The sequence below is a fragment of the Garra rufa genome, chromosome 17, assembly GCF_049309525.1.
Source record: "Garra rufa chromosome 17, GarRuf1.0, whole genome shotgun sequence".
Taxonomy (NCBI): domain Eukaryota; kingdom Metazoa; phylum Chordata; class Actinopteri; order Cypriniformes; family Cyprinidae; genus Garra; species Garra rufa.
Window position 1 is genome coordinate 37,719,699 of NC_133377.1, and position 65,969 is coordinate 37,785,667.

Consider the following 65,969-nt stretch of genomic DNA (forward strand, 5'->3'; position numbering starts at 1 on the left):
AGTGAACATTTCAGCACGACAACGACCCAAAAACACACAGCAAAAGTGGTGAAGAAATGGTTAGCAGACAAAAACATTAACGTTTTGCAGTGGCCCGGCCAGAGTCCTGGCCTAAATCCAATTGAGAATCTGTGGAGGGAGCTAAAGATCAGGGTGATGGCAAGGAGACCCTCCAACCTGAAAGAGTTGGAGCTCATCGCTAAAGATGAATGGGCAAAAATACCAGTGGAGACATGCAAAAAGCTGGTCAGCAATTATAGGAAGCATTTGATTGCTGTAATAGCCAATTAAAGGCTTTTCTATTGATTATTGAGAAGGGTATGAATAATTTTGGACATGCCAATTTTTTTATGTAAATAAAAGATGAGTCATAATTTTTTTTTCCACAATGATGGCTCATGTACATTGTCTTATCTTCTGGGAGACGTCTTTGTCATTTCTAATCAAAAATAAAAAAAACTAAAAAAACTTGCTGGTTGAAAAAAGTAACTTTAAATCAAAATTTGCCAGGGGTATATGAATAATTTCAGGCTTGACTGTATATACAGCCATGTCACTAAATCCATATTAGAGCTTACGGATATCTGTTACCCTCTCTACTTCACACACAGTGATACCCAAATTCACTCTGGTGATGTCTAGTCTTTTCTCTGTTTCATAACAAAAACATTTCTGTCTGTTAGTCTTAAATAAATCTGTTAGTCTCCTTTTCCACACAAAATGGCTTTAATGTTACCCAAATTCACAATGACGATATCTAAATGTATCTATTTTATATCCCAGAAAGTTTTTTTTCCCGTTTATATATATATATATGAACAGCTGCAGATACACAGCATGGTCACCAAATCCTACAAGTCAGTATAGAGGTTGCTAAAATTTGTTTTAACACTCATTTCACACACAAACTATACAGTGAAATCTAGTCATAAATGTTTTCTAGGTTGCTAATTTCGACACAACACATGCTTTTCCACCGAACAGTTTTAAAATGTGTAATTTTAATGGTCAGGCTTCCAGTCTCACTTCCAGCTATTATTAGCTGCTTGATATTGCAAATTGGCAGAGGTGGGACCAAGTCATTGTTTTGCAAGTTACAAGTAAGTCTCGAGTCTTTGCATTCAAGTCTCAAGTCAAGTCCCGAGTCAAGACAGACAAGTCCAAAGTCGGGACAGGCAAGTCTAAGTCAAGTTGCAAGACCTCAAATTAAAGTTTCAAGTCCTAAACAAGTCATTAGTGCTGTTTGCCCAAATGAGTGTCTCTGTGTTATTTACTACAGTAAATTTAAAGGCAATAATAGTCTATAGTAAAAGATATAGTAATTAATGTTATATTATTGAGGAATTAATCATTGTTTGTGAACAAATATAGGCCCAATAGAATGAATAATTTATTTTAAGTCCACTGTTTCATTTGTTGAGAATTCAGTGATTTTAAGGAATCAATTTATTTATTTAATAACTTGCTAATACACAACACAGACTACTTCACGTTCAGTATGTACCACCTACTGAAATAGACATAGCTTTACTGACATGATTGTTGGGTATTATTTACAGTATTTACAAAACATTTATGGTATTTGATACAATGATACAGAACATTAATTGGGCAAAGAGATACATAAAATGAAGTGGAAAAGTAAATATATAATAATAGTTATAATGTCAATGTATATACAAATGTTAAATAAAAACAAGAAACCATCAGTGAGACCATAAAGACTTGCCAAGTCACAGGGTTCAAGTCCAAGTCAGGTCAAGTCACAAGTCATCAAATTTGGGACTCGACTCGACTCAAGTCTCGAGTCATGTGATTCCAGTCCACAACTCTGCAAATTGGTGTGTTTTACCATGTTATTTTAATGTATTATCTTAATTATGAACACACTTGTTTGTAGTGCAAACAATTTTACCGTTTACTCCTCATTGTTATTCGTCTTGTTATTACCCTATAGCGGATAATGAACTCGAAATCTCACCCATTTTCCTACTTCCGCAGCTTATTTACAGAATAGGCCTACCTATCCTGGTCTGCCATTGCTTCAAAACATAACTGAACTCAAGAACTTATGTCCGACTGCTTTACTCAATAACGGCACATTTACAGTGTAAGAGAGTTTTAATTAGGACTGCTAAACATAAAAACAAACAAAAAAACTGCTGCTGTGACCCATGATTACTTTACCGCGGCGCTACACTGTAAAAAAAAAATCACCAGTTTCAACTTAAAAACTTAAGTTTAGCAGCTGCCTTAAAATGTTAAGTTAAATCAACTCAAGTCATTTCAACTAATTTTTATTGTAATAGGTTAAAATGACTTGTAGTTTTAAGCTGATTTAACTTATAATTTTAAGGCAGCTACTGAACTTAGGTTTTTAAGTTGAATCTGGTGAAAACTTTTTACAGTGTACAGATGTGGGCTTCCCCCTGTTTTTCTAATGGATCAAGCGTTTTCATTAAAGTCCCCCTGAAATCAAAATGAAAGTTTTTTGGCTTTTAGTATGAATATAGTAGCCTTAAGGTTATCTATAAGCTAGTGTGCTGCAAAACAAAAACTTACAGTCTCGTCACTTCCGCAAATATGAATCAAGGATTTGGATGATATCACCGTGCACTTCAGTTTCTCATCAAACGTTCTGTCCAATCAAATGCTCTCCAGAGTCCGTAATGTCCCGCCCCCTACACAGAGACGCATTAACCCGGCCGGAGCAGATCATATGCGCGGACGGCATGTATTAAACTACACAGCCTCAGCATGATCATGATCACTATTTCGTTTTAGCAAGTTTCATATTGAATTTGTGGGGTAATTTATTAGTCTGTGGCTGTCATAAGCTTACAAATGCGGCTTTACCGAGCTCAACGGCTCTTGCCCGAGCAGATATTAATGGAACGCTATTGGCTATTCAAAATTAGTGGGCGGGGCTGGGCGATATGTTTTTGTTTCAGTTAAAAGTACGTCACCACACAGAATAACGCTGCGTGTTTCAAGGCACTTCAGTGGACCTTTAATATTTCAGTCTGCTTTCAAAAGAACAGCTGCAGATATACAAGAGAGTAAACAAATAAACTCTGCCATGGACTGTTACAGAAGAACACAAAGCATATCCGTGTTTCATCACGTCTGAGTACACAGAAAAAAAGAGGATGTTTGGTTGAGAGAGGGCACGTTTGAAATTCTACTCTGTTGTAATATCAGACTAGCACGGTTATGTAAAAATCACATAGACGTCAGTGAACTGATGAATGATTAAAAAAAATTTACTTCCATTTAAAATACTATTTATTTTTATTTAAAACGCTAAAGATGATTCCTTGCATATAATATAATATAATATAATATAATATAATATAATATAATATAATATAATATAATATAATATAATATAATATAGTATAATATAATATATAGGCTACATTATGATTGTTATTCTAACTATTCATCCATGCTTTTAAGTATTTATTAAAAACGGATTAATACTCACCCTGATATTATTTACTCTAGACAATTTCTATATTGATAAAGAACATAAAACACATTGTTGATGATGATTATACCTTCAGTTATTGTATAACACGCTGTTATATCCTAAATGTATTCTCAAAAACAGAAGTGGGCCTAATATGAAAGAATCATTCTATTAATTTAATGAACAACACGTTTAGTATACAAAATTAAAGTATTTTCTCTAAAAGGACTTACCTTGGACTCCCAAAAGCAGTACTATGGTAATCAACAAAAAAGCCATGCTTCTCTTTGACTTGATAAAGTGCTTATTATTGAGGAACAAAGATGATTAAACGTCTTCAAACAAATTTCCGACTTGAAATAAATTATATTCCCGAACCAGGCTTCCTTTTATTCAAAATTGCGGATTTCAACATTTCCTGCAGTCTTCTATTCTTCTTTCCTGTCCTTCCCCTTTATAACTTTGTTTAGCCTCAGATTTTTCTGATCATTTACCTAAAAAATATTATTCAAAAAAAAAATATATGTATGTATTAAGCATGAAAATAATTGTTTTAAAATTAAAGTAGACGTAAACGTTGAGTCGTGTTAGTTTGGTTTAAAAAACATTTCTGTTTATGCTTTCTAAACTTTCTAAACATAATTTCACGGTTTTAACAAAATTTAGATGCATGCATGTAAAAAAAATGTAAGATTTGTATTATTAGTTTCATAAGTTAGAACTCAAGCCTTCATTTGCGGTTGAGTAATAATAATGCTTGTTTAAGCAGCGATATGTCAACGTTCGTTTCTGAAATCTGTGACTAGATGGCGCTGGTTGACAAGTTTCATTCATAGTGAACTAGAGGTTGCTTGTTCATTCAAAAATTTGTAGGGCCAGGATGGTTTTACGCATGCTCAACCTCAAATCCACAAGCTATAAACTAGCCAAACAAATGTTTATTGTTCTTTTTTGTTTCATTACCCTTTAGTCAGGGTAGCGCCCACTGATCTAAATACATTTAATGTTTGGCAAGAATTATGGGATGAAAGTCTACAGCGAGTTCAATACCGATATAGCCTACAGGTTGACAAAACGTCTTTCCGAATTAGCGGTTTGTTTACAAAAAGTCCATAAAACGGTTTTTTAAAAGATGTGTAAAAAACAAAAAACAAAAAAAAAAACTATCGCTTAAGTGTTGAATATTACACTACCAGTCAAAAGTTTTGAACAGTGAGATTTTTTTAAAGTGTCTTCAGCTCACCAAGCCTGCATTTACAGTATTTGATCCAAAGCACAACAAAAACAGAAAAATTCAGAAATATTGTTTACTACTAAAATGTGTAACTGTTTTCTATTTGAAAATATTTAAATTGCAATTTATTCCTGTGATTTCAATGCTGAATTTTTAGCATTATTACTCCAGTAGCATATATCCTCCAGAAATCATTTTCACAGATTTTTTTTTTCAGGTTTCCTTGATGAATAGAAAGTTCAAAAGAACAGCATTTATCTAAAATAGAAATCTTTTGTAACATTATAAATGTCTTTATCATAACGTCTGACCAATTTAAAGCATCATTTCTAAAGAAAAGTATTGCATTTCTTATATATATATATATAAATATATATATATATATTTCTAAATGTATATCCCCCCGCAAAAAAATAAAAAAATAAAACATAAATAAAAAAAAATACAAATTATACTGCCTCTGAGCTTTTAAGTGGTTTAGTGTGTGTTACAAAAGCGTTCTATTTAAGATAAATGCTGATCTTGACTGTTATAAATATGCATAATAATAATAATAATAATGTTTCTTGAACAGCAAATCAGCATAGAGTAATTTCTGAAGGATCACGTGACACTGAAGACTGGAGTAATGATGCTGAGTATTCAGCTTTGATCACAAGAATAAATTAAATTTTAAAATATATTCAAAAATATCTTAAATATTCAAAAATATTTCAAAATTGTATTATTTTTTGCTGTACTTTGGATCAAATAAATGCAGACTTGTTAAGCAGAAGAGAATTCTTACACAAAAAAAAAAACATTAAAAATCTTAAGGAAAGTTAGCGTTTGATTCTTTTTTTTTATTCTAGACCTATATTTAGGCTGTGTTTAAATAATTCATTTATTTTTCCTACATTCACAGAAACGGTCAGATTAAGAAAGCAGATGCAGGTACATTTAATGAAGGTACATGTAATTTCAAGATTAGAGTACTTTTCAGGGCTTGAAAGAATCAGCTGTAATTACTGTATGTGAACTAAAGTTAAAAATTGACTAATCTTCGGGTAAATGTGCTTGTGTAAACCTTGTGCTTGTGTATATTAAATCCAGTGTTCCAGCTCATAGCAACAATTGGCTAGTTTAAACTGGTAGTTGCATTGGAATGTGGTTGGGCACTTCTTGTTAGTGCAAACTGGTAGTCTACACCACGTCCACAGTTTGACAAATAACTAGCTGCAGTTCTAACCACCAATTTCAAGCTTTTCCAACAGGACATCATTCCCCATCTCATTGCTAACTTCTTATTTTCTCTGTCTGATAATCTCCGTTGTCATTTGTTTGTCTACATTCCTCCTCCAGGGAGCAGTCATGAGACATGATTCAGGTCATCCCGGGTTTTATGCAATCTCAGTTTTCTCCGTAGTCTTGTTTACTGCACTATGCTTCGCATCTCAAATGTCACCTCAGTCTATACAGTGACTAACTTAAAGTGTTTTTCCTTTCTCCAGTAACTAATACCTATAGGTCTGTTTTTAAATATAGGCTTTTTTCTTTGAAACGCTTTGATATGTCACTGCACTGTGTATAAAATGTGCTATAAATAAACTTGCATTTCCAAACCTTTGTGATTAAGGATTAAATATTTGTTCTTTATTATAAGCAAACACAAGACAATTTATTTTCTACCTCTTCTCACCTTATTGTTGTATAGGACGTAACCTTTAAGTGATGACTAAATTGCCGGAAAAATAGTGCACGAAACGAACCTCGACAGAAATTATTGTCAGATTAAAAACAAAACTTCTATGTTTCTTTTTCCTAATATTTGAGTTTAAGTTTAACTGTTTTGCACCAATGAGTATTCAGCTAAGTTTTTTACACATACTTTAATGTAAGGCTACATGAACAAAAATCTAACAAAGTAACATTTATTTGATAAAAGTTAGCAAAAACATTCATAAGAATAATTTTTTAGAGTTAAAATTATAAAACTCATATTGTGTTATGTAATAACATTCAAAGAGTCTAAAGAGCGCAGTGTATATTAAACGTGTTTATGCATAATTGCATATGTAAAAATATAATTCCTTTATAATGCATCAGCTTATTTTAAATTCAATCCTTTTAAATTATATTTAACTGCTATAAAACAAGGACAAGGACACTACTCTCTTTTACCTTTGACATTAATTTGATTCCTTTTTCATTCACATGCATCTGAAGTCACCTCATCATGGGATGTCAAATATTTGAGGATCTGCTCTATAATTTGACCTATTACCTACTTACCATATTATTGCATACTGGACATTTCTAAAATGCATTACTACATTTATATAGTAACATTTACATGCATTTTGGTTACATAACTCGTTTTTCACGTGTTTTATTTAAGTTGCATTGCACTGCTTCATGACACATTCTTGTACTCGGGTCCAACTGGGTAAGGGGTGAAGCTTGACCTCATAAAGTCCAGCTGTAACATCTTTTTATTTAGCGACTTGTTGTGATGCTGTCGTGTGATTTTCCATACTGTAGAACAAACATCACGCAGATACAACCTTGTTGATCGCGATCCTGAAATGTGACGTGCACCGAGTAAGTGTCCTTGTGTCCGCTCTCCGATTGGTCACCATCGATACCGACGTAATGAAGTGGGCGGGTCACTGTGCAAGAACGCAAACTTTAAAGAGTTGTCAACAACAAGGGGTCTCAAGACAAGACTGAATAAAGAACAGCACGATATAGGAAATACGAAAAACCTTTCCAGGGAAAACTACATCTTTGATTTGAACGCCGAAAACATACAACGTTTTACGTTTTGATAATTAAATCTTCCAAGATGAAGTTCGTAAGGTATATAATGAGGAATGCTGCTATGCTGAATGCGCCAAAGCATATTGACTACTACGCGAAATTTTCTCCATCGCCGCTGTCAATGAAGCAGTTTCTGGATTTCGGTAAGTTTCAAAATTTAAAGCAAAAATGCAATATTGTCATTGCAAGGACTTGCATCACATGCGATATTGTTTATGTTTAGAAATATTTAGCTTATTAATGTAAAAAGAAAAAGTATAAATGTGAACGCTCAAACAGAATATCCTTGACGATCCAGAATGGTAGCGTTCCTTGGATGAGGTAACCATAGTAACAGTTCGCTCCTAGAGCGATTTCTAGACGAGTTTAAGATTTGTAACTTTAGCCTATTAAATTTACACATCACTTATACACAAAAAGTTGTGTTTTATTAAAAAATGTTAAGGTTATAGCTAAAAGGACGCCAAAATATAGATAGCTATAGGCTAGTGCACAAAACGAACCTCGACAGAAATAACAGTCTGATTAAAAACTAAACCTAATATTTTTCCTAATATTTGAGTTTAAGTTTAAGGGAGTATTTAGCTAAGGGTTTCACACAGTCACTTTGTTTTTGCAGGCTCTACAAATGCATGCGAGAAAACATCGTTCGCTTTCCTCAAACAAGAGCTCCCAGTCAGACTAAGCAACAGTCTGAAGGAGATCAACCTTTTACCGGACCAGCTGATAATGACCCAGTCTGTTCAGCTAGTTCACAGCTGGTAAGTTCGGTTCCTGAAGTTCTGGGTTATTAGACAAAAACTAACTTGTAAATGCAGTCCAATTCGTTTTGTAGTTTGAGTAAACAGTCGCAAACGAACACGATAAATCACCAATGTCTATTATCTAATACACCGCTGAATATGTTAACCCATTAAAATGGTTTATTTTATACGCGTCCATTATGTAATGTGTCCCACGCCTCCTAACTGAACGATGAACTTTGCTCTACTTCCCCAGCCTGCTGTTTTCGAAGTACAAGCCACTGCTACTGTACATCCCACACTCAGCAGTTTAAAGTTCAGAGTCGAGCTTCATCCGCTTTCCATTACAATTTCAAATGTTGGGATTAAAGTTGTAATCTTAATATAGCATTTCTAATCCGTATTACTTTTCTTTTGTGTAAAGTTTATAGACTAGTTTGGGTTTCTGGACCGTTTGAAATCAAAGTTGTGGTGCGAGATTCTTAGCCAAGTGCATTCATTTAAAAACGCAAATTTTACTTGTAAATGCTCGCTTACGCGCTTATGGAATGTGGTTTTGTGTTGAAATACCTTTGCAGACCCTCACTTGTTTACTAGACTGCGGGTGCGTTTATGTAACGGATATTGCGGTTCACTTCAGAAAGTGAAATATGAGAAGGTGCAGACTTGTTTTCGAGAACTGACTTGGAACAGTACGTTCTAGTGTGCTCACGCAGAACAGCAATTGGGAAACTCGTGGAAATAAGCAGTTAATATTTAAGACACGAGGGGGGAAATCTATAGTGAAAATGTATAGATAATATATTTCAAAATCTAAAACAATAACCTGAAATAATTATAGGATAAAATATTGATTATATACTATTATTTATATATATATATATGCTATTTTATTTTTTCACCTTTTTTTTTACTTTTTCATTTTTTATATTTTTAGTTTTCATTTTAATTTTAGTTTTAGTCAGTGTTGGGGGTAAAATATTACAAGTAATGTGAGTTACGTAATCTAGTAATCTAACTAGTAAAGTAAAGCAAAATTGTAATGCATTAATTTTAATAGTAACTTCCCTGACACTGGTTTTAGTAATTGTTTTTGTATGCTTTTGTAACATTCTATATGATTTTTTGTTTTTAAAATTAGCTTTTTTTATTTAAATTTAGACTTAGTATAATAATTTTAGTAAAAAAAAAACACATTTATCTTAGTTATTTTAATTTTTAAATGTTAATATTTCAGCTTTATTTTAATACTAAAAATTAATACTAATTAGTCAATTTATTTTTATTTAGCCAACCTTTTTCAAATTTCTTTCAATTTTTATTTGTTATTATTATTATTGTGTGTGTGTGTGTGTGTGTGTGTGTGTGTGTGTGTGTGTGTGTGTGTGTGTGTGTGTGTGTGTGTGTGTGTGTGTGTGTGTGTGTGTGTGTGTGTGTGTTTTCATGACCCTGGAACACAAAACCAGTCATAAGGGTCAATGTTTCAGATTTATACATCATCTAAAAGCTGAATAAATAAGCTTTCCACTGAGGTATAGTTTATTAGGACAATACTTGGATACAATTATTTGAAAATCTAGAACCTGAGGGTGCAAAAAAATAAAATAAATAAAATTGAGAAAATTGCCTTCAAAGTTGTCCAAAATTTCTTAGCAATGCATATTACTAATCAAAAATTTGTGTATATATATTTTTTTTTATTTGTGTACAGTAGGAATTTTCAAAATATCTTCATGAAACATGATCTTTACCTAATATCCTAATGATTTTTGGCATACAAGAAAAATTGATCATTTTGACCCATACAATGTATTTTTGGCTATTGCTACAAATATATCCGTGCTACAAAACAACTGGTTTTGTGGCCCAGGGTGACATAATATTTATATTCTCTATTTCAAAACCACAAAACATTATGTAAGTTGAGGGTGATATTGGTTATTAGTTATAAAAAAAAAACAAAAAAAAAAAAACATGAATTTACATTAGTCTACAATCTTCTCTCTCTTACTCTCTCAGGTTTGTCCAAAGCTTGATGGAAATCCTGGAATTCCAAGACGAGAATCCCAATGATCCTAAAGTTCTAACTGAGTATGTTCTTCAACCTTCATACATCATTGAGCATATCAGAATATTAAAGTAGTATCATTAAACAGCAGGATTCATAGAGTTGCTTTGTTGTTTGTCCCCAAAGATTTGTGGACACTCTGGTGAGCATTAGGAACAGGCATAATGATGTGGTACCCACCATGGCCCAGGGCGTCATCGAGTATAGAGATGCATTTGGGGCAGACCCGGTGACAAGTCAAAACATTCAGTACTTTCTGGACCGTTTCTACATGAACCGCATCTCCATTCGCATGCTCATCAACCAGCACAGTAAGTCAATCTCCTCCTAAATCTTTACTCTAGTCCTAATAACCTGGACTTGGCATCAATAGTCGCTTTCTCAGCACTTCAGGTCATTAGATATTGAATAATCTGGCCTGCTCTAGTTTGAGTTAATTATTCACTAGATGAGAGAGAATGATAAGCCTGTAATACACCTCTGTTCCCTTTTATTTCCTCCTCTATCTTCAGCTCTGATCTTTGATGGCTCCACAAATCCAGGACATCCCAGTAGCATCGGGTGCATTGACTCCTGCTGTGACGTCACAAATGTAATCAGAGGTGAGTGCTTGAGTGCATACTGTTATCAACTCAGGATACAAATCTGCAAACATTACCTTAGCGACAAGTGCAAATTCAGTACTAATGTCCTGTGTTTTGCTTCAGATGCATATGAGTGTGCTAAAATGCTCTGCGAGCAGTATTACCTCGGATCTCCTGAGCTGGAGCTTAGAGAGATAAATGGTGAGGAACATGTTCAAACAGACGTTCCATCACGTTTCATTTGAACTTTCAACAAAATTGCATTTTTTAATATTCGTTCTCTTCTGCAGCAAAGAACAAGTCGCAACCAATTGAGATTTCCTACGTTCCTTCTCATCTCTACCACATGGTTTTTGAGCTTTTCAAGGTAGGCATAATGCTTTATTTATGCATACTAGGGATGTAACAACATTAAAATCTCACTATACGATAATATCCTGATATGAAGCACACAATATGCTATTTATTGCAATATTAAAATAATAATTTTATAGTTAAATTATTCTATCAAATGCACTTTGAGAGTTCAAAATAAGAGCTCCAACCCATGTTCTTAACTAAGAAAACTTAAGTCAGTAAAATGACTTGTAGCTAAACTTTAAAGAGGACTCAACCCTCTTTTGTAATAGCCATATATATTGTAAAACAACTGCACTGCAAAATAAATGAAAATTAATATTTCATAGGTACATAATTTTAGCTTTACACTACAGTTGGGAAATTACAATACCTAATTTTTACACTCGAAAGAGATATTTTGAATTTGGACTGCAGTAACATTACCCATTTTAATCGCTAGCTGTCAGCAATTCATACTGCGCTTTTTTTGATGGAAATGACAGAAGAGCTTTTATTTTGAAGGAAAACTTCAGCTTTAGTGAAAACAGGCTTACACGAACACATCTCACAACAAATCTAGTGAAATTCTGTAATCATCTGCTGCGAAAGTAAAGCGTAACGGCGGCCGCTGGGTTCCAAAAATGTGCGTTATACGAACAGAGACATTCTGAGGTGTGGAAAACACAGGATCACGAGCTGATCGCCTGACGGAACTGCACGCTTAGCTTTAAAATACGCAATGAAAACATATAGCCATATTGAGCTTTCGGTTTTAGTTCGTTTGACATACACTGTGTCAAAACATAATGGCCCAAAACACAACTTTAATGACTTTTTATGTTAGAATAAGAGGTTTAAATATATTTTAAAAACTACACTTTTTGCCTGGAAGACCTATCGTTTCATATTGTCATGTGACCACTATAATATCAAGACAGTTTTGCTATCGCGATATCACATTAATCACGTTAATAATATTGTTACATCCCTACTGCATACTACAGATGCATCTGGAATGATAATTAGTTTTAGATTTTAATAAGTACTTTTTATATCTCCTCCACTCTAGAATGCAATGAGGGCTACTATTGAGAATCACGAAACAAGCAGCACTTTGCCACCAATCAAAGTCATGGTTGCTCTAGGCGGAGAGGACCTGTCAATCAAGGTACGTAAGTTGAAGTTCAAATATGTGAACCTGCAAACCAGTCAATAAGGATCAGTTTTTTTAAATTGAGATTTATACAGATTTCTATTTATGTATGATTTGGTACAGTAGGATTTGGCCGAGATACAACTATTTGAAAATCTAGAATGTGAGGGTGCAAAAAAAAAAAATCTAAATACTGAGAAAGTTGTCCAAATGAAGTTCTAAGCAATGCATATTACTAATCAATCATTTTTTTATATATATTTATGGTAGGAAATTTACAAAATATCGTCATGAAACATGATCTTTACTCAACATCCTAAAGATTTTTGGCCTAAAATATGATAATTTTGACCCATACAATGCATTTTGGGCTATTGCTACAAAATAAACCCGACTGGTTTTGTGGTCCAGGGTCACTTTGGAGAAATTCGGCAGCAAGAATAGTTTAACCTACAAAACTCTTAGCATATTAGGTCACACCACAACCACCGCCGTCACCGCCTTGTGTGAATCATTCTTCTCAATCACCAGTTCCTTCCTCACACTGTTACATCGCCCTAGATTCAGCGACAACTGATAATAATGTTGCATAAACTCTTAATGATTAATATTTCTAACCACCCTTGATCGAGATCATTTGTTGCCATAAACAGAAACCAGCTTTGACTAGAATTAACCATACAGTTAACCTTTGCCCTGCTGGTGGCTAAAGCGTTCAACAAAGCAGACACTGAACTGCAATGCTATATAAATCCGGTAATGGAACGGTGTTCGCAAGATTATATTTATCTGCTTACACATACACAGCAGTCAATCCCTCAGTCTTAGTCATGCAACCCACACATATTTATCATCTGATGCAATGCGGTTCACAAAACACGTCATTGTTCTCTAAACATTCGCTCTTCATGTTCCAGATCTGCGACAGGGGCGGTGGCGTTCCCTTCAGGAAGATTGATAGACTGTTCAGCTACATGTATTCGACAGCGCCCAGACCTACTATTGGAGACCACCAACGAACTCCAATGGTAAGAGCTAGGAGAGTTTTCACACTATGTAATGGCAGGTGTGTACGTTTTTTCATATAAAACTGAAAGTCGAACCTGCTTGTTATTCCCTCAGGCTGGCTTTGGTTACGGCCTTCCCATCTCCCGTCTGTACGCACGCTACTTCCAAGGCGATCTCCAGCTTTATCCAATGGAGGGGTACGGCACGGATGCTGTAATTCAACTGAAGGTAAAGAGAAACTCAAAATAAAACCCAAATTGTGTTCCTCAAAAGTTCTTCATATGGGTTTGGAACACTTTTAGGTTAAATTTTAAACAAACAGCAAGACTGCAAATCATAATGAGAGTGTTTACACTAACCTTATTTGTTGAGCTTGTCATCCTGTTAACTTTGGACGTTACATCACCAGTCTTCAATCATTAATCCACGATCTTCTCTTGCAGGCCCTGTCCACAGATTCAGTTGAGAAGCTTCCAGTGTTCAATCAGACTGCCTTGCGCCATTACAAATTCGCCCAGGAAGCTGACGACTGGTGCGTCCCGAGCAAGGAGCCGCTGAACTTAGCTGCGTACCGGGCTGCAAAGTGAACCATCAGAGATATGACAAAGGCCTTCAAGAGATTGCCAAGATAGTCCACCATTGCGAATGCTCGCATTCCCTACTGAACAGGGGACCAGTGACAGCATCTCCCAATGCTCTTTGAGTACTGTTTGTCTGGGAACACATTAACTGCATGTGGCCAGAATTTAAAATGCAAAACAGTAGATTCCTTAGTGAAAGAAGTTAATTACTTTGGTGCTGCTGAAGTTGGTGTTTTTCAGCAAAAACTCAGGGATGAAGAGTCCCATGTGTGTTAAGGCCTGGAGGGGCGAGGGATGCATGTGAACCTGATTGGAGCAGAGTTAAGTGAGAGAGACAGAGAGAAGTGTGTTGCAAAGGAGTAAACACTCAGGGGCAGAAGAAATGTAGATGGAATGAATGAATCGTGAGAGAGGTTAGAAAAAGAAAAATACGGGAGGATGTGGCCAAAGATGTATTTTACCTCATTGAAGAGGCTGGACGGTTTAAAATCATACTTGATGTGTGATTAACGCTTATTAAATAAGAAGAAAAACATCTATGTAAGCATGTATTACTAGCACAGTACTGTTGTGTTTCTATGCTTTAAGATTGACCACAAAATGCGTACACTCAATGTTATGTTCATTATTTTTATCATTGTTAAATGGACCTTTGCTGTTTGGGTTTTGTAATATTAAATAAATCTGATATTTTCTCATCAATAAGCACAAGCTGTTGTTATTACAAACAATCAGAGCTATTATTCCAATGAGATAGTGTACATTACGCACTTGTTATTACGCAATTGTGAACATGGTGTACCTGTAAATATGTACGTGGTAGGAAAACCATATAAAACAAGCTGATGCATCAGTGAAACATTGGTGTTTCCCAGCCCTGTTCTTGTTCTCAAACTCCTCGAATCAACCACACCTTCTTTTAGTTAGTTAGTTATTTAGTTGAGAGATGGATGGGGTCAGAAACACAGCTAGGTAGTAACTAATCATTTGTCATCTGGATTACATAATCAGATTCCAAATATGAAGTACTTGTAATTAGAATATGGTACATTTTAAAATACTGGTAATCCGACTACAGGTATATTTATTTATTTATTACATATTATTCACACAATAGCAAAGGCCTTCAAGAGATTGCCAAGATAGTCCACCATTGCGAATGCTCACATTCCCTACTGAACTGGAGACCAGTGACAGCATCTCCCAATGCTACTGTTGGTCTGGGAACACTTTAACTGCATGTGGCCAGAATTTAAAATGCAAAACAGTAGATTCCTTACTGAAAATGTTTGGTGCTGCTGAAGTTGGTGTTTTTCAGCAAAAGCTCAGGGATGAAGAGTCCTGTACGTGTTAAGGTCTGGAACCTGATTGGAGCAGAGTTAAGTGTAAAAACAGACAGAGAGAAGCGTGTTGCAAAGGAGTGAACACTGAAGGGAAAAGAAATGTAGATGGAATGAGTGAAAAGTGAGACATTTCAGAGGTTAAAAATGTCAAAATATGGGAGGATGTGGCCAAAGATGTATCTTTCCTCTTTGAAGAGGCTGGACAGTTTAAAATCATACTTGATGTGTGATTAATGCTTATTTTATATGAAGAAAAACATTTATGTAAGCATGTATGACTAGCAAAGTACTGTTGTGTGTTTCAATGATTTATGAATGACCACAAAATGTGTACACTCAATGTTGTGTTCACAATATTTATCATTGTTAAATGGACCTTTGCTGTTTGGGTTTTGTAATATTAATTAAATCTGATATTTTCTCATCCATTCAATTCAATTCAATTCAATTTGTATAGTGCTTTTCACGATACAAATCGTTACAAAGCAGCTGTGCAGACAATTTAGGTTTAGTAGCTTAATAGTGGTGGCTACTGTGTGTCAAGTTGATGTACATATGGCATAGATGTACAGTGGTGTGAAAAAGTGTTGGCCCCCTTCCCGATTTTCAATTTTTTTGCATGTGTGTCACACTTTGTTTCAGATCATCAAACAAATTTAAATATTAATCAAAGATTACACAATACAACGTGCAGTTTTTGCATGAAGTTTTTTATTTTGAAAACTAAATCCAAACCCACATGGCCCTGTGTGGAAAAGTGTTTGCCCCCTAAACTTAATAACTGGTTGGGCCACCCTTAGCAGCAACAACTGCAATCAAGCCTTCACGATAACATGCAATGAGTCTGTTACAGCGCTGTGCAGGAATTTTGGCCCACTCATCTTGGCAGAATTGTTGAATTCAGCCACATTGGAGATTTTTCGAGCATGAACTGCCTTTTTAAGGTCATGCCACAGCATCTCAATAGGATTCAGGTCAGGACTTTGACTAAGCCAGTCCAAAGTCTTCATTTTGTTTTTCTTCAGCCATTCAAAGGTGGATTTGCTGGTGTGTTTTGGATTAGTGTCCTGCTGCAGAACCCAAGTTCGCTTCAGCTTGAGTTCACAAACGGATGGCCAGACATTGTCCTTCAGGATTTTTTTGTAGACAGCAGAATTCATGGTTCCATTTTTCACAGCAAGTCTTCCAGGTCTAGAAGCAGCAAAACAGCCCCAGACCATCACACTACCACCACCATATTTTACTGTTGCTATGGTGTTCTTTTTCTGAAATGCTGTGTTACTTTTACTCCAGATGTAATGGGACACACACCTTCCAAAAAGTTCCCAAAAGTCTTGGACATCATCAAGATGTGTTCTGGCAAAACTGAGACGAGCCTTTATGTTCATTTTGCTCAGTAGTGGTTTTCGTCTCGGAACTCTGCCATGCAGGCCATTTCTGCCCAGTCTCTTTCTTATGGTGGAGTCATGAACACTGACCTTAACTGAGGCAAGAGAGGCCTGCAGTTCTTTAGATGTTGTTGTGGGGTCTTCTGTGACCTCTTGGATGAGTCGTCTGAGCGCTCTTGGGGTAATTTTTGTGGTTCGCTGGAGTCACAAAGCTTTGGAAATGGCTTTATAACCGTTTCCAGACTGATAAATCTCAATTAGTTTTTCTCATTTGTTCCTGAGTTTCTTTGGATCTCAACATGATGTGTAGCTTCTGATGATCTTTTGGTCTACTTCACTTTGTCAGGCAGGTCCTATTTAAGTGATTTCTTGATTGCGAACAGGTGTGGCAGTAATCAGGCCTGGCTGTGGCTACAGAAACTGAACTAAGGTGTGATAAACCACAGTTATGTTTTAACGGGGAGGGGGAGCAATCACTTTTTCACACAGGGCCATGTGGGTTTGGATTTTGTTTTCCCTTCATAACAAAAAACCTTTATTTAAAAACTGCATGTTGTGTTTACTTGTGTTATCTTTAAGTAATATTTCAATTTGTGTGATGACCTGAAACATTAAAGTGTGACAAACATCAAAATAAATAAAAAATCAGGAAGGGGGCCAATACTTTTTCATACCACTAAATGATAAAATCAGTAATGATGTAATCAAACAGATGATGAACACTATTAACAGCAATGATTGTGTGTTGCAATCAAACTTGTAGCAGAATTTGGTAGTGCCGTATGTTGTTTCAGGGTTGGCATCATCTCTTCTCTGGTATTCTGAATCCAGACTAAAGCTTGTGTAGTTCCTAGTTACCACAGGATGTCAATCCTGTGGCAGAAACAGAGAAACAAATAGAGAAATAATTAGTGTAGCCCAAGCTAAAAAATGTTAATGTGCATTTGATCAGATGCAACTGAAGTTGCATAGGTACAAGCTGTTGTTATTGCAAACAATCAGAGCTATTATTCCAGTGAAATAGTGTACATAACGCACTTGTTATTACGCAATTGCGAACATGGTGTACCTGTAAATATGTACGTGGTAGGAAAACCATATAAAACAAGCTGATGCATCAGTGAAACATTGGTGTTTCCCAGCCCTGTTCTTGAAGACACGTTCTCAAACTCCTCAAATCAACCATACCTTCAACTATTTAGTTACAGTAGTTGAGAAATGGATGAGGTCAGAAACAAAGCTGAGTAGCATCTAATTACTTGTCATCTGGATGATGTAATCAGATTCCAAAAATGAAGTACTTGTAAATAGAATGTCATATTTAAAAAAAAAAACTTTTAATCAGACTACAGTTTTTTTTTATTCATTACATTTTATTCACACAATAGCAATAAATTATTTATAATTTATTGATTCTCTCTAATTCCTCTTTATCTTTTAAACTGTCCTTACTAAAATACTCTACTGATTATATATACTCATAAAATCCAGTTTTGTGGACATTCATAAATATAAAGTCATTATTAGTCAGGTGGCGACACAGCATTTGACCAATGGATTTCCAAAAATCATTTCCAGTTTAAGAAATGTTTCAACTTTGCATCTACTGATAAACACATTTATTTGAATTATCACCCACTAGTGTTTTTTTTACCATGTATTATTGAAAGGCTTTTGTTTTTTAAACTTCCCATTTGCAGACATTCTTAAACTTTTTTGATCGGAACCCATTTCACCTAATATTATTTACTTTAAAGGGGTGTTCAGTCAGCAATTCAGTAAAAGACAATATCTCCCTTTGCATTGAACTTGAGCGTTGTAACTTTGCAGATGTTGTTTATGCTCAAACAGCAACATTACATACTAACTAAAGTTAAAATTGGGAAATTTTAACACCGTTACAGATTTTTATCTACATATTCAGTTGAGAAGCTTCCAGTGTTCAATCAGACTGCGTTGCACCATTAAAAAATTCACCCAGGAAGCTGAAGACTGGTGCGTCCCGAGCAAGAAGCCACTGAACTTAGCTGCGTATAGGGCTGCAAAGTGAACCACCAGAGATATGACAAAGGCCTTCAAGAGAGTGTCAAGATAGTCCACCATTGCGAATGCTCACATTACCCAATGGACCGGAGACCAGTGACAGCATTTCCCAATGCTCTTTGAGTACTGTTGGTCTGGGAACACTTAAACTGCATGTGGCCAGAATTTAAAATGCAAAACAGTAGATACCTTACTGAAAAAGTTTGGTGCTGCTGAAGTTGGTGTTTTTCAGCAAAAGCTCAGGGATGAAGAGTCCTGTACGTGTTAAGGTATGGAACCTGATTGGAGCAGAGTTAAGTGTAAACTCCGCCCGCAGTTGATTTTGATATTCTAGGTACTATCAAATTGCCGGAATTTTGAGAACGCAGCGGACGTGAGGGACTATAATATGATAAGAGCTCGCTCAAGTACTGAGGAGCTAAACCATTGAGGGCTTTAGAACTAATTAGCAAGATTTTGAAATCTATACGATGTTTAATAGGGAGCCAGTGCAGTGTTGACAAAACCGGGCTAATATTGTCATACTTTCTGGTTCTAGTAAGAACTCTAGCTGCTGCATTTTGGACCAGCTGGAGTTTATGAAGCGTGCAGAACAACCACCCAATAAAGCATTACAATAATCTATCCTTGAGGTCATGAACGCATGGATTAACGTTTCTGCATTTGACATCGTGAGCATAGGTCATAATTTCGATATATTTTTTAGATGAAAAAATGCAGTTTTGCAAATGCTAGAAATGTTGCTTTCGAAGGAAAGATTGCTATCGAATAGCACACCTAGGTTCCTGACTGATGACGACGAATTGATAGAGCAGTCATTGAGTAATAGACTGTGTTTTAGGTTATTACATGCGGAGGTTTTTTTTGGTCCAATATTTAACACCTCCGTTTTTTCAGAATTTAGCAGTAAAAAATTTCCTGCCATTCAATTTTTTATTTCAACTATGCATTCTGTTAGTTTTTCAAATTGGTATATTTCGCCGGGCCGCGAAGAAATATAGAGCTGTGTATCATCAGCATAACAGTGAAAGCTAACACCATGTTTCCTGATGATATCTCCCAAGGGTAACATATAAAGTGTAAAAAGTAATGGCCCTAGTACTGAGCCTTGAGGTACTCCATACTGCACTTGTGATTGATATGATACCTCGTCATTCACTGCTAAGAATTGATGGCGGTCAGATAAGTACGATTCGAACCAAGCCAGTGCAGTACCACTAATGCCAACATAATTTTCAAGTCTATTTAAAAGAATATTGTGGTCAATACTATCAAACACAGCACTAAGATCCAGTAGTACTAATAGAGAGATGCATCCACGATCGGATGACAGGAGAAGATCATTTGTAACTTTAATAAGAGCAGTCTCAGTACTATGATACGGTCTAAAACCTGACTGGAAATCTTCACAGATACCATTTTTCTCTAAGAAAGAACACAACTGTGAGGACACTACCTTATCTTTGACAGAAAAGGGAGATTTGAAATTGGTCTGTAATTGTTTAATTCATTGGGATCAAGTTGAAGTTTTTTAATTAGAGGCTTAATAACAGCCAAGTAGCTCTGTAAACACGTTTCTCTGTATACTTATAAATAAATACTTTTACTGTTTACTTCACTCTGTTCTTGTAGTCTTTTATGTAACTATCCACCTTATTTGAGATACTTTTTATTTCTTATGCTTCCAGTTCATTAGCCACCGTAGGGAAATAACGAGAAGAATATCAAAGTGCAATACACTGTGTTAAATGAAACATCAATGTAAGCATGTATTACTAGCAAAGTACTGTTGTGTTCCAATGCTTTAAGATTGACCACAAAATGCGTACACTCAATGTTATGTTCATTATTTTTTATCATTGTTAAATGGACCTTTGCTGTTTGGGTTTTGTAATATTAAATAAATCTGATATTTTCTCATCAATAAGCACAAGCTGTTGTTATTGCAAACAATCAGAGCTATTATTCCAATGAGATAGTGTACATTATGCACTTGTTATTAAGCAATTGTGAACATGGTGTACCTGTAAATATGTACGTGGTAGGAAAACCATATAAAACAAGCTGATGCATCAGTGAAACATTGGTGTTTCCCAGCCCTGTTCTTGTTCTCAAACTCCTCAAATCAACCACACCTTCTTTTAGTTAGTTAGTTATTTAGTTGAGAGATGGATGGGGTCAGAAACACAGCTAGGTAGTAACTAATCATTTGTCATCTGGAATACATAATCAGATTCCAAATATGAAGTACTTGTAATTAGAATATGGTACATTTTAAAATACTGGTAATCCGACTACAGGTATATTTATTTATTTATTACATATTATTCACACAATAGCAAAGGCCTTCAAGAGATTGCCAAGATAGTCCACCATTGCGAATGCTCACATTCCCTACTGAACTGGAGACCAGTGACAGCATCTCCCAATGCTACTGTTGGTCTGGGAACACTTTAACTGCATGTGGCCAGAATTTAAAATGCAAAACAGTAGATTCCTTACTGAAAATGTTTGGTGCTGCTGAAGTTGGTGTTTTTCAGCAAAAGCACAGGGATGAAGAGTCCTGTGCTTGTTAAGGTCTGGAACCTGATTGGAGCAGAGTTAAGTGTAAAAACAGACAGAGAGAAGCGTGTTGCAAAGGAGTGAACACAAGGGGGAAAAAATGTAGATGGAATGAGTGAAAAGTGAGACATTTCAGAGGTCAAAAATGTCAAAATATGGGAGGATGTGGCCAAAGATGTATCTTTCCTCTTTGAAGAGGCTGGACGGTTTAAAATTATACTTGATGTGTGATTAACGCTTATTATAGAAGAAGAAAAACATTTATGTAAGCATGTATTACTAGCAAAGTACTGTTGTGTGTTCCTATAAATGACCACAAAATGTGTACACTCAATGTTGTGTTCACAATATCTATCATTGTTAAATGGATCTTTGCTGTTTGGGTTTTGTAATATTAATTAAATCTGATATTTTCTCATCCATTCAATTCAATTCAATTCAATTTGTATAGTGCTTTTCACGATACAAATCGTTACAAAGCAGCTGTGCAGAAAATTTAGGTTTAGTAGCTTAATAGTGGTGGCTACTGTGTGTCAAGTTGATGTACGTACGGCATAGATGTACAGTGGTGTGATAAAGTGTTGGCCCCCTTCCCGATTTTTAATTTTTTTGCATGTTTGTCACACTTTGTTTCAGATCATCAAACAAATTTAAATATTAATCAAAGATTACACAACACAACGTGCAGTTTTTGCATGAAGTTTTTTATTATGAAGGGAAAACTAAATCCAAACCCACATGGCCCTGTGTGGAAAAGTGTTTGCCCCCTAAACTTAATAACTGGTTGGGCCACCCTTAGCAGCAACAACTGCAATCAAGCCTTCACGATAACATGCAATGAGTCTGTTACAGTGATGTGCAGGAATTTTGGCCCACTCATCTTGGCAGAATTGTTGTCATTCAGCCACACTGGAGGGTTTCGAGCATGAACCGCCTTTTTAAGGTCATGCCACAGCATCTCAATAGGATTCAGGTCAGGACTTTGACTAAGCCACTCCAAAGTCTTCATTTTGTTTTTCTTCAGCCATTCAGAGGTGGATTTGCTGGTGTGTTTTGGATCAGCGTCCTGCCGCAGAACCCAAGTTCGCTTCAGCTTGAGTTCACAAACGGATGGCCGGACATTGTCCTTCAGGATTTTTTTGTAGACAGCTGAATTCATGGTTCCATTTTTCACAGCAAGTCTTCCAGGTCTAGAAGCGGCAAAACAGCCCCAGACCATCACACTACCACCACCATATTTTACTGTTGCTATGGTGTTCTTTTTCTGAAATGCTGTGTTACTTTTACTCCAGATGTAATGGGACACACACCTTGCAAAAAGTTCCCAAAAGTCTTGGACATCATCAAGATGTGTTCTGGCAAAACTGAGACGAGCCTTTATGTTCATTTTGCTCAGTAGTGGTTTTCGTCTTGGAACTCTGCCATGCAGGCCATTTCTGCCCAGTCTCTTTATTATGGTGGAGTCATGAACACTGACCTTAACTGAGGCAAGAGAGGCCTGCAGTTCTTTAGATGTTGTTGTGGGGTCTTTTGTGACCTCTTGGATGAGTCGTCTGTGCGCTCTTGGGGTAATTTTTGTGGTTCGCTGGAGTCACAAAGCTTTGGAAATGGCTTTATAACCTTTTTCAGACTGATAAATCTCAATTAGTTTTTCTCATTTGTTCCTGAGTTTCTTTGGATCTCAACATGATGTGTAGCTTCTGATGATCTTTTGGTCTACTTCACTTTGTCAGGCAGGTCCTATTTAAGTGATTTCTTGATTGCGAACAGGTGTGGCAGTAATCAGGCCTGGCTGTGGCTAGAGAAACTGAACTCAGGTGTGATAAACCACAGTTATGTTTTAACGGGGAGGGGGAGCAATCACTTTTTCACACAGGGCCATGTGGGTTTGGATTTTGTTTTCCCTTCATAACAAAAAACCTTTATTTAAAAACTGCATGTTGTGTTTACTTGTGTTATCTTTAAGTAATATTTCAATTTGTGTGATGACCTGAAACATTAAAGTGTGACAAACATCAAAATAAATAAAAAATCAGGAAGGGGGCCAATACTTTTTCATACCACTAAATGATAAAATCAGTAATGATGTAACCAAACAGATGATGAACACTATTAACAGCAATGATTATGTGTTGCAATCAAACTTGTAGCAGAATGCTGTATGTTGTTTCAGGGTTGGCATCATCTCTTCTCTGGTATTCTGAATCCAGACTAAAGCTTGTGTAGTTCCTAGTTACCACAGGATGTCAATCCTGTGGCAGAAACAGAGAAACAAATAGAGAAATAATTAGTGTAGCCCAAGCTAAAAAATGTTAATGTGCATTTGATCAGATGCAACTGAAGTTGCATAGGTACAAGCTGTTGTTATTGCAAACAATCAGAGCTATTATTCCAGTGAAATAGTGTACATAACGCACTTGTTATTACGCAATTGCGAACATGGTGTACCTGTAAATATGTACGTGGTAGGAAAACCATATAAAACAAGCTGATGCATCAGTGAAACATTGGTGTTTCCCAGCCCTGTTCTTGAAGACACGTTCTCAAACTCCTCAAATCAACCATACCTTCAACTATTTAGTTACAGTAGTTGAGAAATGGATGAGGTCAGAAACAAAGCTGAGTAGCATCTAATTACTTGTCATCTGGATGATGTAATCAGATTCCAAAAATGAAGTAATTGTAAATAGAATGTCATATTTAAAAAAAAAACCTTTTAATCAGACTACAGTTTTTTTTTATTCATTACATTTTATTCACACAATAGCAATAAATTATTTATAATTTATTGATTCTCTCTAATTCCTCTTTATCTTTTAAACTGTCCTTACTAAAATACTCTACTGATTATATATACTCATAAAATCCAGTTTTGTGGACATTCATAAATATAAAGTCATTATTAGTCAGGTGGCGACACAGCATTTGACCAATGGATTTCCAAAAATCATTTCCAGTTTAAGAAATGTTTCAACTTTGCATCTACTGATAAAAACATTTATTTGAATTATCACCCACTAGTGTTTTTTTTACCATGTATTATTGAAAGGCTTTTGTTTTTTAAACTTCCCATTTGCAGACATTCTTAAACTTTTTTGATCGGAACCCATTTCACCTAATATTATTTACTTTAAAGGGGTGTTCAGTCAGCAATTCAGTAAAAGACAATATCTCCCTTTGCATTGAACTTGAGCGTTGTAACTTTGCAGATGTTGTTTATGCTCAAACAGCAACATTACATACTAACTAAAGTTAAAATTGGGAAATTTTAACACCGTTACAGATTTTTATCTACATATTCAGTTGAGAAGCTTCCAGTGTTCAATCAGACTGCGTTGCACCATTAAAAAATTCACCCAGGAAGCTGAAGACTGGTGCGTCCCGAGCAAGAAGCCACTGAACTTAGCTGCGTATAGGGCTGCAAAGTGAACCACCAGAGATATGACAAAGGCCTTCAAGAGAGTGTCAAGATAGTCCACCATTGCGAATGCTCACATTACCCAATGGACCGGAGACCAGTGACAGCATTTCCCAATGCTCTTTGAGTACTGTTGGTCTGGGAACACTTAAACTGCATGTGGCCAGAATTTAAAATGCAAAACAGTAGATACCTTACTGAAAAAGTTTGGTGCTGCTGAAGTTGGTGTTTTTCAGCAAAAGCTCAGGGATGAAGAGTCCTGTACGTGTTAAGGTCTGGAACCTGATTGGAGCAGAGTTAAGTGTAAACTCCGCCCGCAGTTGATTTTGATATTCTAGGTACTATCAAATTGCCGGAATTTTGAGAACGCAGCGGACGTGAGGGACTATAATATGATAAGAGCTCGCTCAAGTACTGAGGAGCTAAACCATTGAGGGCTTTAGAACTAATTAGCAAGATTTTGAAATCTATACAATGTTTAATAGGGAGCCAGTGCAGTGTTGACAAAACCGGGCTAATATTGTCATACTTTCTGGTTCTAGTAAGAACTCTAGCTGCTGCATTTTGGACCAGCTGGAGTTTGTTTATTAAGCGTGCAGAACAACCACCCAATAAAGCATTACAATAATCTATCCTTGAGGTCATGAGTGCATGGATTAACGTTTCTGCATTTGACATCGTGAGCATAGGTCATAATTTCGATATATTTTTTAGATGAAAAAATGCAGTTTTGCAAATGCTAGAAATGTTGCTTTCGAAGGAAAGATTGCTATCGAATAGCACACCTAGGTTCCTGCTTGATGACGACGAATTGACAGAGCAGTCATTGAGTATTAGACTGTGTTTTAGGTTATTACATGCGGAGGTTTTTTTTGGTCCAATAATTAACACCTCCGTTTTTTCAGAATTTAGCAGTAAAAAATTTCCTGCCATCCAATTTTTTATTTCAACTATGCATTCTGTTAGTTTTTCAAATTGGTATGTTTCGCCGGGCCGCGAAGAAATATAGAGCTGTGTATCATCAGCATAACAGTGAAAGCTAACACCATGTTTCCTGATGATATCTCCCAAGGTTAACATATAAAGTGTAAAAAGTAATGGCCCTAGTACTGAGCCTTGAGGTACTCCATACTGCACTTGTGATTGATATGATACCTCGTCATTCACTGCTACGAATTGATGGCGGTCAGATAAGTACGATTCGAACCAAGCCAGTGCTACCCCTAATGCCAACATAACTTTCAAGTCTATTTAAAAGAATATTGTGGTCAATAGTATCAAACGCAGCACTAAGATCCAGTAGTACTAATAGAGAGATGCATCCACGATCGGATGACAGGAGAAGATCATTTGTAACTCTAATAAGAGCAGTCTCAGTACTATGATACGGTCTAAAACCTGACTGGAAATCCTCACAGATACCATTTTTCTCTAAGAAAGAACACAATTGTGAGGACACTACCTTTTCTAGTATCTTTGATAGAAAAGGGAGATTTGAAATTGGTCTGTAATTGTTTAAAGGTCCCATATTGTACACATTTCTGGAGGTTTATTTTAGTTGTTGATGTCCTTAAGAATATATATTTGCGGTATAAGTGCCAAAATCCATCTCAATATATTTTTACAGCTCCTTTTTTAGGAGCTCTGTCAAAAACAGGTCGATTTTGGCCCATCTAATTAATATTCATGAGCCTCTCTTCTGATTGGCATGTTGTTTTCTGAGTGACGCACAGCCAGGCCAACCACAGTTAACTACGGTCATGTATGCTTTAGCTGAGCCCAGAGCCATAGAGAGAGCCTAGCTTGCTGATACTCAACAGGATATTTCAGAATGATCATTAATGTTTTTCTTTTTCAAACACCGAATGCAGTAAGCTACATAACTGTTGCTTTAGTAAAGCCTCTTTCACAATGCACGCTGATTCTGGAAAATTACGGGAACGAGCGCTGTGTGCTGAGTGAACAAAAGCCAGAACCATAAAGGCAGTAGTGATGTAGTGATGATGCACATTATCATGCGACTCTTCACAACGAAAAAATAAGTGCAAAGTGGAATGAAGCGGCGATCAGGCAGAGCCAGTTCCTCACTATCAGCGCTGAAGCACAGTTTGTTCAGGTTAGTTTCAGTTTCAGTGAAACGTACACGTCGCATTACATCTCACATCCAAACGTCACATGTCTTTATGGGTTGTGTGTAAAGCACGCACAGATTCCGGAAAACAACTGTGAATGAACCAAATCAAACAACTCCGGAACAAATCATGGGACACATTATGCGTGTATTTACCGTAATCGCTGTGTGAAAGAGGCTGAAGTTGACGTGCCACTGGTCTCTTATATTCACGTTGTTCTGAAGCCTGTGCAATGATGTAGTTTCCACATCTATCGACTGAACAGGGTTTTCTCGACTTGTTTTCGTGTTGTTGTTGATTAGCAATGTTATGGACACGATATTGTCTGGGTTTGACAAAAGGAGGGTGGGACGGTGGGTGGTGACTGAAGGCGGTGACTGAGTAGATCGGACGTCACATCTGTACGGAAGTCACAGCGGCTCGTGAAAATGAACAGCTACTTTAAGCAGGCTGTGTGCAGTTTACTGTGGATTGACTGTTTTGAAACTCATATGGTAGTTACATAGCCCCTAGACCTCAGTTATCATGAAAAAAGCCAGGAAATTTTGATTTTGACAATATGGGACCTTTAATTCTTTGGGATCAAGTTGAGGTGTTTTAATTAGAGGCTTAATAACAGCCAAGTAGCTCTGTAAACATGTTTCTCTGTATACTTATAAATAAATACTTTTACTGTTTACTTCACTCTGTTCTTGTAGTCTTTTATGTAACTATCCACCTTATTTTTGATACTTTTTATTTCTTATGCTTCCAGTTCATTAGCCACCGTAGGGAAATAACGAGAAGAATATCAAAGTGCAATACACTGCTAGTAATACATGCTTACATTGATGTTTCATTTAACACAAAGTACTGTTGTGTTCCAATGCTTTATGAGTGACCACAAAATGCGTACACTCAATGTTATGTTCATTATTTTTATCATTGTTAAATGGACCTTTGCTGTTTGGGTTTTGTAATATTAAATAAATCTGATATTTTCTCATCAATAAGCACAAGCTGTTGTTATTGCAAACAATCAGAGCTATTATTCCAATGAGATAGTGTACATTACGCACTTGTTATTAAGCAATTGTGAACATGGTGTACCTGTAAATATGTACGTGGTAGGAAAACAATATAAACCAGCTGATGCATCAGTGAAATATTGGTGTTTCCCAGCCCTGTTCTTAGAGACACAAAGATAATACATTAAAACCGATTAGCATGTCATTAGCATGTTGGCATGACAGTAAAGTTTGTATACAAACTTTGAAGTGGCTTGAAAAAGCACAGCCAGAAAGTTTGTACAAGTTTTAAAAGCTTGAAGTTTGAAGGTTTTCAGTTTGAAATTTAAAATAGTTCTAAAGACTGAAGATTAAACGTTTTGAAGGCAATACATTCAATCGAAAAACAGATTGCTAGAGTATCTGGGGTGGTTTCTAGGGTGGTTGCTAGGGTACTCATGTGGTTGTTAGGGTTTTTCTATGGTACCTGGGGTGATTGCTAAGCATTTGCTAAGGTACCCAGGCTGGTTGTTGGGGTGCTGCTATGCGGTTTCTATGGTATTCAGAGTGGCTGCTAGGGTGTTGCTATGCGATTGCTATAGCTTACTCAGTGTAGTTATAAAGAGATTGCTATGCAGTTGATAGAATATTATCAGTGGTTGCTATGGTATTCAGGGTGGTTCCTAGGGTGTTGCTATGTGGTTGCTAGGGTATTCAGGGTGGTTGGTAAGGTGTTGCTATGGCATTTGGGATGTTATTAGCATGTTTTTAACATAAGCAAGTTACTAGCATGATTCTGCCATGGTTATCATGATTCTAGTATAATTGGCAAGGTACTAGCATGATTAACAAATTACTAACATGTTGGTAGCATGTTTCTAACATGTTTTTTATCATTATTAACATGTTAGCATTATGAACATGTTACTACCAAATTACTAGCATGTTTCTAACATGATTAACATGTTACTAACTTACTAGCATGTATAACAAGTTAATAGCATGCTGTTAATATACTAGCATGTTGCTAAAATGTTTCTACTATGATTAACAAGTTACTAACATGTTGGTAGCATGTTTAGCATGTTACTAAAATGTTGGCATGATTTTTTTAGCATTATTAGCATTCCATTAGCATGACTAACAAGTTAGCATGTTTCTAGCACGATTACCAAGTAACTAACATGTTATTAACATGATTAACAAGTTACCAGCATGTTGTTAGCATCCTTAGCATGTTACTAAAATGTTGGCATGATTTTTTTAGCATGATTAGCATGCCATTAGCATGACTAACAAGTTAGTATATTTTTAGCACGATTAGCAAGTAACTAACATGTTTATAGCATGATTAACATGTTATTAACATGATTAACAAGTTACTAGCATGTTGTTAGCATGCTTAGCATGTTACTAACATGTTGCCATTATTAGCAAGTTTCTAATATGATTACCAAAATACTAGCATGCTTCTAACATCATTAACATGTTACTAGCAAGTTACTAGCATGTTTATAGCATAGCAAGTTAATATCATGCCGTTAACATGATTAGCAATATACTAGCATGTCGCTAACTTGTTTCTACCATGATTAGCATGTTAGCTTGATTAACAAGTTACTAATATGGTGGTAGCATGATTAGCATGTTTCTAACATGCATTTTATTATGATTAGCATGTAATTAGCACAATGGCATTATTAACATGTTACTAAGTTACTAGCATGTATAACAAGTTAATATCATGCTGTTAATATAGCAATATACTAGCATGTTGCTAAAATGTTTCTACCATGAATAACAAGTTACTAACATGTTGGTAGCATGTTTCTAACGTTTTAGCATGCCATTAGCATGTTGTCATGATTAGCATGTTACTAGCATGTTTCTAACATGATTAACATGTTTCTAGCACAATTAGCACGTTTCTAGCACGATTAGCAAGTAACTAACATGTTTATAGCATAGCTTATTACTAGCATGTTGCTAACATGTTTCAAGCATGATTAACATGTTATTAACATGATTAACAAGTTACCAGCATGTTATTAGCATCCTTAGCATGTTACTAAAATGTTGGCATGATTTTTTTTAGCATGATTAGCATGCCATTAGCATGACTAACAAGTTAGTATATTTTTAGCATGATTAGCAAGTAACTAACATGTTTATAGCATGATTAACATGTTATTAACATGATTAACAAGTTACTAGCATGTTTCTAACATGATTAACATGTTTCTAGCACAATTAGCACGTTTCTAGCACGATTAGCAAGTAACTAACATGTTTATAGCATAGCTTATTACTAGCATGTTGTTAACATGTTTCTAGCATGATTAACATGTTATTAACATGATTAACAAGTTACCAGCATGTTGTTAGCATCCTTAGCATGTTGCTAACATGTTTTTAATGATCAACATGTTAGGATGTTGCTAGCATGGCACATTACAAACATGATTTAGACAGACAGACATACAGACAGACTGATAGATTCACATTCACAGAAAATGGTATTGAAAAATAATAGTTGCTCTCGCAGAAAACATCTGTCAATTATTAGCATTTATTTGATGTATAATCCCAAATCTAAATACTCTTATTCATACTGTGACAAGCCAACATATATTTAAAGCTATGCTAGCCATTTGGTGCAAAAGTGATGAGCATAATTAATAGTATAAGAAAACTGTATTTAAAAAAGTGTTAAAGTGACTTTAACAATATCGTTTCTGTTCCACAGGCCAGGTTAGAGTTGATAATGGTGTTTTCCCATAACAGGTCCTAAATGATGAACTCAGAACACAATGCAATAGCCTACGTGCCGTTCTCCTGCAGTCTACCTGACCTGTTTATGGACTGTGATTAAGATTAAGCTGATGTACGTAAAATATAGTACTTTGATTAGGCTGCTGGCCTCGCTATGAGTAACTGTGGCAATCAGTCACAGCCCTGTCATAAAAAACATTCGGCTAGGACGTGAAAGGACACGATCCAGAATGCATCCATGCGTGCACCTTATGCAAACGCTTCAATCCAGCCTACGCAGGGCAAGGGCCTGTTTTGTATCCCCAAAAGAGATAAAAAAAAATTGTTTGTATTGCTTTCCAAAAGACTTTGACTTTAGAGTTTGATTTCTGAACTTTTGTGTTTTATAATAGTCTAAAATGAATAATCTTGTTTGCTAATGAATCTTTACTAAAGTGATGCACATGGTCTACAAAAACAACAAGGGAACGGCTTTCAGAGATTTTTGTCCTTTTTTTAAATTTCGAATGATATACAGTTGAAGCCAAAAGTTTACATACACCTTGCAGAATCTGCTAAATGTAAATTATTTGACCAAAATAAGAGGGATCATAAATGCATGTTATCGTTTTATTTAGTACTGAGCTAAAAAAGATATTTCACATGAATGACGTTTACATATAGGCCACAAAAAAAGTTGAATTTAAAAAAAATTACCCTGTTTAAAAGTTTACATACACTTGATCCTAAGTACTTTAATGTTACTTAAATGATCCACAACTGTTTTTTTTTGTTTATTGATAGTTGTTCACGAGCCCCTTGTTTGTTCCGAACAGTTAAACTGCCCTCTGTTCTTCCAAAAACTTCTTCATGTCCCACAAATTCTTTGGTTTTGCAGTATTTGTGTGTATTTTAACCATTTCCAACAATGGGGATTCATATGCAACTATTACAGAAGGTTCAAATGCTCACTAATGCTTCAGAAGGAAAAATTACGCATTAAGAGCTGGGGGTGAAAACTATTTGAATTTAAAAATATGGGTAAATTTGACTTATTTTATCTTCTGGGAAACACATATCTTCTGTAGCTCCTGAAAGGCAGTACTAAATGAAAAAAAAAAAAGATATTTAGGCAAAATAAGAAAAATGTAGACATCTTCATTTTGTTCAAAAGTTTTCACTCCTGGATCTTAATGCATAATTTTCAGTGAGCGTTTGAATCTTCTGTAATAGTTGCATATAAGTCCCTCAGTTATCCTTAGTGGGAAAAGATGGATCTCAAAATCATACAGTCAATGTTGGAAAGTGTTCAAATACACAAAAATGCTGAAAAACCAAAGAATTAGTTTGACCTAAAAGATTTTTTTCTGAAGAACAGCAGGCAACTACCACTAAGCAAAAAGAAAAAAGAAAAACACAGCTGTGGATCATTCAGGTAACTCAGTATTAAGAATCAAGTGTATGTAAACGTTTGAACGTGGTCATTTTTATAAATTCAACTTTTTTTTTTCTTTTGTGGACTATATGTAAACATCTTTTATGTGAAATATCTTATTCAGGTCAGCACTAAATACAAAATAACAGTCAATTTGTATAATCCTTATTTTGGTAAAATAATTATCATTTTGCAGATTCTGCAAGGTCTATGTAAACGTTTGACTTCAACTTTGGAGAAGTTTGTCAATATTAATGAAGGAAAATCTACATTTAAAATATGACAAGGGAAAGAAAACAAAACCAGGTCTGGACTAATAGTATCATATTGTTATATTCAAAACCTTGGCTCAATGCTGCACCCTACTGAGTGTAAGAAGAACTGCCAGACATTCCCAAAGTTAAGAGTAAAAAAAAAAACACAACAGAAATTTGTATAATATTAAAATAACTATTATGATTGGTCGCCCCCTTAAAATGCATACAAAACACTTATGGATTAAGGGATTCAAAAATTGTTTACCTGTTTATGAAAACACAATATGCTCTACATAAAAAAATGATAGATTTTTCTATAAAATTCAAGCAGTTAATTATTCACTAAATCATCCAGTGTTAAAAAGCATAGCTAAATGTAGATTAATGCACATATGGTGTCAGATTAAAATAAACAGTTAATTGTTTTGTTTTTCATGACTGCAGTCATTTTAACATTTTAAACATTGAAAACCCTGAGACCAGACATTCTAAATGCAATGGAAATTGCACTACAGCTTGTATTACACTAATGATCAGTGAATATCTGTTGATGATGATGATGATGATAGGAGCGAGGATCAAGAGGACACCGGCTTCTCACAGATCCAGGGCAAGGACATGTAGCAGGGTGCATCATACCAGCTCTTTATAGCCACACGGGTTAAAACATTTGTTTTTATCATGTAGCCACAGTCTTCATTAATATGGTTGTTGGGCTCGCCATCTTCCCAGAAACTGTGAAGGAAAAGAAGAGTTAAATAGTCCCAGCCGACCATAGCAAATTCAAGTGATGCTAAAACACATTTAATATACTAAGGTTAAAAACATTTCTCTTGTTTTTTATATTGTTTGTCTTAGTTTTTTTAAAGAGGATATTCCGTCGCCTTTATAAGGCTGTATCTGCATTCTGAGCAGTTTTGAGATATTATATATCCAAATACTTCAATAGGTAGAACCCTTGTTGTTTTCTTAAAAAAGGCCCAAAATATACAAAAGAAACATCACATAATGTAAATAGGCTGTCACAGAATAAGAATATGTGATAACTCAATTTTGACAAAGACGTCAGATAGAACCTTATAACTCCAAGGCGAAGATTGCATTTGGGCATTTTTTTATAGCCCACTTAATGTAACTGATTCTTGCACTCAAAAAAACTGTTGTAATTTTTTTTATATATAACCATTTTTCACTCTGGTTATTTTTATTGTACATTAATCAGGCTGTAATAAGACCTTAATATGACCACATAACTGCATAAAATAAAAATCATGTTTTCTGTAAATGTTTTTCCTTTAATAATTATATGTGTAAAGGGTAAACTATCAATTTCTGATTCTCAAGTAGTCACTAATATTAAAGAATGTCAAATTAAGCACCATTAAACACTGAGTATACACTACCAGTCTGCATTTATTTGAACCAAAATACAGCAAAAGCAGTAATATTGTGAAATATTGAAAAAATAACTGTTTTCTATTTGAATATATTTTAAAATGTAATTAATTCCTGTAATCAAAGCTAACTTTCAGCATCATTACTCCAGTCTTCAGTGTCACATGATCCTTCAGAAATCATTCTAATATGCTAATCTGCTGTTCAAGATTATTATTATTATCAATATTTTAAACAGTTGAGTAAATTTTTTCAGGATGTATAAAGATCTAAGAAAGATGTAAAGATCATTTATCTGAAATAAAAAGTCAGTATAAATATAATTATTGGGAAAGAAATTATAGAAATTAATAATTTTATTTAGCAAGAATGCTTTAAATTGATCAAAAGTGATGATAAAGACATTTATAATGTTATAAAAGATTTCTATTTCAGATCAACTTTGTTCTTCTGCACTTTTTATTCACCAAAGAAACCTGGAAAAAATTAACTCGGCTGTTTTCAACAGAATAATAATAATAAATGTTTTTTAGAGAAGCAAATCAGAATATTAGAAGGATTTCTGAAGGATCATATGACTGGAGTAATTATGCTAAAAAGTCAGCTTTGAAATCACTAGGATAAATTGAATTTGAATATATATATTTTAATAGAAAACAGTTATTTTAAATGGTAAAAATATTTACAAATTTTGCTTCAGATAAAAAAAAAAACAGGCTTGGTGAGCAGAAGAGAATTCCTTAAAAAAAAACATTTTAAAGAAATATAAATACTAAGAAAACTATTTTGTGCAAGATCCGCTTTTTCTGTTTTCCTTTATTATTATTATCATTTTTTTTAAAAAGAGGAAGAAGAGACAGGAAGGATGAGATGATTCAGTGTATCACCACAAGACCTTTACCCAAAAGAGAAATGAAAAAATATGACTCAGTAGTTTTAAGTCATGTGAAATGCATCACAGTCCTAAAGTGTGTACAAGACTCTGTAGTGTTTTGACTTGTAAAGATTTTAAAACTGATCTTCTTACCCTCCAACCAGTTTAGTTCCGTCCACCCAGTACCAGTCGTCTTCTACTTTTTCATCACTTATGCCAAACCAGTAAGCGTTCCAGTATCCACGGGGCAGCAGGTTCCATATGAACGTCTATATCGGGTCAAGAGGTCAAATATCAACAAAATCAGTCAAAAAACGTTAGGAGTCCATTTAAAGGCTCATATGTTTCAACTAGGATCCCTTCCTCTCCATATTCCATGCCAATAGTCAATGTTACTCGAGGTCATTAGATGTCCAGCAAATAAACACACAACATGATATAAATGTGAACGACAGAGCAGTCTTTACCTGTTCTTCAGCTGTAAGGATGATAGCCAGATGTCCTCCTTGTCGCTTGCAGTACGCCTGACTGTCCGACCAGCTCCTTTTGTATTCTGAGACGTAATAGCAGCTGCCGTTAAAGTGCAGCCATTCTTCAGGACAGGGACTCGTTGTTGGTAATAGAGTGGGTTGTGGTGGAGGGGTTGCCTCTAAAAAAACATTGCATTTCGATGTTATGAAATGCAATAGATATTGTTTGTTGCTAGCACAAATGCACGCACTTGCACCTCACTAACCAAGCTCAGCGATTTTGTTCTTCAACTGCGTCCGTTCTTTCTCCAGTTCACTCTTTTCTCTCTTCGCAGCCTGCAGTTCTTCAGTCAGAGCCGTGACATTAGCGCAGCCCTTCTGCATGTGCGATTCGCTGGATGCCGTGCTGGACGGGGAATCCTGGTCAGATGAACGTGCCTTAACTAAAACACAAGAAAAGAAATGAAAGCAGATGTGGGTTAACAACAGGATATAATCAGAAACGGGATTTCAAGGAATGAAGACTCAAGGATTCAAAGATTCTTTTTATTCTTCTTCCGCTTTGGTAGTCTATGGCTGCCCATAGATCCGCTTGCGGGATAGGTATGAAATTTGGCACACAGGTAGAGGACAGTCTCAATATCAACCATAGCAAATTTGGAGTCTCTAACTCAAACTCTCTAGTGCCACCAATAGGCCAAAAATGGGCAAATGGACATATTTCCACAATGCTTTAGCAGATTCAGACCAAACTTTGGACGTTACACATAGCATGATCTGAGGGCACATAAGTACTTTCGAAACAGTGCCACCTACTAGTCAAAAGATATTAAAAAAAAATATCAGTTTGACCAAAAATCAAGAGTGATCTTGTTAGATTCAACAAATTTTCCAATTTTGTCATCCATTTTGAGTGTGGACCATTTCAAATTTTGTAGTAAAACACTGCATCTTTCAAATGCTTTAACATATTGTTAAGAACGCTTGCAAGAAAGTTATTCAATTTGGCACACAGGTAGAGGACAGTCTCAATGTTAACCATAGCAAATTTGGAGTCTCAAACTTAAACTCTCTAGCGCCACCAATAGGCCAAATTTGCTAATTTAAAATTCTGAAAAATATATTTTGAGCTGTGAGGTTCAAGGAAATTTTTCCTCTGATTCCTTGGCTCATGCTGTGTCGAATGCATACCAAAATTTTAATATCTGTGAGTCAAGACTATTAGCGAAAAAATCTACTTTTCCAAAAACGTCTGAGACGGTTTGTACGATTTTCAGCATTCATCTTCAGACAATGCTGGCAAAAAGTTATTAAATGCTTTTTGATATACCAAACAGTTTTCATCAATTTGATGAAACTCGCTCAAAAATGGACATATTTCTGCAATGCTTTAGCGGATTCAGACCAAACGTGTTATACCTAGTATGATCTGAGGGCACATGAGAACTTTTGGAACAATGCCACCTACTGGTCAAAAGATATAAAAATGTAATTTTTGCTGATATTTTCTAAACAGTTTGATCAAAAATCAAGTGATCTTGTTAGATTCAGAGTAGCATACCGAATCAGACAACAAATTTTCCAATGTCAGCCATTTTGAGTGTGGACCATTTCAAAATTTGTAGTAAAATACTGCATCTTTCAAACATTTTCACATATTGTTATGAACGCTCGAAGGTTGTCAAAAAAGTTATGAAATTTGGCACATGGATAGAGGGCAGATTAATCATTAATCACAGCAAATTTGGAGTCTCTAATTTAAGCTTTCTACCAACAGGCCAAATTTGCACTCATGTTTCTGCTAATAACCTTTGAACCATAAGGTCTAACAGCAAATTTTTTTTTCTTCTGATTCCTTGGCTTAAAAATTTTAATTTCTAGGTTTTTCACAATTAAAAATTTTCCGTAATATCTACTTTTTTGAACTCCGTTTTTTCACCAAAATTGGCTTGGATCATTTTCAGACAATACTGGCAAAAAGTTATTAAAAGCTTTTTGATATACCAAACCGTTTTCGTAAAGCACACAAACAAATTTGACAAAGCTCATAATTAACCACAGAAAATTTTGAGTCTCTAACTCAAACTCTTTAGCGCCACCAACAATTTGCACTCATGTTTTTGCTAATAACTTTTGAACCTTAAGGTCTAAAAGCTAAATTCTCCTTTTTCAGATTCCTTGGCTCATTCAGAGTTGAATGCATATGAAAATTTTAATTTCTATGGTCAAGATTTTGTACAATTTAGAATTTTCTGAAATATTTACTGTTTCGAACTCGTCCTAGACAGTTTGTCCAATTTTAATCAAAATTGACCACGCTGGCAAAAAGTTATCAAAAGCTTTTTGATATAACAAACTATTTATCATAAAACTAAAACAAATGTTCCATAAAACACGTAAAATGCATAAAACGAATTTGACGAAGTTAATGCAAAAAAGAATGTGAGGCTACATCTTTGCAATGTTTTCACGGATTCACACCAAACTTGATACGAGTTTTACCAAACATGACCTGAGGGCACAGAGTAGTTTCAGCACAACACCACATACTAGTCAAAATACATAAAAATCTGTCATTTTTCCAAACAGTTTGACCAAAAATCATAAATGCTCTCATTAGATTTGGAGTAGCATACAGAATAAAACAATATCAACTTTTTCTACGCCAGCTATTTTAAGCATGGACCATTTCGAATTTTGTAGTAAAATGCTGTATCTTTCAAAAGCTTTAACATATTGTGAATCTTACAGAATCGCTTGCAGGAAAGTTATGAATATTGGCACACTGATAGAGGACAGTCTCATCATTAACCACAGCAAATTTGGAGTCTCTAAATCAAACTCTCTAACACCACCAACAGGCCAAATTTGCACTTGTGTTTTTCTGCTAATTCTTTTTTCTTTTGTTTCATTGGCTCATACAGAGTTGAATGCATACAAAATTTTAACTTCTATGGTCAAGATTTTTCATAATTTCCGAAATATATACTTCTTCAAACTCGTCCTAGACAGTCCAATTTTCACCTAAATTGGCTCAGATCATCTTCAGACCATGCTGGCAAAAAGTTATCAAAAGTTGTTTGATATACAAAACCATTTTTCGTAAAACACCCTAACAAATTTGATGAAGTTTGTGCAAAAAAAGGACATTAGGCTATATCGCCACAACGCTTTAGCAGATTCTGACCAAACTTGGTATGTGTTATAACAAGCATGACCTGTGGGCACATACTGTAAGTAGTTTCATAACAGCACCACCTACTCGTCAAAAGATATCAAATATTGACCTTTCTGCTTTATAACTTCTAACCAGTTCGGCGAAAAATCCTAAGATTACTCGTAACCTAATTGCTGCTTGCATATTTTTTCAGTTTTACAAATAATTACAATGAAACTTAAATTAATGCATTAAATTAAACGCGAAATTTCAAAATAGGAAGAAAAATAATTGACAGGAATTTTTCACAAGAAATGTACGTTTTTAGCAACCAAACTGTCATTTTTACATTTTTATATTAACATTTCCATAACGCATCAAGTTTCCTTGTATATTTACAACAACAGCTGATAAGCAACCTGCTGAACTTGTATAATATATGTAATCAAAATGGAAAATGTAATGAATTAAATCGATTTATGCAAATCAGAATCAAATCAAATTAATTATATTATAATGTCCAGATATACTTGTTAAATACATTTACAGTCATGCAAGTGAGAAAGAAGAAGTACCACTGTGAACACTTGTGACCACCAGGATCATGAGTAAGATGAGGCAGAAGGCAGACAGGCATGCTGTTGCCACCTTAAAGGGATCTTGGCAAAACGGCTTTCCTCTTTTATCTGGGTTCTGAAATACTGAAAAGAAACAACTTGATTTACAATATAGCAATTGCATAAAAACTGGCAAATGTAAGAATGTACAGTACAGACCAAAAGTTTGGACACACCTTCTCATTCAAAGAGTTTTCTTTATTTTCATGACTGAAAATTGCAGATTCACACTGAAGGCATCAAAACTATGAATTAACACATGTGGAATTATATTTAATTCTATAAAATATTTAATTATATATATACTATATATATATACTATATATACTTCTGCACAACACAACTGATGGTCCCAACCCCATTTATAAGGCAAGAAATCCCACTTATTAAACCTGACAGGGCACTCTGTGAAGTGAAAACCATTTCAGGTGACTACCTCTTGAAGCTCATCAAGAGAATGCCAAGAGTGTGCAAAGCAGTAATCAAAGCAAAAGGTGGCTACTTTGAAGAACCTAGAATATGACATATTTTCAGTTGTTTCACACTTTTTTGTTATGTATATAATTCCACATGTGTTAATTCATAGTTTTGATGCCTTCAGTGTAAATCTACAATTTTCATAGTCATGAAAATAAAGAAAACTTTGGTTCAAAGGTGTGTCCAAACTTTTGGTCTGTACTGTATGAGTTTACACAATGAACAAATAAAGAATGTTTACACACAATTTCTTTGACAAGAAATGTAAACCTTTGAAATCTTTAGGGAATACACATGGCCCATTTCAGTGAATCATTTACAGTATTTTGTCAGGTTAATTTAAACACTGAGGGTATTGATCAGTACAGTACTTCATCCAATAACAGTGGATGGGTGTAGAGCTGGAGTTTTTTAGCATAAAACCTCATGAACACTTTAACAACAGCTGCATCAGAGGTTGAAATACTATCCAAAAAAAGGTACTAATGTTCACATTCATGAATGTAATCATGTAAGAATCAAGAGTTGAAGAGCAAATATCATTCAGATAGTGACTATCAGAGTGCATGGGTTTAACGCAATGTCTATGGTGGTTAAACTCTTGGAAAAAAATTAATGGAAGCTGGAAGCATGTTTTTGTGCCCAAAAATGATATATCTGATGCAAATGTGTATGCAACCAAACATTTTCCTAACAAGGATCGGAGAAACATGGGTCTCATTACACAATGTAAATGTAAACATTAAGTTAAAGAGACAGCACATGCTGTGATTGTCATACCTGAGTATCGCACTTCTGGACCGCTGCAGTCATCGTCAGGTCCATCGATGAGATTGCTGTGCATTCCCTCTCCGTTTCTAGACATTGCTCACGTTTGCACACTTCCACAAAAATAAAACGCTCTGGAGTCTGTCTGTCCACTGGAGTGTTTGCTCAACCGCAGGGGTGTTTTAAAGCGAGGTTGTGTCCGTGTGATGAACGATGTGGATTGGTTGACACTGCAGTTCTTTGTATCTCATGACAGAGATCCAGATGTTTGAAGTCATGAGCAAATTTCTCAAAAGTGCATTGAGTTTTTGTGCCGTTTTCTGTAAATCAGCTTATGACTCACGCTGACTCTGATCATTACACAATTCCATTTGTTTTAATGATTGATTAGCCACTGAGATAATGTTTCATGTTTGTATTTTTTCTGAAAGTTCTGTTTATATGTAGGATGTTGAACGATGCCCCCTTAAAGGTACAGTTTACTCAAAAAATGGACAACATTTTTCCCCCCTTACGTCGTTTCTCATGACTGAGTTTCTACTGTGAAACACATGTTGGTAACAAACGTTTACCATGTGTCCCATTCACTTCTATAGTACGGAGAAAAATACTATGGAGGTCAATGGGACCTGAAATTGTTTGGTTACCAGCAGGGCTGGAAATGGAGGAGGACGCGAAGGGGACGGAGTGTGGGGAGTGAATTTCGAGGGAGGACGGCGTTTCTGTTTCAACTGGTTAGGTTTATTTAGAAATTAAAGGGATTTATCTATTTTATCCATTCAAAATACTACGATCCCAGTTCTGCACATTAACGTATCGCGCAATATACCAATGTTTCGCTGCGCAATGCCGTCTTTTGCCAAACATGTTTACATGGTTTGCACTCTCGTGTGCCCTTACTACTTGTTACTTGTTGTGTTTTTCATTTTATATATTATGTTTATTTGTATTTATTAATTTTTTTTAAATTCTACCTTTGCATTTAATGTTACTGTTTGCATTTAATGTTACTTGTATGCACCATGGGTCTGAGAGTAACGCAATTTCAATTCTCTGTATGTCCTGTACATGTGGCAGAATTGACAATAAAGTTGACTTTGACTTTGACTAACTGCAGAAAGCCGCCAATAGAAATACGGTGAGCGTCCTACTCCACACAGACACATCTCTTGAAAGTAGACTGCAGTTTTTGTAATTAATTATAACAAACTAAGTGTAGAGACGAAGTAAAAAATAGATTCAGTATGCAGTGAGAGCTTCATTAATTAAAATGCAAGTTTGTGAAAACGCGATGAAGACAAGTGACAGTTTTTAATGATTATATAAAGGGGAGTCTGCAAAAGTGAAATTTAATTTATTCAACAGTTTTATACATTTTTGATTTTCTCCAAAAGTTAATAGGTGACTTACATTTTAGGAACATTGTTGTCTGATTTCGTCAACAAAAAAAATTTCCAAACAAAGCCACAGCTGAGCCGCTGAGCATCTATAGTCTTTGACACAGCGCTGTTTTATTTACAAATGAAACTGCGCTTTTGAACGAATCGATTTAATGAATTATTCAGTCACAAAGACTTTGACTTACTGCCACCTACTGGCGGTTCCAGTTTCATTTTTAAGTATAAATTAAGTCATTTAAATTATTTGAATTAATATATTCAAAACTTAGAAATCTAAACATATGAAAGCTTTAGGGAATACACATGGCCCATTTCAGTGAATCATTTACAGTATTTTGCCAATTAAGTTAACTTAAAAGCTGAGAGTATTGATCAGTGCTTCATACAATAACAGTGGATGGGTGTAGAGCTGGGGTTTTTAAGCATAAAACCTCATGAACACTTTAACAACTGCTGCATCTGAGGTTGAAATACTATCCAAAAAAGGTATTGAATGTTCACATTAAGGAATGTAAGAATCAAGATTTGAGGAACAAATATCATTTAGCTAGTGAATATCAGAGAGCGTGGGTTTTATGTCTATGGTGGTTAAACTCTTGAATGAATGGAAGCTGGAAGCATGTTTGTGTGCCCAAAAATTATATATCTGATGCAAATTAGTATGCAACCAAACATTTACCTAACAAGGATCAGAGAAACATGGGTCTCATTACACAATGTAAATGTAAACATTAAGTTAAAGAGACAGCACATGCTGTTACTTACATTTTAGGAACATTGTTGTCTGATTGTGCTGTTTCGTCAACAAAAAAAGTTCCAAACAAAGCCACAGCTGAGCCGCTGAGCATCTATAGTCTTTGACAGGGCGCTGTTTATAAATGAAACTGCTTTTGAACGAATCTATTTGTGACCCTGGACCACAAAACCAGTCATAAGGTAAAATTTTACAACACTGAGATGTATACATCATATGAAAGCTCAATAAATAAGCTTTCTATTGATGCATGGTTTGTTAGGATAGGACAATATTTGAAAATCTGGAATCTGGGTGCAAAAAAATCTAAATACTGAGAAAATCACCTTTAAAGTTGTCCAAATTAAGCTCTTAACAATGCATATTACTAATCAAAAATTACATTTTAATATATTTGCAATAGGAATTTTACAAAAAATCTTAATGGAACATGATCTTTAGTTAATTTCCTAATGATTTTTGGCATAAAAGAAAAAACAATAATTCTGACCCACACCATGTATTTTTGGCTATTGCTACAAATATACACCAGCGACTTAAGACTGGTTTTGTGGTCCAGGGTCACATTTAATGAATTATTCAGTTACAAAGACTTTGACTTACTGTCACCCACTGGCTGTTAAAGTTGAATTTTTTTAAGTATAAATTGAGTGATTTAAATAATTTGAAATAATATATTCAAAACTTTATATTTAAAACAATAATCTCATAACATTGTCATTATGAAATGCATTCATACCACCTCTGTGTCTTGTCAAAAATTCTGTAAATATTTCATAATGCCACATTTAAGCTCTCCTGCGCCATGCAAAGACGAAATGTTGATGCTGATTTCATTTAACATTTAACTTATTCAGCCTGATTGTATCTTATTATTTAATAGAATTTATTGTTTAATTAAACTTTTTGATACGTTTATAAATCTAAATTTTTGGCACAAAAGACGACATACATTAACAAAGTTAGAAAAATGGCATTACAAAGGTTTAAAAAAATATTTAAGGAGTCAAATATCACCTTAGAATGGGAAGGTTCATTTATGTGAAACGGGCCAATTAGAGACCTTTCATTTTAATTAAACACAGGGGGTCATTAGCCTAATAATGCTCACATGAAAATTCACACACAACTTATCTTTAATCGCAGGTGCCTGTCTTAATATACAAGAAGGGTTAAAGGAAATGTGAAATAAGTTGTTAATAAATGTTATTATTATAATTATAAAGGTTATTAAAGGTTTTAATAATTAAATGCATCCGGAAGGTAATCTAAACCAGTGAATTTTGGCCATTTCCACCACTGGTTACCAGCAATTCTTTAAAATATTCTCTTTTGTGTTCCACATAAGAAAAGGTCTTCACACAGACATGAGGGTGAGTAAATGATGACAGAATTTTCACGTTCGTAAGACGCCACTATCTGAATCTATTCTGAATACAAATAACAATTTCTTAAAACCCTTTGTTGACATAGCGACCTGCTTTTGATAGTTGCTGACTGCTGCTATTTTTGATTTCTTCACTGTTGAAACTTTGCATTGGCTAGTGAGAAGTATATATATATATTGAAATATACTAAAAAATAGCAGTTATTATGTTTTAAAAGAGCAGAACTTACATCCTCACTTTATCTTACTCCATATTTCCTAGCAGGAAAATTCGCTCCACCATTGCTGGTTTGCAGCCGTTCTCTGTCATCTAGTTACAAAGTTGGGTTTCAGCTGCATACCTGAACTAATCGATACAGGTAATCACTAATTAAAACTATAATTAGGAGGTTCAATAGCCTAAGTAATTAATCGATTTTGCGAATCTATCGCGATTAACTAAGAAAAATAAAAATGGCACAAAAATGTGTTTGAAATTTGTAATTCTTTGTTTCTGTAAAACAAAAAATATTTTGTAAACACTGTAAACGTTTCAGTTATTTTCATGTCCTTACAATAGAAGTCAATGGGGTCTAATGTGATTCAAATGATCTTCTTTTGTGTGCAGATAAAAAACTGAACGACATAAGAAAGAGTAAACGATGTAAGGAAGACGTTTATTTTGGGTGAGCTATTGATTTAATACAGTATCAACATACAGGTTTGAGATCTATCGGGGGATTCATGACTGAAGCAATAGGCAGTGCTGATATAAAATAAACCATTATAGATTTTTACCACTAGATGGAGGCATATACATGCTCCAAAACAACCAATGGTTAGGGCTTTCAATCTTACCCAAGAAAGGGACAGCATTGTTACGACGCAATTTGTAGGGCCAAGAAACGTCTCTTTAGGAGAAAACTCACCCAAACTTAAAGTCATATGATAGCTTTATGTGAGAAACAGACTGATATTTATGTAATTAGTAATAGATAATCAACTTTTATGCTACAGATCAGTAGTTTATATAAAAAAAGTGTAATTTAAGGGGCCCTATGCCATCTTTAAGTTTAAACAGTGCTTTTGTTTTCTCAATTATTTATTTTGGGAGACAATTTATCATGCATTTTCAGCTTTACAATTTTGCAGATTTACAATATAAAACTGTGCCAAACCAAACTTTCAAAACTAAGTGTTTTGCTTCTTATCAATAAACCACACTGTGCCTGCAGATATAAAGGCTGCTCTTGTGGTAGCAATGTCAGACCGAGGCGAGAGCGGAATTGTGGGTAGCGGGGCTGTTAGTGGAGGAAGCTACCATTTTGCATCTCAGATTGATATATGCAAGCCACGATTACTTATATTAATTGGTCACATACACCAACATACTGAAACTAACATGCGTATATTACCTTAACATATAACACCGTAATTACCTAACAAAAAAAAAATAATAATAATTTTTTGACTTAGTTACTTTTATTCAACCAGCAAGTTTTTTTTTTGTTTTTGTTTTTTGACCGGAAATGGCACAGGCTTCTCCCAAAAGATAATAAGACAATGTACAAGAGGCATCATTTATTTACATTTGAACAAAAAGTGGCACGTCCAAAATTGTTCATACCATTTGCAAACTGTCACAGTCTATGGGAAAATCCAAAGTTCTATACCATTCCAAATGGTCCAAGCTGCTCTAAAGCATCCTAATTACCCTGATTCATTGTGAACAGCTGTTTTAATCAACTCAACAGGTGAAAAACAGAAGCTCTCTGCTGTTGTTTTGTGGACAGTCATGGCTAATACAAAAGAGCTCACTGAGGACCTGTGGCTGCTCACAAATCAGGAAAGGGCTATAAGACCATATCTAAATGTTTTGAAGTTCCAGTGGCTACAGTGCAAAGTATTATTAAAAAATACAAGATGTTCCGCACTGGAACTCGGAAGCCAAAAGTGACACCTGTGCTGGCCAGGAGGATAGTGAGAGAGGTAAAAAAAAAAAGGAATCCAAGCATCACCACCAACAAGGCCATCCTGATGAATCTGGGCTCTGCTGGTGGCAACATCTCAAGGCAGACAGTCCAACAGACACTGCACACCGCTGGGTTCCATGGACGCAGACCAAGGAGGGCACCACTTCTCCAGATAAGGCACACAAAAGCCTGCTTGGGCTTTGCAAATGCTCATCTGGACAAAGATGACTTCTGGTATTCTAACGATGTAGCCTTCATTTGGCGTAAAAAAATGAGAAGCCTTCAACCCTAAGAACACCATCCCCACTGTCAAAAATGGTGGTGGGAACCTAATGTTTTGGGGGTGTTTTTCAGCCGGTGGACCAGGGAACCTAATCACAGTAAACAGCATCAAGAAAAAGGAGCAATACATCAAAATTCTCAACAACAACATCAGGCAGTCTGCAGAGAAACTTGGCCTTGGGCACCAGTGGACATTTCAGCACGACAACGACCCAAAACACACAGCAAAAGTGGTGAAGAAATGATTAGCAGACAAAAACATTAACGTTTTGCAGTGGCCCAGCCAGAGTCCTGACTTAAATCTAATTGAGAATCTGTGGAGGGAGCTAAAGATCAGGGTGATGGCAAGGAGACCCTCCAACCTGAAAGAGTTGGAGCTCATCGCTAAAGATGAATAGGCAAAAATGCATGGTCAGCAATTATAGGAGGCGTTTGATTGCTGTAATATTGAGAAGGGTATGAATAATTTTGGACGTGCCACTTTTTGTTCAAATGCAAATAAAAGATGAGTAATAATTTTTTCCACAATGATGCCTCTTGTACATCGTCTTATTATCTTTTGGGAGAAGCCTGTGTCATTTCCAGTCAAAAAACAAAAAAAACAAAAAAATTGCTGGTTGAATAATTGTAACTTTAATTCAGAATTTGGCAGGGGTATGAATAATTTCGGGCTTGACTGTATATATATGTTTGTTTTATACCTGGTGGGCCCTACTCATCTCATTTACTGATTACGATATGCTAACTACAACTAAATACCAGGGGGAGTCATATACAGATCAAATAAGCAAAACCATGAGAGCAATGATTACCAACTACAAACAATTAAGCATACCTTGGTTTTTTAAGTCTTTATGGTGGAACAGCTCCGGTTACAACTGCAGAAGGACATCAGAGCTACAAAAAAAAAAAAAAAAAAAAAAAACCTGCAAAATGATCATGAGCAGCTCTCTATTGAATGTAATCAGTGCAATAAACAAATTAACAAGCTGACAACACATTTTACTGAACGCCAAATTGAAATGGAAAACACCAAGAAAAAGAAATAGGTGATCATCAGAGGAAAGACCAGCAAAGTAAACTACCACCACCCATCACCACCAAAAAACCTTCCAGTGCTCCCTCCTATACCTGGTGAAAATGACCATTTAAAGTTGACTTTACCCACATTTGGAGGCCCATCCGATGATGCTGATCTGCAGTGGCTCAGGTAAAAGAGTAACAAAATGAATTTGACAAGTAGAATTAATATTTGTAAATTGAATTGAATTTTTCATTTATGTGAAAAGCTGAATGTTTCGATGTGCACACAATCAAAACAAAACGTGTAAAATTACATTCACATAAACAAAAAGACAGACACGTCTACCACATTTGCACTTCAGTTTCACTAGAAAACCACAAGTCAGCATTTCAGGCATGTGATCAGCCAAAAAAAAAGGAAGGTCGGTCACACAATACCACCCCACCTCCTCCCCTCCCTTTACTTTAACATTTGACACATTTTACATTACAAACAAAGCATGCCAACAGTTTAATGAAAGTTAACCATTTCCTTTTTTTTTTTTTTTACTTTTTATTAAACATATTCATTCATTAATTACAAACTGATTATCTGCTCAAATCACATAAGACATGCAAAGATTTTTGCATGTATATTAGACAGTAAAGCTCAGAATTTTAGTTCAGATTGATAAATTTAGTGCTTAGGTTTATGCACTGACAACTTAATGCAAAAAAAATTATTTCCTAGATTTTCAATGTCCTGTTTTTTTTTGTAATTAGACGAGTTTTGGATCAAATTTAATAGTTTTAAAGTAATAGTTTTTGATTGTGTGTAAAAACTACATTCATGATTTAACTGTGCTTTATTATATGCTGAATAAACATTCAAGACATTCTGTAGAAGTTATCAGTTTTAATATTTCAAAATACATTTAGCTTCATACAGTGGTAATTCCAACAAGACTTGACTTGGTTTTGAAGCTCAGGGACTTGTGAACATGTCTGCTTCACACTGATAGATCACGCCAAACAGAAGTTTAGCCAAGTGGTACCTGCCCAAAATGAATGTGACATCAGACAGTTTGTATTCTGCTTTCTTTAGTGTGCTGGTTTCACATATTTTTTTTAAACAAAAGCCACATAGACTGAGAGTATAGGTTCAGAAGCTGTATAAAATCAACCTGACCTCAAAGAAGGACTTCCCTAAAACTTCTACCTACTAAAATGAGCTGAGACGGACCTCAGAGCAAAACAGAGGAACAGATTTATCTTTTAAAAACAAACAGCAACTACTCAATGTTAAAAATATAGTTCACCTACAAACTAAATTTTTGTCTGAATTTTTTTTACATGCAGTTACAACTAAAGGGGACTGAAGCTTTCAAGCTTTTCAAATTACATAACTGCAAGTTCAAATAGTAAGAAATAAAGCTCATATGACTTATGCACTATATTCAAAAACGTCTGAATCCAAATGTTTGCTTTGTGAGAAACACTGAAATTCTGTCATCATTCACATTTTGTAAATGAAACAGTCAAACTGGTTTTGTGAACCAGAACAAAGTATTTATTAAAAAGTTCTTTTGAACATATTAAGAGCTAGATTGTAAGATTTTTGTGTATGAAATTTAGATTCAGAATAACTGAAGTGAGAATCGCAATGCATTATATCTGTCTAATTGTATTTTGTGGTCCCCAAAAGTGCCTCTCAATCAGTGGTGAGTAGATGACTTACATTATTAAAATAACAATCAAAATAAAACAATAAAACTAGGGATGCTCCGATTCACCTTTTTTGCCTCCGATACAGATACCGATACCTAGGGTTTGATATCGGCTGATTACAGATACAGATCCGATACCTTTTTTTTTCTTTAAATGTAGAATTTATATATCTCTGTGTTTGGAACTGATAATCATTATAATCATTATTTCACACTGTTTCAATGACTGTTTCATTATTAAGAAAAATAAAATAATAAATCTGAAAAAATATATGTATATTTTAGGGGTGTGACGAGACACTTACCTCACGAGACGAGATGAGACACGAGACTGGGTTCACGAGAACGAGACGAGATTTTTTAACTTTTTTAAAGAAATATATAGGGAAAATTTTTTATTTTTATTCAACTGAAAAACACAAAATGCATGTGCATTTTGATATGAGTGTGTACTTTATGAAATGAAACTTCTATTTTAATGAACTACATGCTTTAATAAACATGTAAACTAAAGCTGCATGATTCTGGATAAATTGAAAATCACAATTTTTTTTAAATAAATTGGAGATCACGATTCTCTCATGATTCTAAAGAAAAAAAGACTAAAAATCTAAACAAAATTACAATTTACTAGTGGTTCTGACAAAATATTCATTGCTTAAATCTTAAAAAATATATTCAAACTAAATTAAAAAAAAAAATTAAGGAGTCAGTGTATCAATTAATAAAGACTTGTTTCACTATTGCAATCAAAAAGTGTTTATACCTACACTATAAACTTTTATCCTAGTAATAATATCATTTAATAAGGCAACAACATATGATAGGACAAAACAAATACAGTGCGGCACGAAGCACTTACAATATGCGCATCCAGTGTGCAAAATTATCAAAGGTAAAAAATGATATAAATACTGTTCAGTTTCTCACAAAAATCATGTTGATTTTTTTCTTAGGACATCAATGTATCGTCACGAGCCGCAGGGTGTAATTTGGATTTGTCTGTGCATGTTTTTTTTTTTACTTTCAAAGGTTTGGTGCCCATCCACTGCCATTAAATCACTAACAGACTGCAGCGGTTTGAGTTAAAAATCTTTGTTTGTGTTCTACTGAGGAAACAAAGTCACCTACACCTTGGATGCCCTGGGGGTAAGCAGATAAACATCACATTTTCATATTGGGTGAACTATCCCTTTAACTGCATTAGTTTGCTATCAACGGCTCAAATGTCGTTACTAGGTCTAAAATGACGTTTTGGAACTAGCAACGAAGCTTAAGAAATTAATCCTACTCACAATAGCATTTTAAGGACAAAAGCGGGACAAATGTCTTGAAATATAACATCTGGTCGATGTCTTGAGGTGTGGTAACTGTGTGTGTAACACCACCTCGGGTGTACATTATTTTCTAAGAATTCAACGGCCCGTCGTTAATTATTCCTTACCGATAATGCTTTTATATGGCTTAACGGTAACAGAATAATACGCACAATATCGGATTTGGATCGGCCCTCTATGACCGATTCCCGATCCGACGAAGCATGGCAGTATCGAAGCCGATACCCGATATGAATATCGGATCGGAGCATCCCTAAATAAAACACTTGAACACTTGAAAAAACGAACCAATGTCAGAGAATATGCAAATGTGTTTATTAAATCTTAAAATACTTCAAGTAAATGCATTTGGTGAAAAAAGTTTGGATTACATATAAATAAGGAATACCTTAAAGTGTAAAAGCATTTTAAAGTGTAATATAATCTAATTACAAGTACTTTGTCTTTGGAATCCGATTACGTAATCCAGATTACATGTATAGAGTTATTACCAGCACTGCTCTCAATACGCTTTTCCACATTTTAGCTTGCTATTTTACAAAATATGCAAGAACATCATCGTTTGCATGATCAGTGATTTCCTAAAAATGGTTTGTCATGATCAGTTTATCATTAATCACTCTGATTTGAAAAAAAAAAAAAAAACATTTTTAATAGTGGACTGTATGTATTTGCATTTACTCAAACTGCTGTTATAGTAGTAGAAACAATGTACAATACAACTTCCGTTGTATTCAAAGCATCAGTATATGACTTTAGGCTTCTGACTTACCCAGAACAGACACCACAGCAACTGGTGAGGAAACGTAGCGGTTGGTCTTCGTGTTGTAGGCCACACAGCTATAGTTTCCACTGTGTTTTCCCTCTATATTGGTAATGGTAATGATGGCTTGGGACTGTGTGGCCTTCTGAGGCATCTTTATCCCATTAAACATCCAATGGAGCTTTGCGGGAGGGTCCGACTGGGCTGAGCATGTAAGTGTTAAGTTAGAGCCTTTCATAAGGAAAGCATCTGTTGGAGTCTGTGTCATGACGACTTTCTCTGGGCCATCTAGATAGACATGGAAGAAAGTGATGATGAAAAAGAGGCAAAAGCAAAGGTTTATTAAAGAACTTGCAATTATTTTTTGATACCTTTAAGATTGAAGCCTTAAAACCTCTCATTTGTTTTTTTAGGGAATGCAATTCTAGTTTCCATAAGCTTAACAAGAAATAGTTTTCACTAAAAGAACATAAAATGTTGTCACATTAAACCATTTCGATAATTTATCAAGATTTCACATATGACATCTTTAAATGAAGATGTATTTTGAATATAATGATATGGCTAGAGTTTCAATCTAGGCAAATTAATCTTATTTCATTAACCTTATATTTGTTTTTAGAAAAAAAAAAAGATAGTCTAAGACTCGAGAGATTCTGCTGCAATGCATTTATTTCATGACCAATGTAGCATAGCATCAGTATTTTATTTTCAGAATTGCTTATTAATGCTGTGTTGCGGTAAATGTAGTAACAGGTAGCGGCAGTAACTCAACAAGTGCAACCATTTCACATCATCAAAATAATGGTGCCCCCCATAGTCCAAAAAATGTATAAAACAATGTGGATTTTTTTTAAATAACGTAAATCTTTCATGGGTTTTATTACATATCAGGGCTCGACATTAAGCCTTGATCATTATTTAATTGCAATTCTTACATTTTATCAATACATTTAGTTAGAATAGCTTCAACTGATGCAACCTTAATATTGTCCGCTATCAGTCACCAGTTAAACTGAAAGTAATAAAATTAGAATAATTCTCACCAAAGTTTTGATGCTGCCCTAGTTATAGTTTGTCACTGATGTTTTAATCAGACTACCTTCATAAAATCCACTTGTACTGGACAAGTATTAATGTTGATCCCTGCTATATACAGTATCTCACAAAAGTGAGTACACTCCTCACATTTCAGCAACCATGTTAGTATATCTTCTTAAAAGACAATACTATAGAAATGAAACTTGGATATATTTTAGTCAATGTGCAGCTTGTATAGCAATAAAGATTTACCTGAAAATTACTCAATATACAGCCATTATTGTCAAAATAGCTAGCAACAAAAGTGAGTACACACAAGTGAATTTGTCCAAAGTGTCAATATTTTGTGTTTGGACCATTGTTATCTGGCACTCCCTTAATCATTCTGGGCATGGAATTGACCAGAGCTGCACAGGTTGTTGTTGGGATTCTCTTCCACTCCACATGGTGGTTACCCTCCTTCCACTTGAGGATGCCCCACAGCTGCTTAATAGTGTTCAGGTCTGGAGACATACTTGGCCACCTTATCACCTTCAGCTTCCTCAGCAAGGCAGTTGTCATCTTGGTGGTGTTTTGGGGGTCGTTATCATGTTGGAAACCTAGTTTCTGAAGGGAAGGCATCATGTTCTGCTTCAGAATGTACAGTACATAACGGAATCCATGTTTCCCTCAATGAACTGCAGCTCCCCAGTACCAGCAGCACTCATGCAGACCCAGACCATGATGATACCACCACCATGCTTGGCTGTAGGCAAGACACAATTTTCTTGGTACTCCTCACCAGGGCATCGCCACACATGCTGGACACCATCTGAGCCAAACAAGTTCATCTAAGTTACAGGACATAGTAGAGTTCCAGTAATTCATTCTCTTGGGCAGGTTGTCTTCAGCAAACTGTTTGTGGGCTTTCTTGTGAGCCAGCTTCAGATAAGGCTTCCTTCTGAACGATGCCTGTGCAAACCGACTTGTTACAGTGTGCGGTATATGGTCTGAGCACTGGCCAGCTGACCTTCTACTTCTCATGCAGATGTTTTTTGAAGCCAGGTTCTGCACTTGACGCACAGAACGAGAACTCAACCTTATTGATCGACCCTTGCAAGGCCTGCTCCAAATGGAACCCATCTTGGAAAACCTCTGTATGACCCTGACCACTGTAGTGTAACTCGGTTTCAGGGTGTTACTGAACCTCTAATAGCCTTGGCCATCTTTGTGGAGAGCAACAATTCTAATTCTCAAATCCTCAGAGAGTTCTTTGCCATGAGATGCCATGTTGAACATCCAGTGGTCAGTATGAGAGAAGTGTACTTAAAGCACCTAATTTTAACTGCTTTAATACAAGATACACAAGTTTGTATGGTCCTGTCAAGCAGACAAAAACATAAACATGATGAATAGGAAATGTGGCTTTGGATGGTTAAACAACATACTGTTATCACTTAGGGTGTACTCACTTTTGTTGCCAGCTAATTTGACAATAATGACTGTTGAGTAATTTTCAGGGGACAGTAAATCTATTCTGCTATACAAGCTGCACATTGACTACTCTAAAATATATCCAAGTTTTATTTCTATAGTATTGTCCCTTGAGAAGATATACTAAAATGGTTGCTGAAATGTGAGGGGTGTACTCACTTTTAGGAGATACCGTATTTCAGGAAGAGACATCATTTACTTTATATTAAGCCATACAAGTCTCAAAACCCAGGGTTTGCTTTAAACAAACACTATTTTAAAACATTTGTCCTCTTCCTGCTGTTCATAGGCTCACAGCATTTCTCAAAACATGCAGTAAATTTACTACTTTACTGCAAGTACTCACATGCATAAAATTGTGTAAATTTATGTTTGAAGACAAATTATCAGCTTTGTTGTAAAATCAGGGTTAAAGAAATTTTTCTGTTTATAAGTCCATCATTGTCCCAGGTGTTTCTTGTTTCCATATTATCCCTTTGTATTTAAACCTTGGTCTGTTGTTGTTCTAACTTTGGTTTCAGTTCTGTTCCGTGTTCCTGCTCCTGTCCATACTCCTGGTTTTGGTTTGTTATTACTTCATGTTTTTTGTACTTTTCTAAATCCCTGTTGCTTGCCCTTTTGTTTTGCCCTATTTCACATAATAAAACTTACTACACTACTGAGCCACTATCCTCATGCTAGTGATTCCTGCCTGCCCTTGTGTTATAGTTATTTACTTTACTTTCATTATTTAATTTTTTAATACATGAAAAAACCCACCAGTCACTTTAAACTAAAAGATTTTTTCTATCCCATATTCATGCCTTCTTTAGTCCTTTATGTAGCTTGAAAGACACTGTGAACTGTCACTGCATGGAAAGTATTGTGTAAACGTAAAACATTTCATCATGTGGATTTGAAACGATAATCTGAGTGATCATTTTTTGAAGGTAAACAGTGTATTCATAGCTCAGACTTGCATGTGTGTGTGTGATCAGATACATACAGCTCACAGTGAGATTGAAGGGAGCGCTCCTCCCCAACTCCAGTGTGTTCTCTGCAATGCAGAAGATGGGTCCTCGCAGATCTGTATGGCGAACTTCCGCAATAGTTAACACATTGCCAACTAGCTGTACATGCGTGCCATCCACAACCAAAGGCACTGAACCGTTCATCCACTTGTAAGTAAAGGTGCCTTTGGCAGAGCAGGTAAGAACCACGGTGTCGTTGAACTCCACAGCTTCAGGTAGATTGGACAAAATCTTGACGTTATTTACAGGTTCTGGAGAAAAGATAAAAGAATGCAACTTCTTTACTTTACTTCATAATGCTTTTAACAGACTTAAACCTTCACTCCCTCATTCATTTGCTCAGACCTTCAACCACTAGGCTTCACAAAGCCACTGTCAAGTCTTTCACTTTTTAACTTTGATTGCACTGGATATTGAATACTCACCAAGAACCTCAAGATCAACCTGTCCGGATTGTTGCTTTCCCTGCAGAGTGACTATAGTGAGAGAATATTCTCCTCCATCCTCCTTCACCAGCGGCCCAAGCTGAAGCTCACACGTCGTTTTATTGTAGATGATTCTGCTGGCGTATTTCTCATCAACGTTTTCGGTGTTTGTTGATGGAATGCTTGTGATTATTGGTGCAATTACTTCACCTTTGTTGAAATTCCATGTTATGGTTAGAAAATCCTCTGTTGAGGTGATTGTTGTCTTGAAGGTCACATATTTACCTGGTTCAATAAGATAAAGAGAAATCTAGATTAAAACACCCATTCTACGTTGTTAGAAATGTACCTAAGTATTTAATTCATGGTTTAATTTTCTCCCCACAAATATTATGATTTAATGACTTTTGATTTAATGAATAGATGGTGGAGCAACCATCTATTGAAAGTACATTGACATTACAGGTAGGTACTTTCTTTTCACATGACAACAAAATAGCTTTACGTCTCACTGTCTTTGATTAAACAGAGATTAAAAAAAATAATTAAATAATAACTGCTTTCAAATAATATTTTTTAAAGAAATAATAGTGCTAAACTTCTAAAATATCAATTTACTGACAACACTTGTTTTCATTTTCTCAATATCTAGCTACAGAAATTTACAGAACTTAAACATTTTCAACGTTAAAAATATAAATGATTTTTAAATGAGAGGGAAAAAAAAACAAGGATAAACTATTGGCTCACCTATAATACCGTACGTTTTTTCGTTGAGAAGCAGACTGCCTTTGGAATAGCATCCTATAAGAGGAATGATTTTCAGTCAGGACTTGATTTTTACTCAGAACCCAGAATAAACAAACCACACATTATCAATTATGTCCTGATGTAGGCTACCGTTTCAAAGATTTTTTTTTTTTTTAGAAATTAGCAAAATTACATTTGTACCTACCAAGAGCAGCCAAATTGAGCAAACACAGCATACAGTTATAGAAATCCATATGACGAGATGTGAGCCCCGGGAGCGACAGACGAATGTGAAACTGTGTCACTTCTCTGTTAGAATTGATACAGTTAAACCCGCTCGTTCAACCTGTACGTTTCTGATGTCACACAGTGCCTAAGGATGGCAGAATTTACTGTGCTTCATTAAGGGGAAACACTGCCCCCTAGAATCCACATTTATAGTTTCAAGTCACCTGCAACCAACACGCCGCCCCAGCATAAACACTCCAGGTAAATTATGCCTAGTTGTTATTAAAGCGCCTACGGTCACGAACCACTGCTAATTTTAACAAAAAGCAAACATACTATATGCGTGATTTGGCATGGCAGCCAATAATAACTGCCTTAACTAATGCAGCAAAATCCTGTGTTTGGACAAGGCAGTTTAATCAACGAGGGTGCTTCTGAAATTAGTGAATTATATCGTTTTTTGCTATTGACCTTATTCTCCAGAGAAACAAGTGCGTCACCCTGTTGAAAAAAAAAAAACAGCATATGCTGGTTAGGTAGGTTTTGATGCTGGTTTAAGTTGGTCCTTAACTGGTTTAAGCTGGTAATGTGATGGTCCTAAACTGGTCCCTCCTGCTCAGGACCAGCTTAGGACGAGCACATGACCAGCTAAGGACCGTCTTAAGCCAGCTACACTCTTAAAAAGATGCTTCACGATGCCATGGAACCACCATTTTTGTCTAAATAGTTAAATAAAGAACCTTAAACATCTGAAGAATCTTTCTGTTTCACAAAAGGTTATTTGTGGCAAAAGAAGGTTCTTCAGAATTTAAAAAGGTAAGAAAGAGATGGTTCTATAAAGAACCTTTGACTAAATGGTTCTTTGTGGAACCAAAAATGGTTCCTCTATATGGCATTGCTTGAAGAACCTTTTAAAAGACATTTATTAGGGATAGCATAAACGAGCTAAGGACCAGCTAAAACCATCATCCCAGCATCAAAACCTTTTTTTCAACAGGGCATCTTTAGAATATTATTGTCTTTGAGCTTGTGTTTCTGCAGTAGCTCTGTATATTTCTATATCATTGTCCAAGAGTAATTTAGCTGGTTAAGTGGATTTATGTATTGCAGAGTCAACGAAAGTTATTGTGAGCATATCACAGACAGGGCTTAGGCTAAACCAGGATTAGGCCATAGTTCAATTAGGACAATTAAGTAATTTTTATAAACATGCTTACAAAAAAACATTACTGGTGTGGTAATGAACAGTAATGAACAATAATGAACAAGAAGTCTGGCCCATAGGCTTACTTCCGCGTTAAGGAAAAAGGTGGTTAAGTAAGGATTTATGACTGAGCCAATAAAAACAATGTGATGTTACACATACAGAAAAGATACCCACTTTCACCACTAGATGGAGGCATACAAATGCTTCAGAACAGCCAGAGCGCTGAGCCTTTCAACATCAAGGAACGTGCCATAGAAATATCATGAAGCAATTTGTAGTGCCAAGAAATGTCTCAGACACAAACCTGGATAAAGCACAAGTCATAGCTTAATGTGAGAAACAGACTGACATTTATGTAATTATTCATAGATCATAATCAGCTTTAATGCTAATAACAAAAATCATCAAACCCTGGCTGTTTTGCTAAAATATGAAAGACTGACTGTATTTGGCCTCAAGAATGAGACAAGGTGATATCTCCAGAATTCATAAACACTCACACTGCTGTTAGTCTTCATATCAGAGCCGGTCCATCTGAAGGACAGATCAAGGGTTTAAAAAACCCAACTATTACCGTCATTATGACAAAGTTTCAGTGTTTGTTTTCATTATAGGAAGACATGGAGGCACCAAAGTGTTCCTATATGATAGCCAATGAAGATACTGGCACCCAGTACACTTTATAAAATAACTGAAAAAACATCATACATAAAGAGATTATCATCTTTTTTTATAGATAAAATGTTAAGAAAATGTGGTCATTTAAATTCAGGAGAATTCATGTTGATATATTATATATATATATATATATATATATATATATATATATATATATATATATATATATATATAAAACTAAATATCAGCTCTAAAGGGATGTCAGTCATGCATCACTATAACTCATGCTGATGGGCTAATTAAACTTAATTGGCATAAAAATGTAAAATCTAGTGCTTGATTTTGAAAATCATGTTGCCATTTAATTGAGGTTTTAAAAACGTTAACCCAAATGTAAACTAACATAATTATTAGTTTGTAAAAAATAAGTTCTTAAGGCCTGTATAATGATAGCTATAACACTCCCAGTACTATTTTTTCCAGCTCATGAACAATAAAAACATTTACAGTAATCTGTGTTTAACAGTCATTTTTGTCATTTTAAAAGGGGTCCTTAGTCCTTAAATCTTTTTTTTTTTTTGGATTTAACCCTTGAAGTGCCAGTTTGTTTACACACACACACACACACACACACACACACACACACACATACATATATACACACACACACACACACACACACACACACACACACACACACACATATATATATATATATATATATATATCACAGTTATACATATCACAGTTCTGATATATATACCAATACACCCACACAACTATAAGTGTGTCATTTCAATTTAGTTGGAAGAAAGCGGGAAAAACTGAGTATTTGCTCCATAGGCAAAACCAAAATTATGCTATCTGGTGGCAAACAGTAAAAATGTTAAAGCTTTGCCAAAAGAATGCAAGTCTATTTCCAAAAATACAAGATTTTCTGCTTAAATGGCACTGCGATTAAATACAGCTATTTTAATAGGTACACAATAGGTCACAAGAGTGAAATATTAAAATTAAAAACAGTTTGGATTACTGTTTGGATTAACAATATTCTTATATTCTTTAAAAACAATGAAAAAGACAAGGATGCACAAGGGTTAAAGAGCTTGCGCATTTAGCAGCAAAAGACACAACTGCAGTGTGCTCTTATAATAAACAGAATTATGTTTTTACCACTCCTAGTGGTAAGATAAAATGTTTTGTGAATATGGGCCCTGATATACAGTTTTCTAAGCACACACATCCGAAGCATGCGCACAGAAAGCAGCTGTCACATGGCATGTGAGTACTAAACTAAGTTCTCTTTCATGTCTTATTGCGCTTAAACTGTAAAGTACACACAAGTTTATCTTAAAAACACAGAGGAGTTACAAAAACAGTGGGTTACGTCTGTGAACGTAAACAGCTGGGAAAGAAATAGCATGTTTATATTAGATCTGTGTGGCCGCAGCATAATATACAGTAAATAAATCAATAAATTCACTCAAAATCTGACATGCTTGTTTTTTCACATGCTTGCCTTTTTAGCATTTCTGGGTTGGAAAAGGCACTGAGGACCAGATTATAGCACTTAAACATGGAAAAAGGCAGATTTTAATGATGTGTCACCTTTACGGTGTCATTCATGCACTGTAAAAAATTTGCTGTAGTTCTGCAGCTGTTTGCCAGTAACTTACTGTAGATTTTTAATTTATGTTATTTACTGGCAACAGTTTGTTCAAAGTTAAATGAACATTAAACATTAACAAGTCTTTGTCTTTACAGAATAAAACTATAAAATAACAACCTACTGCAAAGCATTCTGGGAACCAGAAACCTTCATCAACCTTTTTCTGTTCTATTTTGGTTCCCAGAATGCTTTGCATGAGGCTGTTATTTTAGTTTTATTCTGTAAAGATAAAGACTTGTTAATGTTTAATGTTCAATTAACTTTGAACAAACTGTTGCCAGTAAATAGCATAAATTTAAATCTACAGTAAGTTACTGGCAACCAGCTGCCAGTAATACTGTAATTTCTACAGATTTTGTTTACAGTGTATGTGCTTAGTACAAATGTTGCAGATTAAGTTACACTCCAGATTTTAATAGTTAGAATTATGGGTTTGTCATATCCCTAATGTTAAATATGAGCAAATAATGTGTCTAGGTGTATTTACCTATCAAGCACCACTGAAAACAAAGGGGCTTTTCAAACCTGCAGGAGGTGCTGTATCTTTGGATTCTCCAGGTTGCCATTCATTCATGCTAATACCTACAGACAAAAACCAATGTATATCAGCATGTTACCATTACAGTATAAAGTGTATGAATAAGGACAAAGCCACTTAGCATTTGAGGCTAGCTTAGCTTTTGTGCTACATAAATAATTATCATGAACAGTTAGAGAAAAACCACACATTTTACCCGTCTGACAACAACCAAGCTCAACAGTGAAGTAAGTGATTGCTAAGTGCATCACCTTTGCCCTTAATGGAAAGCTTCAAAGTATAATGGACACTAGTGCAATCTATGACCATATTCACTGTGAAAGTAAATTAAGCTGTCTCATTCTAATGGAGGCTAACATTAGTCCCTCATAAAACATTGATTTAACCTCTCAACCATGGCCAAACAAATCGAAAGCTGTCTGGCATGTGGGCAGCGTAGCCTTTTGAAACTCGACTTATTAAATGTCAGACCATACTTACCAAAATGGGATTTTCCTACCACTGATTTGTCACACTTTTGGTCACTCAGAGATCTTTATCTGTACGAAAAAACAGTGTTACTGGCATACAGGCTCTGATTGTTGTGACCTGCAACTAAAACTGTGCCAAACCAAACTTTCAGAACTATATTAGGTGTTCTGCCTCTAACCAATAAACCACACTGTGTTTGCAGAGATGAAGACTGTTCGCATAGCTGCTATGGCAGATCGAAGCGTGTGAGAAACGGTATTGTGGGCAGCAGTGGAGGAAGTTACCATTTTGTGCAACAGATTGATAAACACAAGCCACTCTTTACATATGGAGATAAGAAAATACCAAAGCTGACAGTTATAAAATGACACTCATTTTGATATGAATCAGCGTGAGGTTAAACAATTGTGGAATCATGACAGATTTAATCAGAGAATCTTTTGTGTGGTTAAATGGCATGCAAATTTAGAGCCATGTTTGTGCCATTATTAGTGACCTTTATTTATTAGTATAATATAAAATAAAAAAATAAGAAATCCATATTTCATAATATATTATAATGTAGTGATGCTGATTATTTTGTAATATTTTGAATAGCATTTTTTAATTTGAAAATTCATTAATTTTTAAAAAATGCAATTATGAAAACAGTTGTCAGTCAATATTTTATGTTAAATAACTTTTGTCATAATCTAGAGCTGTCTTTCTAAATAAGCTTATGGCAAAATCTTTAACACTTTAAGTGCACTATTTATTGGATTTGGGCAAATAATAAATAAATAGCATCCATGCAGCATACTATATATATATATATATATATATATATTGATGCTTAAACTGATTCTTTATTTTTAATTCAATTAGAGTAATTGTATTAAACTTTTTTTTTTTTTTTTTTTTACATTTTTAAATCATATTCCTTTTTTAATATGGACTACTTATCATTTTCCTCACTATTAAACGATTAGTTCACTTCAAGAATAAAAAGCATTTGACAAGACAAGTATTTGTGGTTAGAAAGTATATAAATGTTTTGGGTTTTTTATTTTAGAAAATGGCCGATCATTTTGCTAGATAAGACCCTTATTCCTCGGCTGGGATTGTGTAGAGGCCTTTGAAGCTGCATTAAAACTGCAGTTTGGACCTTCAACCCTTTGGCCACCATTGAAGTCCACTATATGGAGAAAAATCCTGGAATGTTTTCCTTTAAAACATTCAAAAGTAAATCATCAGGATTTTTTTTTTTTATTATTCTGGGATTGAACTAATTCTTTAATTTAGCATGAAAAATGCTGCGCATGTATGAAAATTTCACTGAAAACCTCTGAGGATGAGTAAACACTAGACGTTACTAGACGTCTCATTTCAACATATATCTTAAAAAACAGAAGTTACCCTCTGCCTTGATTCAACATTGATTTAATCTATTTTTATGGTGAGAAGTGCATAGACATCAGTTCATGACCTGATTCCCAACATCACCTTCTTTATTTACCACATTATTCATCTTACAATATAGGTCATAGGTGACTGTAGTGACATGTGGGTGCAGCTGACAAATTATTGGTGTCAGTTTCCTGTGACAAACACACAGCTACAGTAAAGTGTGAAGTCATGCAACACAAATAACACATGCCTGCTAAAAAACAGCAAAGGCGAAACACAAGTCTGCTGTCATTAGGGCGTGAACCACGGCTGTGCTAGGAAACATTACGCAATGGTCTTGAGAACCGTTGAAAGCATTTACCTTTCAAATGACTAGATTATACCTGCCATTTACATGACTAGTGCATATGATCACGAGTGCTCGATTTCACAAATGGTATTTATTTCTTTAGAATCCTTCACATTGCAATGCATACCGTCAAACACAGACTCATGATAATTCAAAATCATCAGACCACAAGATCAAGACTTTGATAATTCCACATTCTCCATGAATCACAGTCATTCCACATAATGCTTTTCAAAGAAAAGCAAGTTCTTTCAGCAGTTCACATAGTTGATGCATGATGCTTGTTTTGTGTTGAACTATGGTGCTGCTTGCATGGTGGCCAAATATTAGGGGACGACTGATTATCGGCACCGATATTAAGCATTTTTATGGTTATTGGTATTGGTCATTTTCAAAAAGGTTTTGTTAGAGCCCTTGTTTTTCTTAATTTTGGCATTAACCTTCATTTTTACACCAGACATATCGGTTCAAAATATCGGTTATCGGTTTACTTGATCTGTAATAATCTATCACTGTCCCTGAAAAACACATATCGTCAACGCCTATCAAACATTTATTTTCACAATTAAATTTGAGTTAATTTTATTATTTAATATTTTGTATTTAAGGGGATTTTATGGTGCTAAATTATATTTATGCCTGTTATATTTATGACTTATATTTATACTCGTTAACCTTTTTTTTAATTAAATTTTCAACTTAAACTGTTGTAAATCTTGAATGCTTTGGAGCATAGACTTAAATTTGGTCTCTTTTTAATAAAGAAGTGAAACTGAAAAAAGTGGAAGTTCAAGTTGATTATTATGGGGGGGTAAAAAATCACTTTTTAAATTGCATATAAAATATACACTGCTCAAAAGTAAATCGATTGAACAGTAAATCGATTTTTTTTTTTAAAGAAGTCTTTTCTGCCCGCCTGAGATTTGATCCAAGGTACGGCAAAAGTAAAATTGTGAAATATTTTTACTAATTAAAATACTGCTTTCTATTTGAATATATTTTAAAGTGTAATTTTTATTTCCTGTGCTCAAAGCAAATTTTCTGCATCATTACTGCAGTCAGATGATCCTTCAAAAATCATTCCAATATGCTGATTTGCTGTTCAAAAAACATTTATTATTATTATTACTATTATTATTATTATTATCATCATCATCATCATCATCATCATCATCATCAATATTTAAAACACAGTACATAAGTACATACTTTTTAGGATTCTTTAATGAATAGAAAGATCCAAATATCAGCATTTATCTGAAATAAAAAGCTTAATAACATCATACACTATACCAATCAAAAGCTTGGAGTCAGTATATTTTTTTGAATATAGAAATAACACTTATTTAGCAAGGTTGCTTTAAATTGATCAGAAGTGATTTAAGACATTTATAATGTTACAAAATATTTCGATTTCAGATAATTGCAGTTTTATGAACATTCTATTCATCAAAGAAATCTGAAAAAATACTACTCAGTTGTTTTCAACATAATAATAATAATAAATGTTTTTTGAGCAGCAAATCAGCATATTGCAATGATTTGTGAAGGATTGTAATGATAATGATGCTAAAAATTCAGCTTTTAAATCACAGGAATAAATCAAATTTTTTTTAATAAATTCAAATAGAAAAGTCATTTTAAATGGTAAAAAATATTTCAAAATTTGACTGTTTTTGCTGTACTTTGGATCAAATAAATGCAGGCTTGGTGAGCAGAAGAGACTTCTTTGAAAAAAATATATATAAAAATCGTGACTGGTAGTGTATATTTTACAGTATGTTTTACTCTAAAACTTTGAGAAAGTCAAAGCCATAAATCTAAACAAGTTGTCTCCCAAATTTAGTTTAAGTTTGGGCATAAGAGCTCATAATCACTAGGCTTATGGATATTTTTGAGGGATGATTATTTGCCACAATCCATCAAGTTCATATCTAAAACATGATACATTTTCCATTTCAAAGCATTTGCAAAAATTATAAACCCAATTCAGAGAAGACGGCATGTTATTTTAATGCAAAACTGTTAATGCAAAACTTGATTTCTGAAATAAAATAATGGTGGTCCTAGTATTTTACTTCTTTGTTACATTGTATTCCTTTGCGTAATTCAACAATTAAATTCCCAAAATAAGACATGAATTTTCACGAATGGAGTTGACTGAGATGTTTAATGGAATAAGGCATGGATGCACCATTTCCAGTAAATCTGCTGATCTACTTGATCCAGTATTTAAGATCATTACACAATGGCTAGCATAAAAAAAAGAGTCAACTTCCTTTCGGATGTCAGTAAATTAAGCCACTGAGTCATGACATCAATTTGTAGGCGAAACCAGAATGCATTGGTTCCATCACAAAAGGGTTTTTAGAATAACAGTTTTGGATTTATTAGTAAAGCAAAGTCTATTTCCAATATAAAGTTTATCAAGAAGATAAAGAAAGACTACAACTACTATAAGAAGTTAACGAATTTGACAACCATTATTGTCCTTATATAGCAAATGTTTTCAAAGCACACAACTGTTTACAATTCATGTGTGAGGACTTACTGTGTTAATTTATGTTGTAAAACAAAATGAGGAAGTTTCCAAGTTATTTTAACCACAGACCTTGTTTCACTCATAAATCTTATGTCGCCGATCTAAAAACCCATTAGACATTCCTGAGGGAATCCATCGCTAGAAAATGCTAGTTCACTTCTAGATCCCATGCAGAATTTTTGGCTTGGTGAGCAGAAGAGACTTCTTTGAAAAAAAAAAAAAATTGAAAACGTGACTGGTAGTGTATATTTTACAGTATGTTTTACTCTAAAACTTTGAGAAAGTCAAAGCTATAAATCTAAACAAGTTGTCTCCCAAATTTAGTTTAAGTTTGGGCGCAGTACCAAATGTTTAGATGAAATTCGCTTCCTATTTGTTTCCAATGCAGCCATTGGAGGATCAAAAACACAGAAGTAGTGTAAACCACAGCCAAAACAATAGAAAAAGTTATGTGTGTTAAAACGAAAATACACTAGTGGTAAACGCAGCCTAAATTTTTCCCGGCCAAAATAACCGAAAGGCACCAGAGAGTTAAACTACACATAAAAGCCAAAGTAGCTTCCATTGAAGGGCAGCACTTAAACCACTACATGCACGGAAGGAAAAAACACAACAGGCCCACAGGGAGTCTGTGAATCACACTGTCTTGTTTACTGAGCTAATGGGTTAAGGAGTAAAGGAGTGATCGATAATTGGGAGTAGGCTTTTAGTTCTAAGAAAACAGCTGTGTGCTTCTCTGTCCAGTGAAACAGGCACAAACACATGTGTGTTAAGAAACATAATTCATGTGGTTTTACACAGTAAGTATATTTTTTAGCAAATTGACAGAATACCGGAAACTCTAGTATGTTGTGCATACATGATGTGTTCACTGCATCGACATGTAATTGTCTAAGTACACACGCACTGAAGCACCGCCTCTGTGCTGTAGGGTGTCTCATTTTGTTTATTGCTAGTGTAAGAGAGCTCCTTGTCCTCTACTGTTGCATTCCTCAGTAATTACCTACTACATGTCCCGTCCTGCTGCCGCCTGTGCAGCACACCAATCGTCTTATGGAAAAGATGCTCTATCCACATTAAGCTTTTAGGCTGCATCTACTATTACCATTTAAGGTTGGAAATCAGTGGGAGGTTTATTTAATTGGCCTTAAAAGCAGATATAGGTTGCACATAACAAACTTTTTATATACCAACACCTCAGATACACAAGAAACTGCCGGCTGTTTGATGTTTTACATTGTGACATTCAATTAAGCACATTTTCCATAATTCTCACTGATAGTTATTAATAATATTATTACTTTTACTTAACCAGAATATAAATTAAACCGTAAAATACTATAAGTATTTATACTATAATACAACTAATTTTTACATATTTTACATTTGTATATATTTTTGGCATTACAGTAAGGAGTTTAAGTATATTTATATATAACACACACACACACACACACACAAATATAATGTCTAGATTTAGGTATATGTATATAAAATATAACACAAATATAAAGCAAAACATATTTTGTAAAAATGATTAAACACGACCTACATTCATCAATAAATTACTTACTATCTAGCTATCTATGCAATGAAAATATAAC

The 65,969-nt window shown here is 35.0% G+C and overlaps 4 protein-coding genes across 4 annotated transcripts in view; 1 reads left to right on the forward strand and 3 right to left on the reverse strand.

Annotated features, from left to right (window-relative positions):
• Nucleotides 1-1,985, reverse strand: part of LOC141289398 (polymeric immunoglobulin receptor) — a 10,864-nt gene extending 8,879 nt beyond the window's left edge. The window contains exon 1 of the mRNA XM_073821499.1: nucleotides 1,982-1,985. Within this exon, the coding sequence (XP_073677600.1) occupies nucleotides 1,982-1,985 (4 nt within the window). The remainder of the gene's footprint in view (nucleotides 1-1,981) is intronic.
• A 5,401-nt stretch (nucleotides 1,986-7,386) lies between these two features.
• pdk2b (pyruvate dehydrogenase kinase 2b) lies at nucleotides 7,387-14,686 on the forward strand. Its single transcript, XM_073821654.1, has 11 exons — nucleotides 7,387-7,648; nucleotides 8,125-8,266; nucleotides 10,268-10,339; nucleotides 10,443-10,627; nucleotides 10,829-10,918; nucleotides 11,024-11,101; nucleotides 11,191-11,267; nucleotides 12,309-12,407; nucleotides 13,310-13,420; nucleotides 13,515-13,628; nucleotides 13,844-14,686. Exons 1-11 carry the CDS (start codon nucleotides 7,531-7,533, stop codon nucleotides 13,985-13,987), a joined length of 1,230 nt encoding a protein of 409 aa, XP_073677755.1. The 5' UTR covers nucleotides 7,387-7,530; the 3' UTR covers nucleotides 13,988-14,686.
• Nucleotides 14,687-30,415: 15,729 nt separating this feature from the next.
• On the reverse strand, nucleotides 30,416-40,271 carry LOC141289908 (CD209 antigen-like protein C). The gene is made up of 6 exons (XM_073822106.1): nucleotides 40,067-40,271; nucleotides 38,768-38,893; nucleotides 35,302-35,478; nucleotides 35,033-35,214; nucleotides 34,719-34,834; nucleotides 30,416-33,031 (listed from the first exon to the last, which is right to left on the reverse strand). The coding sequence occupies exons 1-6, from the start codon at nucleotides 40,149-40,151 to the stop codon at nucleotides 32,875-32,877; spliced, it is 843 nt and encodes a 280-aa protein (XP_073678207.1). The 5' UTR covers nucleotides 40,152-40,271; the 3' UTR covers nucleotides 30,416-32,874.
• Nucleotides 40,272-47,508: 7,237 nt separating this feature from the next.
• Nucleotides 47,509-60,375, reverse strand: LOC141289399 (cell adhesion molecule CEACAM1-like). Its single transcript, XM_073821500.1, has 6 exons — nucleotides 60,267-60,375; nucleotides 59,605-59,661; nucleotides 54,608-54,892; nucleotides 54,158-54,433; nucleotides 50,668-50,946; nucleotides 47,509-47,886 (listed from the first exon to the last, which is right to left on the reverse strand). Exons 1-6 carry the CDS (start codon nucleotides 60,373-60,375, stop codon nucleotides 47,855-47,857), a joined length of 1,038 nt encoding a protein of 345 aa, XP_073677601.1. The 3' UTR covers nucleotides 47,509-47,854.
• Between the last annotated feature and the right edge of the window lie 5,594 nt (nucleotides 60,376-65,969).

Excerpts from the sequence above, each read along its gene's own strand:
- LOC141289399 (XM_073821500.1), bottom strand. The coding sequence starts at position 60,375 with ATGGTAACTTCCTCCACTGCTGCCCACAATACCGTTTCTCACACGCTT. Across the intron at positions 54,893-59,604 it reads AGATACAGCACCTCCTGCAG|GTAAATATGTGACCTTCAAG; the intron begins GTTTGAAAAGCC and ends TTATTGAACCAG. Across the intron at positions 54,434-54,607 it reads GGTTGATCTTGAGGTTCTTG|AACCTGTAAATAACGTCAAG; the intron begins GTGAGTATTCAA and ends TCTTTTCTCCAG.
- pdk2b (XM_073821654.1), top strand. The coding sequence starts at position 7,531 with ATGAAGTTCGTAAGGTATATAATGAGGAATGCTGCTATGCTGAATGCG. Across the intron at positions 10,340-10,442 it reads GATCCTAAAGTTCTAACTGA|ATTTGTGGACACTCTGGTGA; the intron begins GTATGTTCTTCA and ends TTGTCCCCAAAG. Across the intron at positions 13,629-13,843 it reads ATGCTGTAATTCAACTGAAG|GCCCTGTCCACAGATTCAGT; the intron begins GTAAAGAGAAAC and ends CTTCTCTTGCAG.
- LOC141289908 (XM_073822106.1), bottom strand. The coding sequence starts at position 40,151 with ATGTCTAGAAACGGAGAGGGAATGCACAGCAATCTCATCGATGGACCT. Across the intron at positions 38,894-40,066 it reads TCCAGAAGTGCGATACTCAG|TATTTCAGAACCCAGATAAA; the intron begins GTATGACAATCA and ends GTTTCTTTTCAG. Across the intron at positions 35,215-35,301 it reads GAACAAAATCGCTGAGCTTG|AGGCAACCCCTCCACCACAA; the intron begins GTTAGTGAGGTG and ends ATGTTTTTTTAG.